At 37.9% G+C, this 72,089-nt stretch overlaps 2 protein-coding genes across 6 annotated transcripts in view; both read left to right on the top strand.

The window, feature by feature from the left end:
- The window catches only part of fermt2 (FERM domain containing kindlin 2), a 35,587-nt gene extending 14,105 nt beyond the window's left edge, over window positions 1-21,482 (top strand). Inside the window, exons 4-17 of one of the 4 annotated variants that reach the window (XM_060879441.1) lie at window positions 5,320-5,448; window positions 7,435-7,467; window positions 9,436-9,661; window positions 9,753-9,855; window positions 10,126-10,233; window positions 12,024-12,158; window positions 12,328-12,377; window positions 12,740-12,864; window positions 12,951-13,057; window positions 13,148-13,366; window positions 17,063-17,083; window positions 18,323-18,447; window positions 18,683-18,824; window positions 19,292-21,482. In XM_060879441.1, coding sequence (XP_060735424.1) covers window positions 5,320-5,448; window positions 7,435-7,467; window positions 9,436-9,661; window positions 9,753-9,855; window positions 10,126-10,233; window positions 12,024-12,158; window positions 12,328-12,377; window positions 12,740-12,864; window positions 12,951-13,057; window positions 13,148-13,366; window positions 17,063-17,083; window positions 18,323-18,447; window positions 18,683-18,824; window positions 19,292-19,465 — 1,697 coding nt within the window. In that variant the 3' untranslated portion in view covers window positions 19,466-21,482. The remainder of the gene's footprint in view (window positions 1-5,319; window positions 5,449-7,434; window positions 7,468-9,435; window positions 9,662-9,752; window positions 9,856-10,125; window positions 10,234-12,023; window positions 12,159-12,327; window positions 12,378-12,739; window positions 12,865-12,950; window positions 13,058-13,147; window positions 13,367-17,062; window positions 17,084-18,322; window positions 18,448-18,682; window positions 18,825-19,291) is intronic. The other 3 variants (XM_060879443.1, XM_060879442.1, XM_060879444.1) reach the window with 3 other exon arrangements.
- A 6,160-nt stretch (window positions 21,483-27,642) lies between these two features.
- On the top strand, window positions 27,643-71,368 carry stxbp6 (syntaxin binding protein 6 (amisyn)). Of its 2 annotated transcripts, XM_060879435.1 has the most exons (7): window positions 27,643-27,996; window positions 34,963-35,167; window positions 60,696-60,826; window positions 60,982-61,147; window positions 63,801-63,902; window positions 66,877-67,034; window positions 68,960-71,368. In XM_060879435.1, exons 2-7 carry the CDS (start codon window positions 35,014-35,016, stop codon window positions 68,981-68,983), a joined length of 735 nt encoding a protein of 244 aa, XP_060735418.1. In that variant the 5' UTR covers window positions 27,643-27,996; window positions 34,963-35,013; the 3' UTR covers window positions 68,984-71,368. The 2 variants fall into 2 exon arrangements, with proteins under 2 accessions (XP_060735418.1, XP_060735417.1); XM_060879434.1 differs by lacking the exon at window positions 63,801-63,902 and having other exon boundaries at window positions 27,662-27,996.
- The last annotated feature ends 721 nt before the right edge of the window (window positions 71,369-72,089 follow it).

Below are 72,089 nucleotides of genomic sequence, written 5' to 3'. Positions count from 1 at the left end.
CAGACTCCGCCCTCCATTCACAAACCGGCACTTGGCCACGCCCCTGTCGCAGCATTCATCTAATAACTAATTGAGCTCTGGTGTAAATATTCACTCAGTCCTACACCCACTTGTTTACTGCCAGTTACAGCTTTTTCCTGGCACTGGAATACATTGTTGATTGCAAACTGGTCCATCTCTGGTGTAAATATGAATGGTTGCCTCTGCTTAACAAGCGCAAGCATGTTATTTCAGACAAGGTGCTTTGTTATTTTGGAGTGAATTTGATTCCTTATTGATGTATTTCTTTATTTTATTGTTTTTTAAATTGTGTAATTGACTGTTACTTACGCTGTATCAATACTGGTTTGCTCATGTTGATTAATGCACTGAATAATAGTTAACGGGATGTTGCTCTAAAGCCTTGTTTGGTTATTTGGTTTGTTTGATCACAGTAGTGTTAGGATTTTAATTGTTTTATTCATACAGTTATCAATATAGCATGGAGATAATATTGGGTTATCTATGTACTTTTTCAAGATTGGCATGACTCTGCCATAACAAATCAAATTTTAGCCTCAGCCTATAGGGCAAATTGCTCATGGCAGACTTTACACATGACTGAGTGGCAGGTAACTTAGAAAGGCTAGTGAGGACATACATCTGTGCTCTTCAGATGTAATTGTTTGTACTTGCTTTGTGTTCAGAATCCTCTTCCTAATTCGCAGCAATTTCATCATTCTTACTCAGACTGAAAATTGTGCTCTTAAACTTTGTATTCCTAAAAGTGAGCCATTTACTTGGTTTTGACAGTTTCCTGTTCTTGTGCTTGCTGTGTTGCCCAGATTTACAAATGGGATGGGGACAGGAAGTTTACAGCCTCCAATTGGCTCAAGCTACAGATAGACGGACTGAGTGCTGGATTCTTCTTGCAGCTGTGCTTTTAGACAGTAACCATTTATCCTTGGGTTCTCATATGCTCCTCTGGGTCCCTGTCCCCCACACCAAGAGATGGATTTTCAAGAGAAATGTCTAGTTCTTTAATCAGTTGGTCATGCAGTAGCAGATTCCCAGAGTTCACTCCCGTGCTGGAATTATTTATTGGACCATTTGAGAATGAGCTTTGGAACATATCCAAACTCCATTTGTGATTGTATGTGTCACTAGTCTACCATGTCATCAGAACAGATGTTTTTAAATGTCAATTGAGCATCGTTCAGAGGCCTGGCACAGTTATTGTAACATGGGCTGATTTGGAGCATTTAATTTGAAGGTCTGCATTGATGTAAGTGTAACTAAAAATGTCTCATTACAAAATTGGTCACAGTTACAGCTGTCAGGAGTCCTCTCTTAGCATATTATCAGGCTTCCAAGTGGTGCAAGAATTTGCCCTGTTGCTGGGTCAATAGCTGAAATCTCTACGATGCCAGAGCAGTCAGGAGAGTGTAATTCGGTCTGCTTGCTGGGTGAGACGGACTACATACCTCTGGCTCTAGTATCAGGTGCACTAGAGTCTGTACAAAGCTAACAGAAAAATCCAATTTTATACGAAGGCCTTCACATTGTCCTCAGGACTCATTTTGGCGAGCGTGAGGTGCAGAGTGCTAACTGGCATCCCCTCACGCTGGAGCAACCCGTGGAACAGTTTCAGATCCTTTGCCTGCATCTGGAGTAATGTCTGGAAGCGCTGTTCTAGCTCCAGGGGGATATGGTATTACGTACGGTGGAGGCTGGCAAGAGATTTAACTATTTCTGCAAGTGGTGAGGACTCCATGACATTGTTGACTTCCTTCAATAGGGTGTAGCAGAGCACTTTTTTTTAAAATAAAAGCTTGGAGACACACACACACACACACACACACACCACACGACAGAGCAACACTTATTGTCCTGTTGCAAAGCTACATTAGCTGGCAGGATGTTTGTCCTTAATGTCTGTCATGCTGGTTCACTTAGTGGCTCCAGCAGGTCCTGCTGTCCAGGGCTATTACTGTACCTATTTATATCATCCAGTTTTCAAGAAAATCTTGTTTTAGCTGATCCAGCTGATCTCTGTTAGTTGTAACAATCAGATTCCTAGCTGTACATTCATGTGTAAACACACAAACCAAAATCTAATCTCATGTTTGGTTTATGTTTTCATGTGTACAGCATACAGTCAATCTCAATTGTGAGCTGCAGCTTAGGCCAGAGTTGTTTTTAAAAGTACTCTATGAACAAGCCTGGATCTGTAATATCCAAAACAGCTAATAGGTGTCAAGTAGCTATATGATACATTATCAACTTGTTGACTCTTGTGAAGCTTTTATAACGCTAGCTACTTAATAGTAGTAAGAGTTTTAATATATTAATATATATTGTAATATATTTATATTATATATTCAATATTTCAATATATTGAATTGAAATAAACCAATAAAGTATTGAGCAGCTTCCTAAATAATGATCATTAGGTAGATTGAAGAGAATTTGATTAGTGTTTTTGACTAGGATTTATTACGCCACTGTTATCCCAGCACAGTAATACAATGAGGTGGATGATACATGGTTCAATCCAAACTACTCTCCTACTCAGATGCTACATCTGTGGTTTAAAGATCAACTGGTATCACTTGTACTCTCAGCTGACAATGAGCTTCACAAAGCTCTTTACGTGTTCATGAATATGCACTCCTGTGCACCAATTTCCAACAGGAAAACAAATCAAATTCTGATGCTCATGACACTAAGCCTTTTGGAGTAAGAATGTTTTAGCATTACTGTTAGTGGTGAATAAATATGGCCAGACATTTACAACCTCAGTCAGACAGTTTCTTATAATAAAAGCAGGCGGTTCACAGCAACATATAGTAACAATGCACCGAACTAGAATCCTGTCTTGCGGAACGATATAAAAGCGGACATTGAATTAGCCATTGATTCGTCACAATGAGTCTCAGGTTAGAATAGATTGTCTAATTTCTATACTTTCTAATCCAGTGATTCTACCTGGCTTTGGAGCGCTTGTATACCCAAAGTCTGTTAGTTAACAGGTGCCCTGGGCTGTGCTTTTAGTCAGACTGTATTACACTCTGCATTCTTCTCATTACTGTTGTTCCCTTTTTCTCCCTTTCATGTGATACAAGAAAAGAATATCTTTGTCTGTGAATTATTTACCCCCCTCTTATGGCCTTCCTGAAATGTGTGGAGAAACTACTCCCATCAAACTGGCTGCTGCTCAAACAGGTGCTTTTGCTTTGTATGCAGCAGAGTAGCTAGTCGGGTTGTGTTTTGGTGCGGGAGTGTTTAGGTACAACAAACCTGTACAAAGTCACTGCCTTGCCTTTTTTTAAATATCAAAGCCACAGAATTTGAGAATAAACTCGTTGCTTTTGCATGTGATTTAATATCAAGATACCAACTTTAGCTATGACCAAGCCACTTGCTCCCTTCTTTAGTCAGTCAGCCTGCTTGTCACAGCCTTGCCTGCTCACATGGCTGTATAAGGCCAGAGTGAGTACAGCGTGAGAGAAAGAATACTACCATCTGGTAGTTCTTAAAACCTCTGGAATGCTTTTGCTTTAGTAACACAAACTAAACAAGCATTTCGCGCCAAGCCAAGAAGTCTCTCCTCCCCCTGACACATACTCGTTCCCCTCCCTGGATGTCTGGCTGTGGAAAAGTGAGGGGGAGATCAGGCTGCTGTGCAACAGTGCTTTAAATGCAAAATAATAAAGAACAGGAATTCTTAGAAGAGGACAGTGAGTACCAGTCAATAAAACTGTACTTGAAATACTGCAAATATTTTTAAATATCTTAGCTGGATTTGCAGATAAAAATATCTGTTCTGCGCAACTTGCAAAGCATTCTTGTATGTCAGAAAACACACCAATTTCTCAGCTCAGTCAGCAGGAGAGAAGATGATGATCAGATGTGTTGTAGCCATTACACAGCCTGAGGAATGTTCTTCTGTTTTGCCTCTCTGATCCTTTAGACAACTACAGAGCTGAAAGAGGACTTTGAAGAATCATACTTAGCAAAGTTTGACCAAGTACATTGTGTGCAACTGTGTTGTATGAGCCGAGATTTCTGATTTGTCTCTGTGGAGATGAATGTCTTGTAATCAGTATCAGAGCCAGACTATTGTAATAGGGTGGGTCATGCAGGCCCATCATTTTTATGTGGCCTAAATATGCAGATCTCTGATGAAATAGGAGAACAGATGGCTTATAGATTGCTTTCTTGTAGAAAGCGAATTAATAAGATCCAAAAATAAATAAATAAATAAATGTTGACTCATAAAGTCAAGCAATAGTTTTATGGGCTGTTCCTTTTGTACAGTATGTAGCCGATTTGCGAACAAAGATCATAGGATTAAAATCAAAGAAATTTACAATTTTTTGTCTTGATTAGTAACGTTTAGCACTGCCTCTTTAGATCCTGTTTTCCAGGACAGGAAATAAATTCATTAGCTACTCAACAGAGCATGTGAAAGAGGCTGGTGCTCCATCCTTTGTTTTTGTTCTCAACAAACGTATTGGAGTAGGCTACAATTTTTTTTTATTCATTCATTTTTCTGAAAAAATACTTCATCTATGATTAGAGTCCTACTAGTAAAAGTGGATGTGTTTAGTAGTGTGTGAATACAGAAAATGTATTGTGCATCATCACAAAGATGCATTGCACTTCTGCTTTCAGCTTTTTCTGTTCGGGGATGCAAGAGCGAATCATCAGTTTCCACCCAGCTCTATCCTCGGCATCCTCTACAGTCGCATCCATTAACTTCATGTCCTCTTTTAACACATCCATATATCACCTCTTTGGCCTTCCTCCTGAACCCTTACCTGGCTCCATCTCCAACATCCTTCTACCAATAACCTTTTTCTTTCTTTATCTTTTTTCCTTTATCCAGACTTGGGACCGGCACAGAAATCTCTGACTTGCAATCCCTGTGGCTAGATTACCTGTGCATAAAAGAAGTATTTACTAAGTAAATATACCACAGGAAACCTTACCAAGCTTCCTAAACTCACTTGTCTACTTAGTAATTATGAATACACAAAACATCCTCTGCTTGTTCCAGTTATCTAGGTTAGTGATTTTGCTGACTCCTGAGCAGAATTCTGAAAGTGCTAATATTCTTTTAAGCAGGATTTTTTTTATCTTTCAAATTTTGTACAAAAATGTCTTTTAGAATATTTTTCCCTCACAGTTTGCTAAGCTTTATTGTGATTTCTGCACTTAACCATCTCAGTGTGCCGCCGTTCTGCACAAATTCTCCACACCCACTGTATGTTTCGTAAAAATGGAAGTTTCAGTGTGATGTGGAGTGAGATTCTAATAATCCCTTTTGTTATGCAGATATCCGCCATCCCGAGGAGCTGTCCCTACTGCGCAAGCCCCGTGACCCCAAAAAGAAGAAGAAAAAGCTGGAGGAGTATGAAGAGGAGACTCTCGAGCTGGAAGGCCCTCTACTTACTCCGGGATCAGGTACATCTGCATGTGCTCCTTCTCCATTTCTCTCACTCTATTGCTAGTCATACGGTTACAGGTTTCCATACAGATTATTGCAGTTCAGCACATTATGGATGACTTGTGTGCTAATCCAAGAACATTAGCATACAACACTTCAGCCTGTCATTACACTCTGCTAGCCATAGTATGCTTTCAAATGGAAATTATGTAACCTTTTAGTTAAGTCTTTAACTTAATCGGTATAAAACATCTGTTCCCATGAGCATGTGTATGTCCCACTGTTGAAAATTACATGCGTGCAAGGAATCTTACAAACCTTTTTTTAACAGCCTCAAACACACCCATTACATTACATATTGAGCAGCTGTAACTCTGTCGCTGGAGAAAGTGGAATTAAATCTATTGTCATTTAGCTTGGGAATTTTTTTCCAACCAATTTTAAGCTTGATTATAAGAAATTCAACCCTGCTATGAATGTACTTTGCATGTTTTGGTATTTGAAGTATGGTAAAGTGTTTTAGATTTAGTCATAATCACTCATGGTCCTTCTTATTCTGAGAACATTTTTACTCCCAACTTTTAACTAAGAACCTTTTTTTTTCTCCTAAACAGACTTTGAGGATCCTATTGATGGTACTGTAATTCTCAGAAGCTTTATACATTCTGCCCAGGGTCAGCAGACTCTCAGGCTGCATTTATGGTCTGGCCAAACTAGATTTGTTTTGGCATAGTGGTATAATATATAATATATTACATATATAGCGAAAGATGTTTTCAGAGTGCGTGTGTGGTTAAACTGCAATAAAACAGATTATTTTCAGAGTGTACTGGAATAAGAGCATGTGGGTATGGAACAAGCATTTGATTTGCAATCATAATGCATGGTCTTTGGCTGTTGTGACCAAATGCTTTAGATTCCACACATACTTGGTCACACTGCCATTTTGAAACAGACTGGGCAGCCATCAAGCAACGCCCCACAGCGATGAAGTAAACCCACTTTAAGAGGCACCATGGCAAGCCACTATCTCTAGACAGAGTTGCTGCCAAGAATCTATGAATGGAGCTTATTGTCACATCCATGCTCCACCCAGGGCCCCAGAACAGCCATCGCCCACACAGATAGAGCCTGAAGGCCTAGGATGCAAAGCAGAGGGGTCGCAGAGGCCCAGTGTGCAAGGTTACTGTTTCTGAGCTCAGGCCTTCACTGTCAATTCTGCCCTTGTTCTTTCATTATTAGCATTTAACCCAGGGCTGACCCTTATTCGAATAGAGCAGGGGTCCTGCATGGTGTGTATAAGGGATCTACATGTTTTACTCTACAAAAGCTCTTTCTGAGAACTGAGTGCATGTAATTCCAGCTTTTCATGCACAAGCTGCTGAGGGTTAATGTTCCACAACAGGAAACGAGTTCACTACTGTTTACCACACAAGAAGCAGAGCTTGAGCAGATAAGAATAACTGCGATCCAATCAAGCTGGACTGTGCTCTCTTCACCTATCAGAAGGCAGATTTGCTTACACTCTTTTTCTAATACACTGAAGTCCTAGAGGTGTTGAGTTGTAGATTTTTGGGGGTTTCTTTTTGTGCTGAAAGTAAAGGATAAGGTCTGAAAATTAAAGGCAATGCTTGTAATTCTGCAGTGTTTACATAGCTTGACTAGACCGAGCAATCTGGGGGTGGAGCACTACCCCAATGCTGACTGTTGGTAAAAAATGACTAAGCTTTACCAAAGACATAGTCCTCCTCAAACTGAATCATTAACCATAGAAGATGACTAGCACTGGGTAAAATATATTCATACCATGTCCTCATCTTGTCTGGCAACCCATTTGGGGCCAAAATGAGTCACATTCTGACATATGAGACTGGCTTCCATCAGTGGGCTGTTCTTTCTTTATGTTCTTTAACTTTTTCCTTTCCTCCAGTCTGTTAATCTCTTTAATCTGTCCAATCTTTTTTATTTCCTTTCTTCTGCTTTTCCTCATCCCTCTTCTTTAGCCTCTGAGGTAATATACATCGGACCTGTGAAAGGTAAGACTGTTTGTCTCTGCCTCTCTGCATTGCTCCTTCCACGTCTCCTCTATCAAAGCACTGGATTTGCTTGGTTCTGTAGGATTTTATATAAGGGACAGATTTATAATGTCCATGAAAAAAAAAAAAATTTTCACCATGCTTTTTGTTCTGCTCCTCCCTTTCCACCCTAACCATGATAATATTCACAGAGAGTTCATTTCCCTAACTGACATGAACTGTGAGGTCAGGATAAGGAGTGAGAGTGAAGAAATTAGGTCCAGGATTAGCTGGCATCTTTTGTCATTTCATGAGTTGGGATTTAAAGTGGCTTTTTTATACTTCCAGGCCAGGACCATTAACACAGTATTTGCTAAGTTGAACATAAAAAGCTCTAAAAAAGTGCTGGTATGCAGAAGAGGGCCCCTACCTATTTATATCTATTCATTTCCAAGTCCCATCCTTTTCTCTGTCTGTGTGTGTGGTGAGGATTTAGGATGTAAACGTTCTTAGAGACAGGCAGTGTTGACTATCTTAAACTGGGTAAAATAAACATGCTGACCTGCCGCTCTCCCAAGCAGAGCTGCTGCCCTTATCAGCTTTCTCTGCAAGTTTAGCATTCCTTTAGGGAGCAGGGAACCCTTGTGTGACGACCTTCTGAGTTTATGAGAACCTCCACAAGCTTTCCCCAAAGACTTGTGGATGCACTACTCCATTGGATCTCCCTCTTTTCTCAGGACCTTTCCCCCTTCCACAATCCATTTCCTGTCTTGGTGGATTGCTGTGGCTTCACACTGCTATGCTGGCAGTTTGGCATGCTTGTCTATCAGTCAAGGGCTACAATGTGCCTGCTCCTTTAAGTAGTAAAAGAGTGTGTTTAGAGCTTTAAAGTGTTTGAAGTGGGCTACAAAATTTGTAGTTTCTAATGATATTCATAGCAAATGAAAGACTTCACATGGGAATGTAATGAGTGGCCCTGACCACATTTACATGCATGCCTTTTTTTTAGTAGATTGACTCATTTAGGTTATAGTCATATTCCAGGTATAGGTGATGTACCACATCAGGAATTAAATGATTGCCCCTCCCATTATTAAATGTTTTGTCTATCTGATCTGTCCCATTTTAAAAGAATAAGCCAACATTATTCAGCAATTAGTCTGATTTATTGAGCACCTTTTCATTCACCTGAACAGCCATGTTATGTATCATAATTAGAATTCAGTTGATTTTCCCTTCATTTCCTCTGCACAACTAATTAGAACCTAAAATACTTCCCAGGATAAAATATAAGCAGATTTCCAGTGCTGGTTCTCACAAAGAATGTAATATCTGTGTGTAAATGTGCTCATTTTGCAATTTTTAACACATGCTTATGGTTTTTGTATCCAGAAGGGGGAAGGTCATAAAACTGCAAATTGGGCATTCATTTTTTTTTTTTTTTCCATTTTGTAGTTTTCTTAACTCTCATTGATGTTGAGGAGAATTCTGACTGAAACCTCAGGATATTGAGAACATTTGTTGTAAAATTTTAATCGTATGCTAGAAGAGTCCAGTGTGTATAAGGTTTGGGATCATGCTTTTACAACTTCACAGCCCATTAGCACAATTGATTTTTAGCATTTTTAGCAATCTATCGTAAGCCATGGCCTTTCACAGCCTGAGCTCCAGAACCCCTCATGCTTTTGGTCTGCTGTTTGCTGTGTTTTGCACCCCATGATTTGAAGTGTGTATTAATGTGCATCAGCATGTATGCCTTATTGCTTAAGGTTGCCATGCATTTAATGTGGTCTATATAATTTTTTTATATAATTTTTTTTTTTGTTAATATGAGAAATATCATTTATGGAGTTTCTATATTGATAAACATCTTAGTCCTGGACTAAGCTTAAAGTGCATAATTATAAGGTATATTATATGGCATAGTCCAAGAGCCAAACAGACCCTTGAAATTATATGCAGAATGCTAAAGTGCATTCTTTATTTCAGGGAGTATCTATTCAAGTCCAGGCCTCTACAGCAAGACAATGACTCCCACCTATGACTCTCGAGATGGCAGTCCACTTTCCCCCACCTCAGCCTGGTTTGGAGACAGCCCATTGTCTGAGGGCAATCCCAGCATCCTCGCTGTGAGTCAGCCCATCTCCTCACCTGACATACTGGTTAAGCTCTACAAACCACCCTCCCTTCTTGATAAGGCCAAAATTAATCAAGGGTAAGTCCAGAAGCATGGTTCTAATGATTAGGGATTTTAATTTGTGATGGATTGGGTTGTAATTTAGCTTTCTTGTGTGCATCTCCTGCAGGTGGCTGGACTCCTCCAGGTCTCTAATGGAGCAGGATGTTAAAGAGAATGATGTTCTTCTTTTGCGGTTTAAATACCATAGCTTTTTTGATCTCAACCCCAAGGTCAGAGTCTGTTATTGTTCTACAGTATAGTTTAAGCCTGTTGCTGATTCATTCTTAAAGCACATTCTTGAATCTTTGAATTGTTGAGTGTATCCTGTTAATAAATAGTGTCTTGACACTTTGATGTTCTATAGTCCACTGTGCTGAATTCTTAGCACTCAGGTAGTTGTTGCAGCTGACACAGTGGGTGTGAGACGGAGGAAGTTGCTCTCACACATTCTGTTTGCTCAGCTGGAATGAACAAGCTGTCCTGTCTCTTGCACCCCACAGTATGATGCCATCCGGGTTAATCAGCTATACGAGCAGGCCAAATGGGCCATCCTGCTGGAGGAGATTGAGTGCACTGAGGAAGAGATGATGATGTTTGCAGCCCTCCAGGTAGATAAGAGTGAAAGCTTGTGTGAGTGTGCATGTGTATGTGAGCACGCATGTGTGTGTAAGGATTCCAAAGAGTGGGCAGTCCATCTCCAAGGCCATATTAGGCAGTGGGATTGCTTAGTAAGCCAGTGATGAGAGATTGTATACAGTGTTAATGTTGGGCTCCCTGCCCTCCTGTTAATGGATTGACTAGGCTTTGTGCCTGTAGTTGGCTAGGGTTAACTGCTGTCCATTGATGTGTGCTTCTAGGCTCTCTTTGCTGTTTTCACAATTTCATAGAGTTTATAGTTATAGAGTTGGTAGTCAGTAGTTAGAGTTTATATCCACTGTCTCACATGACGTTTGCTTGTCCAAGGTTAAGGACGGTGAACAGGTTTGACATGTTTTTATGTCTAGATGTAAATATATGATTTTCAGTTCAATTCAAGTTTATTTGTATAGTGCTTTTTACAATGGACATTGTCTCAAAGCAGCTTTACAGAACATAAACATAGAACAGAAGATAAACATAAGGAGTAATATAAAGAATTAATATAATAAAAATTCAAGATGTATGTAGTTCACAGTGTGTATGTATGTATGTATGTATGTATGTATGTATGTATATGTATTTATCCACAATGAGCAAGTCTGAGGTGACTCAGGCAGCAGTGGCAAGGAAAAACTCCCTTAGATTGGTAAAGGAAGAAACCTTCAGAGGAACCAGACTCAAAGGGGAACCCATCCTCATATGGGTGATGCTAGATGGTGTGAATACAAATATAGTCAGACAAGTGATGTATTGGTGTAGTTCTTCAGTTTGGTCTCTTCTCAAAGTGACGGTTTGTGTATTTGTTTCTGTCCGTATACATTTGCATATCAGTTGGTTAAAGCAGACAATATGTAGTAAAATACTCATTTAGCTTGCAAATGAGTGTGAAAGCTTGTTAGCTACAATAAGCTTGTACACAAGGCTCTGATCCTGGCCCCAGATCTAACAAGGAGCAATTTAATATTCTAGGTGTGATATGGCCCCAGTGCCCCCTTTGAAAGCCTCTTTGGCCTTTGGGGGGCACTGCTATTTCAGACCATCATTAAAGCTGGGTGACAAGACTTGAGGACGCCAAGCTGTCTTCACCCCATGTATATATATAGAGTGGGTGCCCAGTGAATGGGACGTAGGACCACCCAGCCTAACATACATCCATCTCCAGCAGTTGTGCTTAAGAGGTGTTAGTTTTTCAGCATGGAGTTTATTGAGTTGTTTCTGGGGTCTAGCATTTCCTGCCCCACAGATGCTGGCTGTGGCGAGTTTAAATTGGTCCAGACTGCCTCTGTCAGGACAGCATTTGGTTGGCTAGTTAAAGCTGAGATTGAGAAGATCTCTGAGTAGATTCAGTGTGAGATTCTAATTGCCTTTATCTTGAATTGCCACAGTGTCTGAGTTTAGTGGGATCTACTCATCCCAAGGTCATTAATTGATCAGAGCCTAGTTCGATCTAAAAATACATGTCCTCTCAGACCATCTGCTTATTTGCATGCAAGCGTGCGTGAGGGCAGCTGTTTGATTGTACAAATACCATTTGTCAGCAAGCTGTATTTAGGGATGAGTCTCCATTGTCATTTTCCACATAGCCTTATAGCTGATAAAAAAAAAAAAGAGTGCTTATGCACAATAATTAATAAACTGTGGCCAATGTGGAAAATGATAACTATGGAATATTGGATTATCAAGCCAGATACTATTTTTAAATAAGAAAATACTTATTTATCAGTACACTCTAATTTTGAATTCCTCATTTTGTTTTTAGTATCACATCAACAAGCTGTCCATCATGTCTTCAGACAATCACATGAACAATAGCGAGAAGGAGGTGGATGAAGTGGATGCTGCACTGTCAGACCTGGAGATCACCCTGGAGGGAGGAAAGACCTCGAACACACTGGTAATCTCTCTCTCTCTCTCTCTCTCGCTCTCTCTGTCTCTGTGTCGCTCTCGCTCTCTCTCTCTCTCTCTCTCTCTCTCTCTCTCTCTCTGTCACTGCATGTTTTTCTTTTATGACAAGCAAATAGAATGTAAACCTTAAATCCTCAGTGTTCCATCTTTATCCTTAGGGTGACATTACATCCATCCCTGAACTGGCTGATTATGTGAAAGTCTTTAAGTGAGTTAAACTCTGCACAGTGTCTCTGTGTTAACTACTGCATGTTTTTTTTTTTTGTTTTGATTTTCAAATATTGTATAAGCTTGAATATTGTATAGAAATATTATGTTTGACATTAAAGTCATTCAGATGCAGAGAGTTTGTTTAAAATAGGCTTTGGAACTGATGTTTGGCATAAATTCTGTCAAAATCATTTAGGCTCAAGGACAAAACCAGCAAATAGGAAATGTACTCAAACATTTTTGTTGTCTTTTTTTTTTTTTAAATAAAATCAGGTTTTTATATTTACATAAAAAATATACATGTATACTTGTAGAAATAATTCTAGATGCATTGTTTCTGATATTTGTGTCGCTTCTTAGGCCAAAGAAACTGACACTGAAAGGACCCAAGCAGTACTGGTGCACATTCAAGGACATCACAATTTCTTGCTACAAGAGCCGCGAGGAGGCCCATGGCATACCTGCTCTTCAAATGAACCTGAGAGGTGAGGACCACTTTGGGTTCAGTTTTCTAGAATTCATTATTGACACATTAGCAGCTGAGGTTGTGCACTTTTGTGCTTTTCTACAGGCTGTGAGGTTACACCAGATGTAAACATTTCTGGTCAGAAATTCAACATCAAGTTGTTAATCCCAGTAGCGGATGGCATGAATGAGATCTGGCTGCGATGCGACACTGTGAGCAGATAAGCACACATTGAATTAGCAAAATTAACGCCAAGTAACTCGCACTTTTGACTTTGACTTTTTTTTTTTTTGCTCGTTTAGGAGAAGCAGTATGCACAGTGGATGGCTGCCTGTCGTCTGGCCTCCAAAGGGAAGACAATGGCAGATAGCTCCTATAACCTGGAGGTCCAGAACATTTTGTCCTTCTTAAAGATGCAGCATATGAACCCAGATCCCCAGGTTATTGAATCAATCACCACAGATATCAACCCTGAGTGTCTTGTCTCACCACGATATCTGAAGAAATACAAGAACAAGCAGGTAACTGAAGACAAGTTAGACGATGAACCTGCCCTAAGAAACAATTAAAGAAATACACATTTGGTATCCAACTGAGCAAAAGGAGATTAGAGCTCAGGTCCAATTAATTAAGAATTATGATCTTTAGTTTGGATGGAACTAATGAAGATTACACACTTTAAAATCTGTTTTAGCATTTCATTGTATTCAAGCTTGTGTGTTGGGAAATGGAATAGAAAACTAAATGCAGGGTGAAATTGCCTGAAAAGAGTAGTTGTGGAGGAGGGTCCTGTAATGCTTAGCAGTCTACAGAGGAATGTATGAATCTACTCCACTTATCTACATCACACCTCTTTCCTCAGTGTCAACTGCAGTTCTACTGCACCCATGAAAACGAACAATTTCTTTTTCCGTTTGTTGTGCTGCTAAATCAGGACTAGGACATGCCTAATAAAATGATAGGAAGCGAGTCAACAATGACTTTGCATTGAAGTAATAAATGTGGTAGTTATGCTTCCTCTTCACTTGTTGCCTGGCAATATGGAACATTTGGAATGGTTGGGCATAGTCAGTACGTGTTTGTTCTTCTGTTCATTATGCTAACCTGTTGGTGAGATGCAATGACAACCTGATGTGATGTAGATTTGAAACCGTAGCCTAGTTCACCAATGAACAGACGTCATTCAGATTTGCTGCACTGCTTTAATGTGAAACCATGTTAAAGCTCCCTCCTCCAGGCAACATGAAAGAATATTATAGTTAATTTATAGGTTGTTGATTTTATGTATACGCTGTTGCTTGAAAGTTTGTGAACCCTTTAGAAATTTTTTAGATTACTGCATACATATTACCCAAAACATCAGATTTTTACAAAAAAAAAAAGCAGCCTAAAAGCAGACAATGTGAACCCAATCAAACAAGTCAGACAAATATATTTATCCCGGAAGATTTTGCAATATACATCTGTGAGTGGCAAAAGTATGGGATTAGTATTTCATTTAAAGGTCAAATTAGAATCTAACTGTTATCAATTAGTGGGATGACAATGAGGTGACAGTGAGTGCGCTGTTTGATTTAAAGAACAGAGATGTATCAAAGTCTGAGTCACAACATGTGCTTGTGAAATTGGATTATGGCATATTTCTAAGGACATCAGAAAAAGTTATTGTTGCTCATTGGGCAGGAAAATGTTACAAAACTACCTCTAGGAGTTTGGACTCCAAAAACCTATAGTCAACAATTTTTCTCCATTTGTAAAGAATCTGACCATTGCTACGCTCCCTAGAAGTGGTCAACCAACAAAGATCACTCCAAAAGCAAGACATGTAATAGTCTGTTGGGTCAGAAAGGAACCCAGGGTAATTTCTAAGCAACTAAAGGCCTTGCTCACTTTATTAGCTGATGGTAATGTTTGTGAGTCTGCCATCAGGTGAACACTGAAGGAGAAAGCTTCGAAGCCTTTAGGTTTGCTAAAGATTTGCAAAAGGTGTGGACAATCCAGAGGACTACTGGAAAAATAATTTTACAGCAAGACCAAAATAGAACTTTTTGATTTAAATGAGAGGTGTTATTTTTGGAGAAAGGAAGATTCCAGCATTATAACCTTATACCTCCTATGAAACATGGTGGTGGAAGTATGATTTGGGCCTGTATTGCTGCATCTGGGCTGGTCAGCTTGCCATCATTGATGGTACAATAAATTCAGAATTGTACTGGTGAATTCTAAAGGAAAACATCTGTCCATGAACTGAGTCTTGAACCGGAAACTTTACTTGAAGTTATTGCTGCACAAGGGGTCACAACAGACACTGGAGGTAAAGGTTCTCAAGAATTTGCCAGTATTAAATGAAGAGGTTTAATATTTGTTTTATTGGGTTCACTTCGTCCACTTTAAGCACTTCTGTGAAAATCTGATATTTTGGGTCATATTTTGCGGCAGTATTGCCATGTGTATATTCACTGTCCTTAGAACCATTTTACCCTACAGTGGATCTTAGGCATTTTGCCCATTTAAGCCTTAAATTTACAGTATGCAGCACATGACTGATCAGCATAAAGATGGTTATAATCGTGTAGAGATAAAGGGTTAAGGAAAACCTTATAGCACTCTACACCAATAAATGTAAAATGGGGAAAAAAAAATCAAGGGAATAAAAATTTAGAATCCCTTAAAACACTTTGCACATCATTGTATAGTGCAGAGGTGTGCATGGTACATGTGTAAGTGATTAAACTGTAGCATAGCACATGTTGGTATGTTTTGGCTGATACTATGGCACTGCTGGAATGTGATTGGGGGGGGGGGGGGGTTTGAATGAGGAGGTGTAGCTGCTTTAAATGAGTTAGTAGTGTGCAGGGTATGGGAGTAAGCCAGACACAGTTTGTTGTCTACTGTGAGTGGCCAGCTTCTCTGCAGCCTGCTGAGAAGACTGTAAATTACCAGCACAGGAAATGGCAGGAAATGCCTTATTAAAACGGAGGACGTTCATCGATGCCATTTGAAACTAGTGTAGAAATTACACAACCTAACCCAGTTTAGAACACACATTGAATGGAATATTTTATTGTTTAAAAAAAAATCTGCATTTTTCCTCTCCACTCAGAAACAGGAAGCTGGTTAGAGCATGTAAATGTGAGTAAGCAAGGCCACTAGGGCCTGCTGAGTGTGCAGAGTGTTCATGAGAGGCAGTGGTTCTGGCTAAAGTCCAGAGATTGCAATGTTTAGAGGGGTAGTGGCTTGTAATATGACCCACCCTCCCCAGCTGCTCTCCACCCTGTCGTCACTACATAAAAGCTCCAAGCCATCTGATCCCCTAAGTCTGTGTTTGGAATTGAAGGGGGTGGGGACGGACAAAACAGGCGGGAAAGCAGCAGGAAATGAGAGCTGCCTGTGAACGTTGCTTAGGACAAACGACCAGCGCTCTCAGCTGTGCAGAAGCTGCTGGAGTTTGTGGGGACTTTTTTTGTCTAAGCCAACATTTTCTTCACCAATAAGCCAGGCATTTCCTCACATTTAATTTGTTTTAATCAGTAGAACTTTATGGACTGTGATGACTTTTATCCATGTTGTGCATGACAGGTGTTCTCCAACAAAATACACATCAGTCAAATGCATAACAAAGGGAATTTTTGAGATGGTTTAGTTTTTGGAGGAGTAGCGCCCTCTTGTGGAAAATGTACAGTATATATTAATTTTAACCTGCCTTTGTCCTTTTAATAATTAGATGGGTCACATGCATATACATGGCAATGTATGTTTATTGCAGTATACATATATTGCAATGTTAGCTACTGTATTACATTTTGTCTGTAGGTATTTTATACCCTGTAAAGTGTTTGGTCTACTAAATACATCTGATAAATATTTATCAATTCATTTCTTCTACAGGGCAAAGCTGAAATTGTGCAGTGTTTTATGAAATGTCTTGTCATTCTTGTTGCTTCTCAATATGCTGTGCACTGCTTCTCTTGTTTCTCATGTATTCAGCTGGATACTGCTGCATGAGCTTCGCCTGCCATATGATAACCCTTTTCGTTTTGCATTCTTGACAAGATGATTCATAAAGGCTAATCTGTTTTGTTTTAAACTTGTCTGCTTGTTTTTGTCACTTTGTTGTCTGCTATTATTTTCACTTGCTTTATTTATTCACTTCTTTTTTTTACCTTTTTATCATTTTCCCCTTTCTTTTGCTCTTCCTCTGCCCCTGACCTTCTCAGCCAGGCTATATCAGAGACCTGGTAAGTCAGCTGCTTGCAGTGATGTCTTACGTAACTCTGTCCTTTTTGTTACATGCCTGTTTTCTTACTAACAGGGTTGTAAATTAGTGAGTGAACTTGTGTGGTTTAAAGTAGGGCCTGACTGACTGGAAAAAAACAAATTTGCAGTATAAATTATATATGAAATAAATGTTCCTTTTCATTATACTTGGTGTAGTACAATTTATATAGTGTGGTGTGTGTCGATGCACAGAACCTACTGAACAATAATGCTAGATGCTCAATTAAAACTTTGGCAAACATAGAAACCCAATAACTGATTAACACTGTAGGTAAAAGTAAGTCAGGGAAAATAGCATCTAGCATTAGATGTTGATCATTGATAATGGTTCAGGTTAAAATGAAGAAAAAGGTGTTGCATAATGTCACCATATCACATTCATAGGGTTTAAATATCTACTGCGCTATTATCTCTAAAGTACAGTAGAATTTTGCAATTTATGTATGCTGGTGCATAAACATTTAAAATGGCTTTTAAATGCACAAATGAAACTATTTATACACCTAAACTTGAGTTAGCTGTTGTTTTTTTGCTATCAGTGTGAGTGCAATATCATAATGCATTATTTGAAACCATCTACATGAATATCATGTACATATCTGTCTTAAGATGTAATTAATCTAACTACAGTGTAAACAGTATCCCTATGATGTTTAAGAATCTCATTACGTAAAGCTAGCAATTATCATCTTATGACGTGTTTATGGATGTTGTTTGAAAAATATTATCTGCCAATTTTATTGGTATATTTAATTCTTTATTTGGGCCCTAGTTTAAATCTGTCTGGTTGCTAGATTTGCTCTATCTTCTTCTTAAATTTATTTTCTTTTTCATACTAACCCATGTGTGATCATGTTTGGTGACTAAGTGGTGGTGGTGTCAGTTCTGTAAGGTGAATATCTGAACCAGTAGATCTGTTTCCCTGTAGTGACCACAGCCTGAAGCAGCACTTCAGTAGTGTTAGGAGTGACTGAACCCCACCACTGAGCTCACTCACTGTAGACCTGAGCCTCTGTAGTACTTCATCTCTCTCTCTCTCTCTCTCTCCACATACAGTACTTTGTGTTTGGAAACACTGTAGCATGAAGATTTGTGACATCATCTATTGCTCAGTATTAGACTGTATATAAGTATGCGTGTTTGCTGGGAGGGTGAGACAAGATGTCAGTGTTGAAAGTGTGTTATCCATTTGTTTTCAGATTTCTGCTCGTATCCTAGAGGCCCATCAGAATGTGGCCCAGATGAGTCTCATCGAGGCCAAGATGCGCTTCATCCAGGCGTGGCAGTCATTGCCAGAGTTTGGGATCACTCACTTCTTGGCCAAGTGAGTGTTGTGCATAGTCTTGTTAATAATCATTTTTAAAAGTCTCCGAACTCCCCGATTCCTGAAAATGTGTGTCAGGCTGAACGGGCACACCCAACAACTCATTATTTTCCATTCTATTAGAAATGTAGACAGTAAAAGGATTTAAAGAACACAAAATAAATTCATACAGTTGGCTCATATGTTGTGTGTTAAATTCTGTAACTGAGTCTTATTTATGTTTTGTCTTTCTAAGGTTCCAAGGCAGTAAGAGAGATGAGCTGATCGGTATCACCTACAACAGACTGATCCGCATAGACGCCGGGACCAGAGACGCCATTAAGACTTGGCGCTTTAGCAACATGAAACAATGGAACATCAACTGGGAGATCAAGATGGTAAGTTGTTTTTTTTTTCTCTTATAAATCATACATAATTAAGAGCAGTTGTGGTGTTAATCGGTGAAATATAAAATAAGATAAGAATTATAAGTAATAATAAGAATTAGACCTTAGGATGAGTTGAACATGAGTAGTGATGTATCAAAGCTGTTTTCTGGCAAAAATCTGTGTGTATGTGCAGCTGCCTAGGGAACCATTCATACGGCGGAGCTAATTTAAGTATTTTCTTTAGGTTAGACATGCAGCTGTGCACTTGCATCAAAATGTACTAGTGCTGCCCTCCTAAATGGCTTCCATAGAACTCACCATTGATGATGCTTTAACTTTTACAGATCTTTATTTATAAATACGTGTGACTGAACGAAAGCCATGTTATAAAAGCATTGTACAGCAATCTCAAATACAGTAAGATTATTGTTCCTTTATGTAGCTCATATTCTCAAAACAATTATTTTCTGTTCTAGGTTACTGTGGAGTTTGCCGATGAACCCAGTCTGTCATTCACCTGCACTGAGGTGGACTGTAAGGTGGTGCACGAGTTCATTGGTGGCTACATTTTCCTGTCCACCAGGGCCAAGGACCAGAATGAGTCTCTTGATGAGGAAATGTTCTACAAGCTTACAAGTGGCTGGGTTTGAGATGGAGATCCTCTGAGCCCAGCAAATCAGTGGGTGGGGTGGCATGGGCTGCCTTGGAGTTTTGTTCATTTACTCTCTTGTGTTTTTATTTTTTAACCATGCCACACGTCTGGCCACATTGATTGTTTAAAAGCTGCCATCTTGTTTTTTTTTTTTTTTATTTTGTTTTGTTTTGTTTTGTTTTATTCTGTTCCTGCCTTAATGCTTACAAACACCTCTGCTACACCAATGAGCTGACTTTGAGGAACGAGAAGAATGTTTTGTCTCCACCCTGGGGTTCACCTTCTGCTGAGAAATATTTGTTTCCTGCAGCACGCAGCTACTTTCACAGAGACGGCTGCTTCCTTTTCCTTTCCCAGAGTGCTTGGTGTGTGTAGTCACTGCAGTGTTAGATGGTTGTCTCCACCTCTGTGCACCAGAGGGGCAGGTGCAATCCATGACCTTTCACCTTGCATGCTAATACTCAAGCTTGTCTCAAATGTCACTGCTCATTTTACGATCCGATTGTTTTGAGATGTTGAGTTTTGTGATTGCCTTCCTGCCTTTATTCTAATCCAGTCCCTATGCTGCTTCACTTATTTTGAATGTCATCATTTCCATTTATATTCCATTCATTGTCACTATTTGTTAACACTACCTTTGGCAACGGCCGCCATTTTTATGAAGGAAAAACCCAGCACTCGAGGATTCTCTACATGAGTTAGGCGGAGCAGTGCTGACCCAAACACTCAACACTACAAGCAGATTTGCAGTGAAGAAGATGCTTTTGTTTTAGTGTGATCCCTTGACAAGATAGCAAGCTCTTCTACACTTAAGGAATAGTCCCCACATGTATAAGCTGTAGTTTACTTCTTTGTCTGGCGACCTGAGTCAGCAGAAGTTAATGTATCGATCTTCAGCACTATAAACATTAGTGGATGGCCTTTGGGGTTTTTTCCACTAAACACAGCGGTTTTCGGGTTTTACTCTCACAACGAGCAGTTTGCAATGCACGTAAAACAGAATGTCGAAGGCCACATGATGAAGGAATGATTCCAGGGATCAACCTGCTAGCTAAAGAGTCTCTAAAATAATTATGTGTCTTGTAGAAAATGGTAAGGAAAGCAGACCTGTTTGCAGTTTAGGGCCTGTGTGTCATGATTACAGTCTCTACCTTCTTATTCAGTGTGAAGTCAGTGAGGATGACCTCAGTTGTGCTCTGGAGCCTGCTGGCTCTTGGCTACAAGAAGCACCATGACGTGTTTGTTTCCTATTTTTCTGTACAGCCTTCTCCTGTGTCACTCACACCTTATCCTAAACCATATAGTATTATTCAAAGCTATTATATTGTTATGCACCAGCAAAGGGTCACTATGTTTTAAAGTCAGTACATGCAATGTTCATCTTTCTTTTTCATGAATATGAAGGAATGCTAAATGAAGTATTAGTTTTTGTAACTAATGTAAAAACAATTTTATAGAATTGTACAGGTATTGTTTTGTTTGCTTTTTTCCTGTCTTTTTTTTTTTTTTTTTTTGGAAATGCTTTTTTCCAGAAGAAAAGGAAAAAAGACATCTTTTGAGCATTGCTTGGTATGATGTGTACCTGCCTATGTTAAGGTCTTGTTGAGTTTTTAAGAGTAAGAAAATATATATAAGTATATATAATGTGATGAAGCATGTCTCAAGCTCCAGGTTTAGCTGCTGCACATTTCACCACACTCACATTGAAGGGCTTGTTTCATTTCCTGTTAATTTTATATGGCCTTAAATTAAACACAGTATGTAAATGTTTTCTGTTGCATTGGAGCTTGTGACTATCAAGTTTTGTTTAAGATTTTATTTAGCACACATGAATTATCTTTTAGCAGTGCATTTTTCTGTCAATTGTAGTATGCTAGTAAAATGTTAGAACATGTTTTTAATTTTTCTACACAAATGCTAATTTTAAGCTTTATTATGAAGGAGAACCATCGGCCCTTGGAGTTTGAGACAAATTATCATACAATGAAGTACAATAAAAGCTACTTTAGCATACATTTTTCCTTCGTTGTATTGTTTTTGTTTGTTTGCCCCAGATTCTGAAGAGCAGTGCATGGCCTGCTGGTTTGACTGTAAAAATGCATTTATTTTAAACATAATAAAAATTTCTATTTAAAGCCAATGAGAAGAAATTTACTGTTTATGATGAGGGTGCAATCACTTGCTTTCTCCAGCAGAGGTCGCTGTCTGTCTACTGCAACGTACTGCAAACTTTAATTGCTGTGTTCGTCCTAGGATTTAGGGTGCTTTCATCTCCAGAGAGTAGTTCATCTCTAACTCTGCAATGTGATCACTAGAAATGTACTCTTGTATCTGCCAGTCTCTCCTGCAGAGCAGAGGGGAACCATGCTGGATATAGAACATGTTCTTGGCCACCTGGCGCACACACACACGCACACACGTATCCCTTCTTCCCTCTTCAATTTAGTGCCATGATACCTGGTGAGTGTGTAAGGCTTGTGTGCCTCTCCTTTCTGACTGATATCTGTGTCCTTTGTTGATGTACAGACACACTGGTTTTCTATTATGCATTATAACAATGAATTACTTGCTAATACTTGTCTTAATCCCATAAACCCTCCAATTGTTTTTAATGTTGTTAGTAAAACATTGATTCCATGAACCCACACATGCTTGCAGCTCCAGTCTGCTGTGTAGGAGGGCTATTTGAATAATTGGTGGGAGGGATGTTCGTGGAAGTGTATTCACAATGTTTTTTTCCTTGAAGTCAATGCATATTCATGTACTTTGTAAATGGATAAGGGCTTATTGCAGAGTGGACCGTTCATCACCTACTTACTGATGGGCCAAAGATTGGAAAAGTCAGTCCAACATCTGTGTTGTCAATGATGTGAAAGAAAAATAAAAGGTCTGTAGAACCCAAGGCTCTGTAAAAGAGAGAGAGAAAAAGAGAGGACCACCAGAATTCAATCAATAAGGACAAAGAGGGGTCTCAGTCTGTCTATCATGTAGGCAGTCACAAAGAATTCTTGCACTAGAATTCATCTTTTGTTGCAAAGGCAGAGTGTATTCCTCGGGATCCTTGGGAACACTATAAAAATGTATACCTCAACTAGCCGTTAAATTATACTGTACTCAGTTATTTTCTGTGGATTTATGAAGCTGGTAACTTTAAAACCAAGAGGTGATGAACCCCAGGCCCAAAGCTTTACTGATGTCCCTGGTTTTCGAGGGAACAGTAAACGCTAAAATGAAATACAGTTCACTTCAGTTATACTCAGCCATATAACTGACACCACCGGAAGAAGTATCTGATGCTACATTGGGTCAGAGACACCTTAAAACTGCCTTGAACTGTTTAGCCTCAGATTCTTGTTCTTGGCAGGCAATTGTAGTTTTCTGCTGTTGTAGCTTACTTACCTAAGCATTTGCCATATTACATGTTCTGATATGCTTTTTGCTCACCATGGTTGTAAAGACTTTAGTTACCATAGCCTTCCTGTAAGCTTCGACCAGTTTAGCCATTGTCCTCTGACCTCTCATCAGCACCGCATTTTTTCCCCCTCCAGAACTGATTCCCTGGCTGCTTTTATTTATTTTTTGATATTTTACCAAGAAAATATGAAACCATTCTGATCTGTCCTTGTTGGGATGTTATATTCCTAATGTATAACTAAGCTTATTGAAATGAGCAATGAAAACGTGCTAACGACATGCTAACGACAGCTTGTTGTTATAAACAGTTGTGTGGTCTTTACTAAGAACTTGCAGTCCTCATTAGCACTGAACCTTTCACCACCTCATGGCTTTTGTGAGTCATTGAAAAGGTCTGAGGTTTCTTTCCAGTTCCTGCCTCTACAGTAATGACCTCTTGGGGATATTCATGCATTTGCTGTTGCAATCACCTCAAGACGAATTAGGATCTTTACAGCTCCCTTTGAGCTCTTGTTTGGAACCGGCTGCATATGATGTCTTTTCCATATGTGCAGCTAACATCTTTGGTCCAGCTGTTTTTTTTTTGACACAAATAATGGAGTGTACTGACTGTAAAATTTAAAAAATATATTCATCCATTTTTGGCCAAAGGCAATATTTCACTTTACTTCACTTAACTTATGCACTACATGCATGTGTTTTGTGCCTCAGTTTGGGTCTTGCTTGGCTGTTATCAACACTTTCATGAACTGGCATGAACGAGTCTCGTGCTCTTTGCTCTGTGTCTGATTGTTGCACCTCTGCTAACACTCTAGCCTCCACTGATGATAAAGTCTCTGTCTGCTGACCTTGAACTGTTCTCAGATAGTGAGTGTGTAATACAAATGGGAAGCAGGTGCTGTGCTGATAAGGTCATAGCATGTGGTTTAAAAAGATGGTCTGTTCCTCATTTATGAACCTTTTCTGTAAGAAACAAAACAGTAAATATGTGGTATGGCTGTCAAAAAAAAACTGTACAGGAAAAAAATAAATCTGCAATTCAGATGAGTTACTTCTGTATTCTTATTTCATTTCAACTTCATAGTTGTTAACCTTGATTTAATCCAACCATAATTATCTTTGCATTTGTATTCCAGCCCTATTTTCTCCTTCAAAGCTACAGAGAATAAAGTAGTACAAAACTGCACAGAGGTTAGAATTAGTAGCCTTGTTGATGTCAGGAGAGCTGGATCTGGATTTGCCAAAGGCTCTTATGAATAGAAAATTCAGAAATATTAGCACACACAATCCACTAGCAAGAACTCATAATGAGATGTGTGACGGTAATGACATTGCTATAAATTGAGGCATTTATAAGGATGTGACATATTCAACTGACATTTCAATTCCTCATTTAAGTCAAGTGAAGTTACTCGTGTCTCTCAGTGATACTCAGTTGTATGCATTAAAAGACACAAAGTCTGGCATTCAAAGACTTCCATTTTTTATATAGTTTAATTTGTGCATCATTTGCGCACCCATCTCTGCATTATTAACTTTGTCTGTGTATAAAAACTGCTGTGTCAGAGCATCCTATTCTATAACCTTTCAATCTAACTTCGGAAAACTGAATTGGTGCCTGTGCTCCTGCTAAAGACCACAGGCGACAGACCATTGATTGGATAAATTAGCAAGATTTGAAGGTTATCTGCCAGAAACACAATAAAGCAACGAGACTGAGAGGTTACTGCTCATAAGGGACACATGTATACATCTCTATAAAATGGAAGATCAGGACATTTTTAAGAAGTGACTTAAAATGTGGGTTACTTATTATTTTATTTTATAGTTGAGAGATCGAAGAAGCCTGAAAATTCTAGGGAATTAAAGTAATAAAGTTGATTTAGTTTTGTCAAAACTACCTTTTCATTATTTCAGTTTGAATGAGTAAAATTCTCTTATACAATCCTCATCTGACCATGATTCAGGAGAGAAGAGATCAAGGACTTATATGCTTCACCACTGTCCTTTTCTGCTCATAATTTAAATGAAATCTAAAAGAATGCTCCACAGATCTCTTACTGATGAATATCATGTTGGCTTTGAATCAATCTTACAGGATGGTGGTGCTAAAACAATTTCATTGGCACTGTCTTAATTTCTTCCAAGAAGAAAACTCATTGAATGAGCTGTAAAGATCGAATGCTGCCACTCTATTCCTTGATAAAACTTTCACTAATTTAAATTTGGGCGCCATTTCAGCATATAAAAGAGAAAGGTCTGGTCTGGCTTCCTTTGCAGATGGTTTCATTCTGGTTTAATACCAAACACTAAGCCAGGGTTTGTTTGCTCTTGTTGAACATGACCGGTGGGTGTGTGAGTTTAGCCACTGGGAAAAGAGGAGGAGTAAAGCTGTGTGTGTGGGTGTATAGACGGACACTGTTTACCTTGCTCTCCACACAGACTGGGGCTTGTTCCCCTGCTCTGTGCTGATGTCATGGACAGAGAGCAAATTTTTGTATATGCGCATATATTTATATTTCAACATTTCGATTTTATGTGTGGTGTTACAAAGCTCCAGCGTGCGGCAAGACACTCCATTTCAACCCAAGCCTAAATTTCTGTTCATTGAGCTATTGTTTTGTTCTTGCTTGACCTTTTCTGTAAAACATAGCTTTGTTTCTAAAAAGCTTTTAAACAAATTACCAGATGGATGGAGCATGTAATTACTCCCTCTCCTACAATCCAGCAATTTTCATACCATAGAACTTCCCACAATACTCACCTGCTCACTGACATTTGTGTTTAGGCTCCAGGTGGAACCTGTAACGCACAATAGTCTTCATTATCACACACACTCACAGTTATATGCGTTTTCCTAGTATGTGCTCAAATAACAAGCAGAACAAATGTTGTACGCATTCAGTCAGCAGTCTGCTAAAAAAGTATTCTAAAAAACTTTATACAAAAACTAAGAATACCGTACGAATCTGGTCCAAACTTAAAACACATTGGGTTAATTTCATATGCAAATACTTATATCAGAGATCCGCGAAAAGGTCTTAACAGTGCTCTTATAACAGACATGGTTAAACTCACATTTGGTAAAGTTTAAAAGCATTAGCAATACATGATATTCTCTCACTCACAGGGAGCCTGTGCCTATCTCAGGCGTCATCGGGCATCAAGGCAGGAGACACCCTGGACGGAGTGCCAACCCATCGCAGGACACACACACACACTCTCATTCACTCACACAATCACACACTATGGACAATTTTCCAGAGATGTCAATCAACCTACCATGCATGCCTTTGGACCGGGGGAGGAAGCCGGAGTACCCGGAGGAAACCCCCGAGGCACGGGGAGAACATGCAAACTCCACACATACAAGGCGTAGGCGGGAAACGAACCCCCAACCCTGGAGGTGTGAGGCGAACGTGCTAACCACTAAGCCACCGTGCCCCACCCTACATGATATTGTATTATAAAATTAATTTTTTGGGTTTGGAAAAGGATAAATTGACCGCTGACTTTCCAGGTTTTATTGTCCACTATGTGATTTCAACACACATACCTGACACCACTGCTAGGTGTTATTAGCTGTTTATGAAAAATTTTATAATAAGTACAGGAGCATTTAAAGCCATACAGTAAGCCACAAAGAAAGAAAAATGTTACCTGTACGGGGTGCAAGTCAATACGTTTTCTACCCTAAAAGCTTCCTCAGTTTGTTGCTTTTGAAAAAAGTCCCCTTCAAATTATTTGAGATCCATGAATCAATTCCTTATGTTGACATTTTCTTTTAAAACAAGGAGTCAGAGTGAAGGTACGTTGAAGTGCTTGACTAATTTAGGCAATAGTGTTCATGCCACCCTGCCAAATCTAAACCATTGTAACAGTAGCAAAAAAAGCAGCGAAAATTGTAAAAGCCAGATTCAGCTATGGAGGATTTCTCATCATTACCTTCCCCTGGTGACTTGAACAAGGACGATGTTCTCCATGACATGACACAATGAGCTTTTGTGGCTAATATTGTATGCGTTTGAGCCTGTTAGCAGAGCCACTGGGTCATCAGCATGAGGTATATCATTATTAATGATTCATTTTTAATATTAAGCTACTTTATACATTGATATTACTGATTACTTTTACTGCCGTAGAAGCCTCGATGGAGTATAAATGCAGATTTTTACTGGATCAGTTAGTGTTCGCAAGTGACATAGTGTCATAAAACACTCTGAAAAAGTGCTTGTCACAGAAACACAAACATTGCACACAAATTCCACCCTGTTTAAAAGAACTAAACATCAAGCAACACCAACCATGTTGGAAACTTGAATAGTTTGTAGGAAGATGAACTGACACCAGCTCACTGGCACCCTGAGTGTGCTGTTAATAAGCTGCTACTGTAGAGCAAGAGTCGCCCCTGGGGGGCGGGGCCTAAACATTCTAAGAAAGCAATTGGATGAACATAAGATGAGAAAGCAAAACAATTTATTGATTGTTTATTGATTTGTTTTTCTATTTAAATGCATTTTTAAGCCGGTTTCCCTAACAAACAGTGTTCCAATTAGTTAATCCATGGATTTTATCCTGGTTGATATTAAAAATGATAAAAGAAAGAAAGAAAATGAAAGAGTCAATATTTGCCCTGCTGAAATGTGAAACCTCGGTGTTCCTCTACATCCCCTGTCGTGTACAGTAGCTTTAATGGATGTTGGTGTAGTTTCTATAACATCACTGTACAAACTCTAACACGGTGGTCGCGAGCGTGTCACGTGACCACAGTTTCCAGCTTTTCTCCAGCGGGACGGTAGCAACGGCACACACACACACACACACACACACACACACACACACACACACACACACACACACACACACACACACACACACACACACACACACACACACACACACACACACACACACACACACACAGAGAGAGAGAGTCAGCGGGGAGCTCCGAGGCACACGAGCAGCGCGTCGGCGGCTGAAAAGTCACGTTAAAAGCCACCAGATCCGAAATGCGAGTCTCTAATTCGACGAGATAACAGCGTCCAGACTTTTGGAAGTCGTTGGACTTCGTCCTGAGCACAAACCTGTGAGAAAAGCCTGAAACTACACACTACGGTGAGTATACACACCTTATTATCCAACTCGTCGGACGTGTCCCAAACCTACAACACCGCACAGTGTGGCTACTTTTGTGTATTGAATATTAGACATATGCTAATTCTCATGGTTTAGGTTTGTACCGTAAGGTGTTGGTTCTCTCCTAAAGACTGCTGCTGTAATTAATTATGAGCTGGTTGAAGTTCTGCTTTTTGCTTTATTAATATAGCCTGAAGGATGTTTCCAGCACTGACGCACAAATGATGCAGACATGAGCCCTTTAATTCAGCTCCTCTCTTACCACAAACATCACTCACAACACTTTAGCCATTATTTTATTAAATAAAAACACATCTTTGTTTATTAAAGGTTTACACTTACAAACACTGATGTCTCTCAGATCTTTTTGTAGTCAGGGACAATTTAGCTGTAACAAAAAAACAAAAAAATTTGTATTCATTATTATTCTTTTGGAATGATTTTATTATTAGACACGTTGTTTCAATCCAAACAGCAAAATTCTGACTATTTATTTTATTATTCTTGATGTTTCTACTGACAGAACGTTCATGCTGATTTTATTTGTAGGCTACATTAAGCCTATAACTTCATTTCATTCAAGTTAACAGAATCCAAGAGACATATATATCATATGTGTCATTATCAGTGATAATGATGGGGTGGTGCGTTTCACTAATATAGCCATAAAATAAAAATAAATAAATAACAGACATGCTTTTGGGAACCTCGGCCATCAGACCACGGGGAACTGCAGGCTGTGGTCACGTTATGTTATCAGTAATATCTCATTCCAGAATATTCCCATTTCTCTCATTCCAGAAAACATTTAAGGGTTCATTCGAAATGCAAGTAGCTGAGACGTGGAAAATATTTCCTTCTAGTCTCACTAAGAGAGACATGCAGAGATGTGGGAAATGTTTCAATCTAATTTTAGCCACAATCCTGGAAACTAGTACCTTTTCTGTCAGCCTACACTTTTCACCAGTTCTGACTTTGCACAAATTTAATCCAGAAAGGTCTTTCATTATTAAGGACTCTATTTTGAATTTCCAGTTTCTGAAGCTCATAATTAAAATGGTACCTAACATCATAAATCATTACCCTGTATGAAAGCTGTTATTAATGGCGTTTTCATCTATTAGACTGAGGCCTGCACCTCAGCTTAAGCTCAAACTAAAAGTTCATTATTTGCTGGATTTATTGCCACAGTGTTGGGTATGTTTGCAGAAGGTGGACCACATGGATAACTGTGGGCACTTTTTTATAGTTTGGTTGAATTGTATGATCTGTTTGGAGACATCTTATTTACTACACACTAGTTTCATACAAGCTGAACATTTGTGCTCAGAAAATTATGCATTGTGAGGAGACAAACTACATTTTTGAACAGAAGTGAATTCAGACTGCATGTCTACGATGCTCATTTCATTCAGCGAATCGATGAACCATGTCTATTTCGTCTCAATATAACCTTTTAAAATCTTTTACTTTATCACTGATGCTTCGCATCACATTGAGACCTTTTAATAATGTGCTTAGTTTATTAAAATAAAAATATCAGGCATAATTATTAATCGGTCACGTAATTTGATGTAAAAACTGACATAATTTTGTTTAAATAAAAGTATGCCCTTGAACACATGGGGCATTTTATCTGGTGTGCTTTATCACATCTCACAGAATTTTTTTCCATTTGTAGAACTTTGTTCAATCTCTGAAGTTCTGAGCTGAATATTATGTATTATTATATTGAGTCAGACAACCATTTGTATTGTCGTCTGTAACACAATTTTCCAATTTGAGTCACAAAACACAAATGTTTTAATGTTGTGAGTTTTGGGTCATACAGTAGCCATGTTTAGAGCCAAACGGAAGACCAGTTTACTCTTGTGTATTTGTAATTGGAGTACCCTGTTTGTTTTACTGGCCTTTTATTGAATAAATGATATCTTTATTAGTGCATACCTATAAAAACAATACTTACACTCTATAAACAACACTGCAATTAAAGCCTGAAACTTTTCATCACAGCTCGTGCATACCTGCAGTGTTTCCTGTGGTTTCTCATTTAATGTCTATTTCAGACATTTTTTTCGAAGCTCAGCTCCAAAACAAAAAAAAACAAACAAAACAAAACTGATACTAGGAACAAGGTAAATTATTAACTGCTTTCATGTTAAGAAGAAGTCTACAAACATGAGCGAACAGATGCACATGATTGACTAGTGTCACTGTAATTGACAGTGGGGAGGATAGCTCCAATCCCTCCCACCCAGAGACTTGGCCAGTTACTTAAACATGGACGACTGTGGCTTCATTAGGATTCAAACGTATGATCTCCTGTCGAGAGGGCAAGTGAATTTTTATGAATTTCATTTTTTATACAGTGTCCCATCTGGGGAGAAACACAAATCTTGTGTTTTATGATATGCTCTTCATCCACAGCAACCATGTTCTGGATTAATCAGTTACTGAAAATAAATAAATGAATAGAGAATAACATGAAACTTTAACAGCTACACAATCTGCCTGATAAGCTAGCAAGGTAGATAACTTAGCTGGGGATACTGATGAGCGAAATTTAAATTGTTATATGCTCATATACAATTCTATAGACAGAGATACAGTTGCAAGAAAAAGTATGTGAACCCTTTGGAATAAACTGGTTTTCTGAAGTAATTTGGCATAAAATGTGAACCGATCCTCATCTTTTTCACAACAATAGACAAATAGACAAACACAACATGCTTAGGCCAATAACACACAAACAATTCTAATTTCTTGCGACTTTATTGAACACAACCATTAAACATTCACAGTGCTTTAGGAAGAAGTAAGTGAACCCTTCGAACCTCCTTTGGCAGCAAGGACTTCTAGCAAGTGCTTTTGGTAGCTCTCGATCAGCCCTGAATTCCTCTGTATAAAAACTGCTTTAGCTCAGACACACACGTCTGGTGTGAACTGCTCTCTTGAGGTCTCTATGGGGTCATGTTCTGGGCTCTGACTGGGCCACTCCAAAAGGCACATTTTGTTTTTCTGAAGCCAGTCTGTGGCTTTTTACTTCGATGCTTAGGGTCATTATCTTGCTGCATCACTCAGCTTCTACTAAGATTCCTACTGGTGGATGGCCACCCTGAGATTATCCTGTACATGAGGTAAAACAATTCAATCTCTGAAATGAATGATTGGCTACAATATTTGCACAGTATATTTTCATTCAAGTCAAGTCAATTCAAGAAGCTTTTATTGTTATTTCAACCATATATAGCTGTTGCAGTACACAGTGAAATGAGACAACGTTTCTCCAGGATCACGGTGCTACATAAAACAAAGACAGGGCTAGGACTTAGTAAGTAAGTCCTAGCCACATAAAGTGCAACTGTGCAACCTGGTGCAAACAGTGCAGGACAAGACAGTCAAGACAGTGCAGGACAATACAAACAAGACAGTGCAGGACAAGACATACGACTTCGAGTTAGGTTCATAAATAGAATTCTGTCTTTCCCCAGTATTATTTTTGCATTGTAACAGCCTAGACTGACATAGGCAATTGTCATATCATACAAGTACGTATTCACAGAAGCTTGATGGCACATTGGATTCTTTTATTAGTGTTAAGGTGTAGAGATGTTCTTAGTGGGTATTTAGGCATTAAAATATAATGCAATCTAATATTCTGTGGTGTTTTTAAATTGTGATGCTTTAAGATGAATTCAGAAATTGTTTGAGAGCTTTTGGAAAGAGTGATTAACTTCAACTATTCCTAATCATTTACAGTCAACTTGATGGAGCTGTTCATACTGTTGCCTGGTAAGCGGGTTCATCAGCAACACAACGATTTGGGTGCGTGTAACCACAGACTGTTCTCTAGAGTTCCACAGTAATAATGATTCATCAATTGCCATTGACAGCAGGCTGCTAGAAGGATGGACAGGGTGCTTCATTTATCATTTATAAGGGACAACAAAACCATCTGTGCTGGTGTATGTTCAGTATTCATCAGTGCAACCATGTTTTTTTAATGTAGCCTGTATTCTGTCATCACTAAACAGTGCCAAATGTTCTTTGTAATTGAGTACATATTGAGTACATTTGACACTTCAATGAGAGAAATGAACCAAAGAAGAAAACAACTCAGAAGCTTGTATTAGAGTCAGACAGGAAGGAAGGGTTCAGAAGACGAATAGAAAAGAGGATTAAATGGAGTCCCAAGTGAGCAGAAAAGACACAGCTTTGGCAGCAAAAGCATCTGGCTGGGGTAAAAGCTCCAGAAGCCTGTTCAGTGTTGTCTTTTGCTTTCTTGACTTTGTCCATTTTGCTGTCCAAGTCTGTGAGTCATTATAAGTGTCTATTCAGGTATCAGAGGTGCCATATTTAGAAAGTTTTGATTGGGTTTTATTAGATGTTTGAGAGAAAGGTAAACCTCAGTGCCTTCACCTGTTCAATGGGCACATATGTAATATTATGTAGAGACTTTGTTTAGCAATGTTGTAAATCTAAACATCCAGTTTCTTATGTACTGGATATTGTGGATGCTTTTGTGTCTTGCAACCGTTTCCTCCCTTTGCTTTCAGAAGTGACTCACCTGCTCTGCATTTGAAGAGTGTTCATATGGGAAAAGGAGTGGCAGGTGACCTTCAGGAAAGTGAGATTTGGGCTTTTGCTCATTTTCTAGCCTTTCATTTTCTAGCCTGCTCATTGATCTGCTACACATCACAAGAGTTCTCTACTTCTGTTCTGTTAAAGCTGCACAAAATGATATGACTTAAAGATACAGTTTTTGGAATTCTGCAACAGACTTTGATACGTTCTTTGTTTGTAAGGTGGAAACATGCATTCAGCACCACTGAAGCACTTGATTCAGTTGCCAAGTGATCTTTTGTCTTTGGCTCTAAAAGCCTGAAATTATTCCTGACTTTAAAAGCATGAGCTGTAGAGCAAAGTGGCAAGGGGCTGTTGGGTGAGCATAAAGAGCCGGCTCTACTTCTGACGCAGCCTTTTCTCTTTCTTGTTTTCTAGCTGTAGTTTTTCCATGTGCCTGCTGCCTCCCAGAAGAGTTTGCAGGCTGAAACCATTTCATATTAACATAGTGGGCTGTGGGAGCCACTGTTCCCCCACTCTCTCCTTCCCTCTCTGCTTACATTACATATCAGTGCACAATGCCTGTGCTGTCTCTAAGCCTCTATGTAGAGTAATACTCATAACGTCCTCAGAGAAGAGGGGTCATGTTCAGTCCTACACCTAAGGAGGCTCAGCTCCCTGAAGTCTGCTAACAGCTTGGAGAAAGACAGGGGATCTTCCATCACAGCCAGAGAGGAGGGAAGAGTCCAGCTTAGCACAGTCTGAGCATAGCACTGCTGGGGAAACCCTGATGTTCAGCTCTATATTTTGGCAAGCTCCCGAAGAGTCCACCCTCTGTGTGACCTTTCATGGCATTAGAAAATTTCCTCTTGCAGTGTGTTGCTGCAGCTTGGAGTTCAGTCTTTTTTTGCAGTGGGAATTTTTCCTGCCCATAATTGAGCAGATGCCAGTGTAGCAGGCAACAGCTTGCTTGTGACTGTGTGGAGCTAATCAGGATGTCAGTGATTTTGACATTCCTTCAGTATTACAGGCAAGCATTACAGCCTGATTTTAAAGCAAGAGTAAACAGTAAGGAAGAAGTTAATTTCATTGGCGTTTATTTTAATGAGTGTTGTCACAAGGTACAGTGTAAATTTTAAGCCTTATCTCCCTTATCATCTTGAATTTGCATGTTAATTGGAGATGTACTGTACAGTCTGCTATATATATATATATATATCTATTTATATATATAATTTGAGGAGTAATATTTTAGTTATTCTGATAATTGAAATCTGTTTGCACAACTTAGATGTAGAATTGTGTTGCATTGTTCTGCAAGGCAACTTTAATTTATTTTGGACTATCTACATGATGTGACTCTTTGATGATTATCTAATGATGTTGATTTTTTTTTTTAACTAATTAATACTAATTACATACATATATCAGATTATGGGCTGTTTGTGTGTGTCTAAGATCAACTATGTTTTTGTTGTTGTAAGGATATATAATTAAGATTAATCGACCAGTATCTGCTCCCATTACTGAGCAATGAGCGCATAACCAGTGAAGTTATTCTGGGTTGACCAGCTACACATTAGAAGGTGGGATCTGGTTCACACTAGTCTTTATTCCAGCATCTGTCATAGCGATTGCTATTGTTGGAGCCAATTAGTAATAGGACATCAAGAAGTTAAGAAGAGCAATAAAGCATGAGTCACAGCAATGCACCTTCATGTCGTCTTTCTCAGCTTGCCAGGTAGAAGAGAATTTCTTCTATCTCTGTGTGATGGATCACTGCATGACATTCAGAAAGGCTCACTCCCTCCTGATGCCAGGAATGCCTGCTGTGTGGAGGAACATCATGTGAGCCAAACCTAGTCACTGTTTAAGTTACCGGTTGATAAAAAGCTTTGCCTTGGTGAATGCTTAACTCGTGTGTCTTGATCACACAAATATGCTGGGCCTCCTTTAGTCAAACATGGTGTTGTTTTTTTTTTTTTTTACGAATATCATGCAACTCATAATTTCAAGGAATATAAGGTTTGATTGTTCAGTTCCATCATATAAATCTAAAAACTGTAATGTTGATTTGTGCTAATTTGTTTAGTTGAGGAATATTCTCTAAAATATTGTCCTCGACTTTTAGGAATGTGCTTAACTGGAGAATCGGTGAATGAGGATACTGTTCTCAGGATTTATTTTCTATTATTTGAATATGTGATCTCCACTTAGTAAAAACCTGTCATGTGGATTCATAAAACAGCGACACCTATAATCTCTTTATCATGAGCCCTTAGCTTATTGGTATTATAGGCAGAGTGACAATTTGTACACTTCCCTTTGTTCTTAACAAAGGCCTCATAGCAGTTATTGAGTCTGTCTTATATTTCTTTGCAGGGTGAAGAGATCGAAACCATTTTTCTCAGTTTGTAACTTATTTTGACAACAATGAGTGCCCGAGCAGCCATCAACAAAGAGATCTTTATCCCACACAATGAGAGGATGTTGGCAGCCGTGCAGGTGAAAAGGAGGACTAAGAAGAAGATTCCCTTCCTGGCTACAGGAGGCCAGGGCGACTACATGACTTTCATCTGCCTATCAGGTAAATCATTTCAGTGCTGCTCACATTTTTTCAATTGGCAAGCAACTGTGTGCCACCAAAACCATGTAGAATGTTGCAAAAACACATGCTGTAGTTTGAGAGGAGATGTTTGTAAAGAACAATTTCTGTCTGAAAGTTGCAAATTGTTACATCATTCTTAATGTGGCTCAGTAGTTTTCATCTATAAATAATCATACAGAAGGAGCTCATGCTTTTGCTTGAGTTCACTATTCTGTTCTGCATTAGTTTGTGTTTTTTGGTATGTTTCATGTATTCTGACAGTTCCTTGTAAACTAACCCAGCCACTCCTACTCCTAGTCCTACTCTCACTCCCTACCAAAGCCTGAACATTATCAGTGCTACTCTTTCTCTAGGGAGTGTGTATATATTGAGCTCACTGTTGATACAATTCAACCACTCATTCTGTCTTTTTAGGCTGCCATTGAATTATGGCTGGAGGTCTGCTCACTTTTTATTGTCATCTTCAGTTGTTCAGATAATTCTGTGCCTGATTAGTGTGTTTCATTGCCAGTGATGCTTTAAATAGATTAACATTACTTGGGATTAGTGTTTCTATAAAGCTGTCTAGTTTTGGACACCAAATCCAACCCTAATCTTAAATTAAATTAATAAGTGCCTACACTTGAGATGTTCTTTTGACCATTTCATTATCCACCTCTATGTAAAGAGTTTTTATGTCAAGTTTAAAAGTTTCAACTGACTTTTGTGGACTGATTGCCTGCCTACAAATATAGTGTGGATGACTCAGTTGTGTATCTTTAGAACACACAGATAAAAAGACGATAGCCTTGGATAGAAGAAGCATTCTCAGAATTGCGTCCTCACAATTGTTTATTTAGTGGGGTGAGGTTTTAAAAAGCATATGTTTTCTTTTGCTCATGAAAGGATACATATAATTGATCACGGAGCCCATCTGTTCATTCACAGCTTCCATGGAAGGGCTGTAACCAGCGTGCAATTGTGTTCATTGTATTTATTTATTTCAGTATGAGTCTTATAACTTCAAATGACCAAAGAAAGAAGTTACAACTCTTCTAAATGAATGGTTTGCTATATTCCTGTCAATGCCTGCATTTATGAGGTGTTATGGTACTTTGCTATGTTCATGGAATTACTATAAGAGCAAACAATCTATATTTGATGTTTAACCGATGATCTGAGACATGCAAACTATCAGATTTGTCATGTGGAAAGCCATGTAGGAGCTCTGTCCCACACTTGGAACAGCTTGTTGAGGGGGATAGCACCCAAGGAGGATGTCTGGGTTCAATCATCCTGTTTAAGCCAACAGTGAGAGCCCCGAGCATATTGGCAGTCTTTGCAACAACTCAAGCGAGCAGCAGCTTGGGTGCAACATTTGTACCCTAGTTTGCCCTGCTGTGCCTTCTAGCCTGAGTTGATTGGCTTGGCCATGACCACTGTAGGATTGCCAATGGAAGATGTATACTTTACTACACATCTTTAAAGCACCAGCACTCTCTGCACGAGGAACAGTTCTGCTTTATGAGCACAGCACTGTACATAGCAATGCTTGACTGTTCCCATCTGGTCTAAAATTTTTGAATTTTTCCATCTCCTGTTCCAGTACATCTGTGGTAAACTTAGAAACTAGGGTAATGTAGGGTCAGTTGTAACACTGTCAACAGCTACAGTCCTATGGTTTCATTTGATATCCTACATTAAATTTATTTTTGTATGTGACTGTATAATATGAATAGTTTTCATACAAATGTACCAGTCATGTCAGTATCTGGATCTTTGGAATGTTCTACTCAACCACTCATATTATGTCTTTTCATTTTGATATTTTTGTACTTGTACTTTGTATGCTCAGTGGCCAAGTCAATACTAATCAAATCTAAGATGTACTGCATGTCAGAATTTGATTTTAGTGTAGTGTCTGGCTGCACTTATTTATGGCATTATCATGAAAATATATAGAGCTGGACTGGTGTAGGTTGGTGTGTTTTGCTTTGTGTGTCAACTGGGATCCAGTACTGGGTCTCATCAAATACTTTTTGTCTTAAAATCATACAGTGTGAGGCCTTAAAGGGAAAGTCATCTTGCTGCAGCAGATGAAGGCATAATTGACGTGGTAATGACTGTACTCTAAAGAGTCACCCAGCTTCCTGATCTTCAGGTTCACTTCCTGACATTTACTGTCTAGTCTGTCAATCATCTGCCATCTGTCAATCAAACATAATTTTTGAGAAACCTCTGAGTTCCTTAGGAAGTAACAGACACAATTAATGTTATTAAATTGCCCTGAAATGGAACAAGCTATTTTGTACACTTGTAAAAAAAAAAAAAGTAGTTGTATTGCACATGTTAGTTTTAATTTAGAATGTAAAACATGTGTTCTTTAGAAATTGCAATGCAATCACTTGCCTAGAATTGGTTGAATAGCTCAGTCTGCTTTCCTTTCCTGAGCAGTGCAGATTATTTGCTTTACTCTTGACATACACTGAAGCAGGTCAGCCTTCCTGAATAACAGGGTGTGTTGGACCATTTCCAGTATCTTCAACATCAAAGGTCCACGTGTACTTTCACTTTGATCATAGTGTTAACACAGTGACCGAGGGCTCAGAGCGAGTTGCTATACTGTTGAAGGAGCTCATACTGAGGTGGGTGGAAAAAAATCAGCTCAGTCTGAACAGCTACAAGCTGCCAAAAACACAAGCTGAGCTTGTCAAGCTGGTAGACAGGCTGGCAAAGATACTACAACATGGGCGCACATGAATTTTTTTTTTATTTGTAAAGAAAATAACACAACAGCAAAGTAATTATAAAATCTTAAACGTTTACTGATCAGTTTGGTAAAGTAATAAAGAAGGTGGAAAATAAAAAAGACGTTCCACCAGTTTGAGCAGCTTGCAGTTTGAGCAGCTAGCTGTTCAGGCTGCGATGGATTTTTCTCCCAACACAGTATGAGCTCCTACACAGTTCAGTAACACACTTCTGATCACTGTGTTAACACTATGATAAAAGTGAAAGTACACTGTGAATGTCTGATGGTGAAGATTTTGAAAATGACCTGCACACATTAGTAGCAGGTCAGCCTGGATGTTTCAGCCAGATAGAGATCTCTACTCTGTAACTATAAATAAATGATCACAGGATTTTTTTTTACATTTTTATAGACTAACATTTGATTTATTTCAAACATTCTACAAATACATTATTTTCTTGTGTATTTAATAGTAACATGCTATTTCTTGCAGTAAAGAAAGCTCATTTTTATTTCCAGTCTTCAAAACACAGGCTGGTTCCAGAGTAGCCTGGCTTAGGTGAGATAACCCAGAGGAAATTAGGAGCAGATTGCCTGGCAGTTCTCGGCACTCTCCTGTTTGCTAGCAGCCTGAAGTGCAGCCAAATCAATGAGGAGCAGTCCTGTCTCTAAGTGCACCTTCAACCCCTCTGTCTTTCTACAGCAGTACCTCCAGTCTTATCAGGAGGCTGCAATAATGTACTCCGAGACATTGACTGAGACTCTATGGCTCATGGCAGCCGTGGGTCATGCATGTGCATTGATGTTGCTACTTTTAATAAATGTGAAATGAAAATTTAGAACCCACCTATCCCTAAACTCTTGACTAATTAACAGTCTTGATAGATTTGGACCGACTATTTTGTAAGCACATATTTAACTTGCATGAAATAGTAATATAATCTGCTGTAACTGTGAATACTGACCTGTTTAAAATATTGATGTCTGACATCACAAAGCTTCAGCTGTACATGATAACGTATATGAACAACTATGCCCTGCAAGTGGTTACACACTAATGAGTAATGTGGTAGCTCTGAGATGGACTGCCCTGCGATGTCAAGTGTGCTGTTGAATTAATCTTCTTAGCATTACCGAAAGTGAGAGGAGTGATGACCTTGAGGGTCTGTGCTGATAAATGCTTTTTATTATTCACATTTTCACATTCAAAAGTCGCTGCTGGCCCACCCACTACAGATGGATGGCAATACATGGATATTTATGGAGATTATAATCTGCTCACTGGGGAAGCCAGATCACATAAATAAAGCACTGTACAGTCAAGCTGAAGGGTCTGTGACCCTGTTCAGTCTGTGTATTAGCATCCCTCTGGTTGAGCCAATCAGAAGTGGACAGCTGAGCCCAGTCTCACACCTGGTATTGTAATGTGTCTTAAATGGATTTGTATTGTGATTCAGTTTTGTAAGTAGCAGAGTTTTCAGATAGACAAAGCAACCACTTCAATAACATGACCCCAACACCACAAAAAAACCTACATATTAAGAAAAGAAAACTCAAATTCAGATTCAAATTATCCAGACGTAACAGTTTATAGGAAGTGTGATTGTCTGATTTTAATAGATTTCTTCAGTAGCTGTATGTGAGGGAACAAAAGATGCATACAAAAGATGAGATGAAATTTAAAACCTTTAAAACCACAATGCACAGAATGTACATGCACAATGGATGAGAATTTGCCATCTGTTATTAAGAATAGATTTTTTATTTTGTTGATTCTGTTTTAAGAAGAAAGACCTTGTCTTCAAGTCCTTTTATGATGCATATGGCAGATAATTCTGCTTCAAAGCAGGTACCAAATGCTAATTTTCCATACTCTTTAGTGGTGGTCTGGGAAGGTTTTTACTACACTGGTGGATAGAGAGGGATTTGAATGCATCAGACAGTCTGCCTCAGTCTGATCCACCTAGATGTGCTCATTCTGTTCCTCTGAGGCCTTTCAGTGACGTCTGTGCTATCTGCAGTCACAATCTCCCCCTCAAACCCGCTTGCAGCCAAAAAAAAAAACTTAAACTGATATGAAGCAAAGGGCAGACTGGCCTGAAAATAAGCTGACTGAGACTCTGAGAAGAATTTTGTTTTTGACACAATGATAATCTCCCCAACTATAAGAAACAAGTGTGATCCCACTAGTGTCACTTGTAATTTAAACCAGCACACATTTCTTTTTCTCGCATCAGGCAGGTTGAGCTAATATTACAGGTGGAGAACTGTGGTGGATCTTTTGGCTGGGTACCATTTTACTGATTCCTTAGGGAGGGTGTGTTTGTGTACAGCTCATATACAACAGACATATCTGATGAGGGATCCTCCTGGGTTTTATGCAGACACGTTTTGACTCTTACTGTCTGAAAACCTTTGTGTAATGTAAAATGTAAGGGTGAAGAAATGACGGAAAGATGCTTTGTAAAGGATTTCAACAAAAGCTCCATTATTCATGGACCTCTGCAGACTAAATGTCACACTGATAAAGCTTTATTATCTCTTTAAAAAGTTTGCCTGTCTGTCTGTCTGCCTATCTATGCATTATCTTTTAAGTTTTGGCTTATACTTCACTAGTGCTGAAAGTGAACTTGCCTATATGAAAGACAGAAGTTAATTGTGACCCATATTTACTCTGCATGTTTTAATTTCTTGTGTATTTTCAGATCTGCCAAACATTTAGGGATTTTGCCCCAGAGTATGCTGCTACGAAACAGCCAGCCATATGGAATGGTAATACACAATGGCTGTGTTTTAAATGTTTTGATATTAACAGACACCCCAAACAAGCCCTGTACTCTTCCCCATATCACACTGGTTATCTTGTGCTGGAAAGATGTGCTGTTGTGGTGTACTAGCTTTCTGTCCAGGTAAAAAGAGAATGTATATAAGTGAGTGTATATGTGAAATGAAACCCATCATAATATGTTTGACTTAACTAATGTTATACAACTTCAGTCTAGATAGATTAAAAACAAATAATATATTTATTGACAAATAAAAAAAGAGTAGGTGTTTTAAATGTAACGCTTTACAAATAATTTAATCATATAATGAAATTATTTGTAACACTTTACAAATAATTTAATTATATGATTATTAGAAGGTGTTAATAATGCTGCTTGTGCACCTGAATCGTTCAGAATGTACACAGACTGTGTGGTTGAATCTGGAGTGTGTGCATATAAAGGGTTTACATTTACATCATTTAGCCGACGCCTTTATCCATAGTGACTTACATTTTATCCCATTTTTATACAACTGAGCAATTAAGGGTTAAGGGTCTTGCTCAGGGGCACAGCAGCTTGGTGGACATAGGCATCTAACTCACAACCTTCCGATTGGTAGCCCAAGACCTTAAACCACTAGGCTACCACATCAGCATCCAGTACCACTAACAGCATCCAGGTTTTATGTTAAGAATAGCAGGTTTGGCTGGTCTTCATCAGTGTCCTTCGGTATACCCTCATGCTCAAATCATTTTCACTCCCTGCTGCTCAGTTTCTCTTCTGTGTCTGTGTGTCTGAACATAGCTCATTTGTCTGTTACCCCTCAATGAGCTGCATGGAGAGTTTGATATGCTGAGAGCTGTACATTCTGTTATTTCCGGGAACTGACATTCACTTAGAAGATTAATGATATAAATGGTGGTAGGTGCAAGGATAATTAAAGTGCCTTTCCTGGCTTAAAATTTGTCATAATAACTTGCTAGTTGCGAGTTACTCCGTGGTAAATTTTATTTTCGTGTTTAGTCTTCTCCTTGAATGCCTCTAATGACATAAAGAAGAAACAACAATACTTGGTGCAAGAGCATGTCTAGAGCCTATATATTCATATTATCCTTATTTTCCAGTATCAATATGCTAAGTGTTATGCACAGTGAACACAGTGAATCTAGACCATAAGGTGCTTGTTGTTATACAAGCATGTCTCCAGCCACTACATAGATTTGTATTAAATCCAGGTCTTGGTTACCGGAGTAGTGATAATACATCTGCTCTTTATGATGTCTGATTAAGTGTACTTTCTAGCCTGCTTCTTGAATGAACAGAAAATGAAAAATGAAAAAAAAAAAAGGTTTGCTTTGATTTGAGCAGCCCATAATAACACTTCCTTATGTGGTAGAAAAAAGGAAAAGTGCCGATGAAATCGAGCCAACAATGTAGTGTGAGAAGGTGAGTAGTACTGCTATGAATTAGTCACACTTGCTAGTCTTTTCCATTCCATTTTCCACCTTTTCTTTCCTTTCCGGTTCCCCCTTTCTGCCTCACTGACACTAAGCCCTCAGAAAGCTGCTGAGACATTAGTCTGTCACAAACTGGCACTTCACATGAATGTATAAGGATTTGGATCTGATTAAATTTTGTGTGGTGTAGTTTCATTGCCTCACAACACCAGGGTCATGGGTTTGAGCCTGTGTTTGGAAAAGAGTGCAGTGATTTTATTCCTGGAAAATAGATTATCAAATGAAGTCGCTGTGTGAAAAACAAATTGCGTTATTGCAACCCTGTTCATTTACTTGGAACTGATGTATGGAATTAAATTAAGTAAAACCATTTTACTTTTTTTCCCTGTGTACTAATTTGGAATGTGATGTAGAACTGCAGTCTGATGCAGAACTGCATGCACACACAGCCCACTATATCATTTTAAACATAGGAATGGATATGACATGATGTTTTGTTGCACACTTCACCATAGTGTGTCCATTGAATTTTAACTTTTGATTAACTGAGTGTGCACTTCAGGCATACGTAATTATCAGAAGCCCTCAAAGATGGGATGTATTTTCCAGCAATTCAGTTCCCTTGCACACATCTACATTCATTCATTGTTCTCAAGTATATACTTTCCAGATACACACTCCCACATCTGCACTGTTGTGAATGTGCTTTTTGAAAGCTCTTCTTAGCATATTCATTGGGGATTATTTTTTTCTATATAGAGTTCTCCGACTTCATTCTGGATGATTATTGCATTTATTTCGAAGTGGGTTTCTGTTCAACAGACGAACACGGATATTTTTTGCATTTAGAAGGCTTAATGCATTTTTTTTTTTTTTTAGAAAATCTGGAATAAATGTTGTTGAGGTCATTGCAAAATGGAGGAATAAAGCTTTATGATTAGTTAAGGTGCTGTGTTAAGGGGAAAATTTACACCGAATTAAAATACACTTTTTAAAAGCACATTCAGCTATAAATTCATACTCTGTTACAGCTATACCTAAACAAGCTCTGTGTTTCTTGACTATTGATTTAAAAAAACAACAACTGTATTTCAGCATCACATACAAATTCCCTTCTTCCACATGCACAAACATCAAATTGAGTAGGTTGTGCAGAGGGAAAGGACTATAGCAAGGCTTCTTCTTACATGGACCCGTAGATAGATATGCTGAGCTGTGTAATTAATTCTAACGCTGCCTGATTTCAGAGAGAAGTCCACCCAGCCTTGGTGCTTTATTGATTTAGCAGTGCAGAGCAAGTCCAGAATGGCAATTGAAATTTCTTTACACTTGATTCCATTATACTGAATAAGCACCTGATTTGATCATGCTTTTTGGCACCATACCTGGTCTGTTTATTAGTATAACTTCAGTCTGGATTGTCTTTGCATCATTGTTTCTTGTCTGGATGTTTGTACCTGCAGTTGGTGTTGGTGCCAATAATGTGCCTTTTTGCCTAATGTTATTATTCTGATATTTGTAAAAGTTCACGAGTAGATATTCAGTTAACTGCTGGGAGAAATGTGGAATGTATTTAATATAGCATAATCAAATATCATTTCTCACTGCAATTAAACATTCCTCCTGTCCTGTCAAAAGCTTTACTGATATCAGCCCAACAGTAACAGCTCGGGCTCTTCCGCTGTTTAAAACTGAAACTTCATCAAACTGTTGTAAAGATTAAAAGGCTCCAACAGCTTTGATATTTATGGACAGGATGTTTGAAAATTAAAAAGCATCATCAGGGTTAGCTCTAGTGTAAACTGGCCTTAATCTGCAAACCCTTGGTGCAGGAATTGTGTCTGTTGTCCATTTCAGACCTTCAATGGAGCTGTACAGGATGTTATTGGGTGTTATTGGACACTTATGAGAGACTTTCAGCTTAATTAACCTGTGCAGCATGAATTGGTACAATACTCTGCGTTTTATGTGGGCATGTGGTAGCCTAGTGTTTAAGGTGTTGGGCTATCAATCAGAAGGTTGTGAGTTCAATCCCAGGTCCACCATGCTGCCACTGTTGGGTGCCTGAGCAAGGCCCCTAACCTTTAATTGCTCAGCTGTATAAAAATGAGATAATGTAACTCACTCTGGATAAGGGCATCTGCCAAATGCTGGAAATGTAGTTAGGATTGTTTACAAATTAATCTCCGATAATCCCCTTAATCTGATACTGACTGCAAAATGTACAAGACACAAGATTCTGTAGTCCTGGATTAAGCAGCAAACTCTTTGGCTATTTGCACTTCTGTGAATGTAGTTTCTGATGTGAAAGCAAACCTTTAAACACTGAAACAAAATGAGCTTTTTATAGCAAGAGAGCCTCTGGATTAAAAAGGTTCACAGCATCTGGTTGTTGAATTATTTCAGACCTTTGAGAGAAATGGTGGGGAGTTAATGTGATACTTTTGCATGTTTGGCAACATGCTTCAGGAAAGATATGTGGTTAGTCATCTGCAAAAGACTTATTCCTGTGAAAGCTGATTCTGTGCCACATTTACTGACTAAATGTAACAGACTCCGGAGAGATAGATAGACTTTCAAGACCGGTTATAAATGTTTGAGGTTTTTTTGACATTTTTGACTTAAAAGATCCATTTTGAAAAATGTATTCAACGGTAAGCAAGAAAAGTTTCCTCTAAGTGTTTTCACAATCCAGACCATGGCTAAGACTTTCACCCGCGAGTTCACCCTCATCTTGCATTTTCTTTTTTTTTTGGTTGGAGGACTGTAGCAATCCTTGGATCTGTCCTACCTAATGCTTTCTGTACAGCGCTGGATCTTTCTTTCAAGTTTTTATTTGGCCAGAATATCAGACAGATTACACCCAAGACATTTGGCACGTGTAAGCATTTTCACAAAAACAATTCTAGGAAGAATCAGTACGAAGAGTATTTGTGTCCATCTTGCTACCCTCCAACCCTGTACAGCCCCCACCCCTATTGTTTTTCCTCTCATTTTTTTTCTTCTTTTAAAAGAAGTTGTGTTTTTACCTGATCACAGCTGGGCTTATTCATTTCAACTGTGAACAAAGAGAGCAATACATAATTCATTACATAATCTTTTCGTTACATGGCATTAATATTGCATTAGTAACTGGTGTGAACAGCACAAGTCTGTCAGCAGCAGGGATGTGTGAGTCGATGTCGCTTTCACTAATTGATGTCTTTGTTTGACGGTCCATTGATGCATTGTCCAGTACTTACCTGAATTCTAACAATATCCCTTACCTTTAGAGGAAAGTGCTTTGTTAATCGTAGATGTGACGTGAGAGGAATTCAAGACTTTATGGGAGTTTGTGAAATTCGTAATTCAATATAAAGAGAATATCAGGGTTACTGTAAGCCAGATGTAATTATTAATACACTTTGGTGTCATACACAAATTTTAAGTTTTGCACTGTACTGTAATGTAAATGTACATTTAATACAGACATATCCGTTTTCCAAACTATGTAGTGCAGTGTTCCTATAACATGACCTCAGTTTAATTCACTCGCTATTAATCGTAAACACAGTCTGTATTTTGTGGTGTGTTATATAGCAAAAAGGTCATTTCATAATTCTCAGGCATTTCTATGATAAACTATATATCACGATTAACACAATTAAGTGCTGAATTAAATATGTTACAAATAATGATTTTTTATTATTGCTAAACCAATATATAATAAAACTTATATGAATTATTAAACCAATTTATAAAAAAATTTAATTAATTATTAAAAACAAAGGGTTTATCACTAAAATGATGATAATTTGACATTTTCATTAATTTTCTAAATATATGTTAGTGTATATAGTAATTTCAAACAATATTTATAAGTAGATATCACAATAACCATGATATCGATATTATCGTCAAATCATCCTGCATTAGATCGATTTGTCTGTCTGTCTGTCTGTCTGTCTGTCAGTTTATCTAACCTCTGTTTTAACTTTGCCTTTTACAGAAAATGAAAGCATTGCTAGGCCACTAGGGAATTGGATAAAACTGGATATTCTGCTACAAACTGTCTATCTGTATTTGCAATGGAAATGCGATAATTTACATTTTACTTGTACTTTAAACAGGCTTCATCAAAAGCAATAAAAACATTTAAATCAGGGTAATTAGATAAAACATCAGTTTTTGCTTATTTGTTACAACTGGAGCACATTTCTATCATTTATGTATAGAAATTGGGGATGATTGCGTTTGAATTGTTAGGAACACCAGCTTCTTGTTGGTAAAGAGCTTAAGTCAGATATGTAACTGAATTTGGTGAAGTGGGAGTGCATGCAGACTTGTGGTCTTTTAGCACTTTACATAAAGAACACAACATTATGCAAATCCCCAATGAGTCCCTTTGATCCACTACAGTATGAGTCTCGAGGGCAATCCAAGGTTGAACACATTCTCAGTGGTTTAAGCACCAATAGACACGTTACAGATCGATTACAGTTACAACTGATATGTAACAAGCTAAGAAGACATTTTCATGTGAAATGCAATAGTTTGGTATTAATTCCTTATTTATTCTTATTTATTCTGAATTTGTACTGTTTATACATATTGTAGCTACTTCTCTCTTCCTGATTTATTTTACATATGTAGAAGCTTTAGTGCAGGCTGTACAGATTGTACAGACCCAAAAAAATCCTACATTTCTTCTCTTTTTTCTCATATTATTGAACTACAGTATACAGTATTACAAAATAAAATTTTGATTTCAGCAGCAGCACATGTTAGCAAATGATCATGATATGACGCAATGTAGATGAACTTTATGTATTTTAGGATTACGATATTTATTACTATATTATTCATAACTGTTAGCATCTCATATTTAAATAACATTGCTTGCTGTCCAGCCTGTGGACCGTACTACATTTTCGCAGTTGTGGTGTATTAACGTGTTGGACTCCCTTCTGATTTCTGTCTTTGTCACCCTGCTGAATGAGAAGGTGAGAAGTGCTTCTTTTCACACTGTGCCTGAATGATAAATTGCCAGTGCAGGAAGAGATGAAGACTAAGCGAGATGAATGCTATCTCCATTAGAGCAGGCGTCCATGAATGAAACACACAATTTTTGTTTTGTGAAAAATTTTCTCTGAGCTGAATTACCTTATCATATTGTAACATGAAGCTCTTGTAAATGTGAGCTGGGTATCACATTTAAACGTGTTATTTATTTATGTGTTTGTTTGTTTGTTTGTTTTTAATAAATGTGGTAATTTTTTCTTCTTTTTTTAAATTAATATGTGCTTAGACTATGCATGAACTATAGAGAATGAAATCTCAAATGTGCTATAGTGTTTTTGAATGAAATGTCTGTTTTTATTGAGATTTAAAGTATGCTTTCTTTGAGAAGCAGAAGAGTTTTGTTTTAACCAGATTTATCACTGTTTTGTTGGAGAATTTCATCAGCGTCTTTTATTTATAAAAAAGAATATATAACATCCAGTTTATACTTGAAGAATTGAAGAATAAAACTGAAGAATAAAAGAATATTCCCTAATAACCCCTAATGTGTTTGCGCATTAATGATTTTCCCCTGAACTTCATTTTGTTGACTGTTATTTAACATACACAAGACTGTCATAGGATTTTATTTTCAGGCTAAACATTCTGCCTAGTGCCTCCCTCTGGATAATAAATTTAATTAGACTTGTATTGGTGTATCTGTTTTTGTGTATGTCTCCAATGCCCAGGCTAATCATTTTTCCCTTTTATTCCCTGTTGTTATTTCTTCAATTCATTGTCAAATATTAATGACAGTTTGTTCTCAAATCAAACCGCTTCTTATTTGAGGCGTTGGAATAATTTATATATGAAGAAAACAATACATTTATTTTGAGAAATAGGCTTTTGCCAGTCTCAGAATTTTCTGGATGGACCATTGAGCAAATGACAGGTTAATACATTTCAGGTATCTTTGTAAAACCAATAATTGCTTTTTTTACACCTTTATTACCATCTAATACAATCACTGCATGGTCATTGATTTGAAAAGGACTGAATAAATTCAACAGTAACAACAAGCTATTAGATGCATTGATCTGTCAGGGGCCGTTTGAACGGCTCAGCTGGCAGTGCTGGAGCTTTGGTAGAGATTGCACAGTGTCTGGCTGTGACTGGTACCAGTGTTTATTGTGTTAATGAAGGTCACTCAGAGCAACAGCTGGACTTATTCATACTGTTCCCATACAAACCCAGCAGGAAGGCAGGGACTCAGGCTGCTGCCCACCAGGGCCCTGCAAATGCCATATGCTCCCACCCAACCCCGAAATGCCTTGCTTCTAGCCCAGTTATGAATGACTTCTCTGTTCAGGTGCTTGTATTGTTGGCTCCAAACTCCACCCCCTTTTTTCCTGGGATGATTTGAGATAAACAGAACTAAAGATAGACATTACACACGGTTGGAACTCTCAATAAAATGCTATCTGTTACAAAAGATTTACATTTCTACCAAATGCAATGGCAGTTTATTTATCTTTACAGTGTGATGTGTAAAATGGCTGTTGTAGAGCATAAATTATCTATGCATTGATAAGAGAATATTTAAGATTAGCGCTTATTTTGTTTATATATACACCTTGCAATACTTAGTATTTGTATTGATGAAAACTGTGGTAGTTCATTGTAAGAACAATAATGGATTGTGGAGGTGTGGTCTCTGGAACAATGACATGTGAATGTCATGCATGTTTCTGCCCACATGTTCATGATGTGGTGCAAACCAGCTGTTTAAAATGAAGCCCTGTGTCTCCTCAGCATCTATGCTATTGCCAGCAGGACTCTTTTTGCTTTTGACAGGCTGTAGTTGGGTGAGGACACTCTTAAAGGTTAGGCAATGTTATAACGGGCATGTCTCTCTGTGAGCGGCTTGCATTGAGTTGAAGCTGCAGACAAGGCACTGCATGGCGCTGACAGCCTCCTCCTCCACTGGTCTACTTGGTGCCCCGACATTTATGGCTTTGGTATTTCTGTTGAAGGGCAGTGATAGGACCCTTTTAGACCTTCCCGGATAGCACAGACATCGATGCATAGTATGTAAAGTACATATTTTGATTGGACACTGGCCTAAGATTGAAGGGTTCATTATGATGGTGACCTTTTAAAATGTGCCACACTTTGTTTTATATTTGTGGTTAAGCAATAACATGCCACAAATTTGGATATAAGATGTTCGAAATCTACCTCGTCCAGCTCCTTCAGTAATATTTTCCAGGGAAGGAAATATTACCCAAGCACAATCTTTACTTCCTTTTTAATTTAATGACTTTGCTCATTGTTGTTACACAGAGGAAAATGCTATTGCAAAGGCCAGCTGGGGAAAAATATCACTTTTCCCTTCTTCATATTATGGTGGTCCTGTGACCCCACTCAAGGGCGCTGGCTGTTCTGTGAATGTGTTAGCTCATCTTACGTTCTGTTTCAGCCATGCTGCAAAACATTCCAATCATCAAGCTGAAAATCCATCTCACGTGCAGTGTCTTAGTGAATGTCTTGGGAAGAATTCAGAAAGGTGCATGAAAATGATTTCTGTCTGGCTTTGGCAGTAATGTGAAGTTCCTGGAAATGAAAAGGCATCACTCACATGCTGATATTCAGGATCTAGAGGAGTATGAAAAAGATGTATGCTAATTGCAGACTTAAACAAAGACTATTGATTTGGTTTGGAGGCTTGTGCAGTGTTTTTCAGTAAGCTTTCTTAATGTTCACTGCTTTTTGGTTTGTTTCACAGTTTCTGTTCCACAGTTTTTGTTCCACAGTATCTGTTCCCACAGTCTTTTGTTCCTCAATCTTTTGTTCCACGGTATCTTTCTCCCAAAGCCACATACCTTCAGTAAGTAATTCTAGTACTTAATTTACAAGCAACTTAGAAAAGTGCTCATGAATAAACAAAGTGCAGAGGGTTGATGATGTTTCCTTTATCAGTCGAAGCAAATCCTTAGAAGTTAGAGCTTGTCATTGCTGATATGTGGTTTGGCTTAAAAAGAAACCATCCACAAAATCTCCTTCTCACACTTAATGGGGCACTGACTAGATATGGTGTTCAGGAATCTGCCCAGCCTTATCTCGTGTCCATTTTGTTAATGCCAGTTAATTATTTATTAAGAAGATAACAGAAGATACATAACCACACCAGGCGTCTGTCTTTCTGTTGTAGATATGAAATCTGGTTCCTATCCTAACTATTGTTTAAAAAAAATGGTGGAGGTTAAGTTATGTGATGTTTTTTCCATTCCATGAGGAGAGGGATATGTTTATGTACATTATACTGAAGAAGTGCAGATCATGAGGATTGATCAAGAAGTGCATGTGTTTATCTGTTGTAGGAAATTATCTTTTTTTTTTTCTGCTGAGTCTGCAATTACTTTCTCTTATATGCACACACATTCATCCCTACATCTATTTACAGTTTTATTCAGATGGTCTTGCCTTAGAAAATAATAATGTGTAGACCAAAAAGAAAAACTGTTTAATGTAAAACGGCTGAAAACTTTTCTGTCATTCTTGGACGTACATAGATGTTAACGTATTTGATATTTTTCCAAGCACATCTGGACCTGTATGCTGAAACGGGTACAGACAGATGTGGAGAGTTGGAGTTCAGGAAGGTCACACCACATTATCCAGGTTTTCTTGTTTATAAAAATGCTTAAAGTATGTCACTAATATTACAATTGTGTAGTCATGTTTGCTATAATTTGTTTAGATGTCCTATATGACAGACATTTTCAGATTATAAAGAAATCAACATCAGGAGGTTGTAAGACGTGGACTGCATACATTAGATGAGCTAGAGATGGGGATAATAGTCACTGCTAGTGCTGTGTGCAGGGGTTTTGATGTTGATGCCTGGAGTGGAAGAAGAATGCTCTAAATACAGGCAGGAATAGGGTGCAGTAAATATAGCAGGTGCAGATGTTTGAGCTTTATTTTATGAACAGCTCTCATGCAGAGTTATGAAAGTAGCTTTAGGTCCAGAAAAAAAAATCTTTAAATAGGGTACACATTTGCATCTGCAAATAGTGACACTAGTTTGGGTTGCCGGGAAGTCAGAATTCCCACTTGGATACCTTAAATCATTGCTTACATTTCAGGACCATGCATTCAGCATCGCTCACCCTTCCCCTAACTATAATATGTATCCTTGTGGTGAAAGTGAACAATTCGGATGACCTGCTTGATAGTGATCCAGGTTTAACACGCATAACATCTATAGTTTTGCTTGTCTGTATTTTCCTACGTTTATGTCCTGCATGAGACAGTACCCAGAGGGCATGTTGGCTTCAGTTTGTGCTGTTTGACATGTTGTAATGCAATAGGGGAGAATGCTGATCAGCATTTAATCAAAGTGTTAAAACAACTTTGTCCTTTTCCATTAAACCCAAAGCTCTGTGGGTAGCTCATAATTCCTAATTCCCCAAGTCCATCTAGAAGATTTCGCCTTTTCATTTGAAACACTGTCTCCGCCACAGTGAATGATTCTCTCTCCAGCACTCTGGCTTCTTTAATGTCCTGCCAATGGATAGAGCTTTTAATTAGCTTCTTCAGCAAGACCGCAAGAGTGTTTTTATAAGTCAGTTCAGCAGTACCTCAGTAAAACATTTGTGGGGAAACACTGACCTTGAGTAATGTCACTGTGGATAAAAAGACTAGATCATTTTTTAAGGGTGAAATTCTCAACTCTCTAATCTGTTTTCCATAAACTTCTGTATTTAATAGCTTTGCTACCTAATTTTTAACTGTAAATGTATACAGTCATGCACAATTTAACCGATTTTGACATTAAGCAATATTTGTAATTTGCCATTTGTGTGTAATTTCTGCTTTCATCTTTAATGCATCTTCAAGCCATTAAGTTCTTTTGGTTAACAGTGTTTTGTAAGAGTTAATGAGGCAGAAAGCCTTTAGTGCAGCACAGTAGGATGGGTGATGGGGCGGGCACCTGTGCATTAGCTAAGGCACAGAGGAGGCCATTATTCTTCTGCTCTGACAACAAAGTTGACGAACTGTCACTGAACTTTGTTGTTAAAGTTTCAACAAATAATAGCTATGATTCAGACTCTTGAGTTTAATGTCATACAGAATAACCATCTCTTCGAGATAAACATGTGTTCTTTATTTGAATAATAAATGTGATGTTGATGTTTTATTAAGCCATATGTGCAGAGATCTTTTTAACGTTACTTGCGTATGTAATTGTGTCTCTCTGAAGCTGAACACACGCCAAGAGCTTCCATTAAAGTAGCAAAGTGATGTATGAGGCAGCATTTGTAATAAATACCACTGTCATTCAGCCATACACCTTTCTTTTATAAGCTTCTCATCAAGCTGTCCCTGGGTTGGCGTTTGTTCCAAATGACAAGGCTCCCTGGCAGTTATCCAGGGTTCATTGAACCAAGCATGATTGGAGTGCTCAGTTCATCCCTTCTAACCAGGAGGTTTGGTAGAGAATCAGCCAGGTAATGTGTAGAACAAAGTCATGTCATGAAATGTCCATTTCTCACTGGAAAGGTTTCATATTTGCAGCCCTAGTAGGGGTATATTCAATCCTGAAGAACTTTAAACTTCTGGTTGTTTCCCAGGCAGCAAGCTTGCTTCTTGTGGAGTGGCATCTCATATGCGAGCCCTGGCAACCAGCCTTCTTCTAGCCCATGGCTATGATGTCCACCACCCAGTGCCCACTCTCTGGTTGGTATAAATGTAGATCATGCACTGTGCATAACAGTGAAGACTGAAGTCTTTATGACCGATTCTTTGGTAAAGTTACTGGCTTATAGAATTTGGAAATATGATCTTGAAAAGTGTTTTTTGTTTAAACACAAATCATCTTGCCACCAAGAGTTGCAAAGCAAGCTTATCACCAAAGCATGCACATTTCCCACTCTTGCCAAAGTTATCGCTAGCAGAACGGCAGTTTAGAGAAACTACATCTTAATTAGGATCATCAAGTTGTGGCCTTAAGGGACTCCAGCACAGGGCAGAGAGCTCATTCTGAACTCTTTGGGAACCAAGTTGGAGCTAACAGTGATGTTCCATATGTGTCACACCACATGCCCCAGCACGTACACGTTTATTGTAGACTTGCTACCTTCTGTTTTATCATTTGGAAACTGGTTATGAACTACAATGATCTATCACAAATCCTATTATCATATGTCACCTCATGAAGCTGTCTGCATATGTGTGCACATGTAACAGTAGGTACTGCCCCTGGTGGTTAGAAGAGGTGCAATATAGCATTTTTGCATGAGAAATAACAATGCAAAATAAATTTGTGTAACTAAAATGAAACAAATTATTAATTATTCTCTTGTGTTGTAATTATTTATCATTCTGTAAGGCAGAGGAAATAGTATGTTACTGATCTAATTGAGCTGCTATTCATTCAGTTGTTTTCTTTTTCCTTTTCTTATTTCTTCCTGCTGTCTTTTAGTAGTAGTCAGGCTCTTAACATATACTTGAAAATAAAGCAGAAAGTGATGCAGCCAAGGTCATGCTTGTCGAGTGGTGGCACTTTCATGGTGCAGTGTCACAAACCATTCCGTGGAAGAGACAGGGCCTGCAATTAAAGGTCTATTTTAAATAACTCTTTGAATGGCTTGTTCTTTGAGGAAGCCTTTGCAACTAATAGCAGCTTAGTAGGCACCCAGGTCCTTTTGCTCTGTGGTGGAATTACAGGGACGAGGGTTGAAAGATTTGTATGTGAAATAATAGTGTTACTTTCTGCCTATTTATTTGTATGTTGTATGTAAACTCTTCACACTGACTTCACATCTTCTATATGTAGTTCTGAAAAGACATTTAAAGTGATGAATGACATGGAAATTACTAAATTAGGCCTCGTTCTAAGAATGCCCTGTCTATATATCTACTTATCTGGACAGTACAATGAGAAATGAGTTATTACTTTGATTTAGCAGCCACATCAGTCTCCATCTCCAGTCTCCATCATTTCTGTCTGATGCAACTGCAATCTTCATCATGGGGCTTCTTTATGCTGCCATTAAGTAACAGGTTTTCCTTAGTGAAAATACTTGCACTCTAATGCTGTTTTAGAAGAGCAGATTGTTGCAGGCATGTTGTTGTGTCTGTAAATACAGTCTCTCTGGTATTCTGGATTACAGAGTCAGCTTTCACGGCTATGCTGACAATACATAATTGCACTGTGTATGTATCTATTGCAGCAGATTATGCGGATGCTCTGAACTCATTTAATGTTTGTGTTGACAGCAAAACGGATGCATGGTTGTTTCCTTTAAATTATTCAAATTTAACACAAAGGTTTATGTTCATGGGTCCAGGAAGAGCAGGAGTTATGTTCTGCATCAAATCTACACACTTTATGACCACCTTGACACTAAATGACATTTTCCCTGTATCAGTGCAGATCAATAGATGAGTAACCATATACAAATTATTACAAATATTGTTGCACAAACATCTAACAAATTATGTCTGTCTGTAGAAGTATCTGAAAATGATACACACTTTTCTATTTACTGATGTTACAAAGGTAGTGTTTTATTTTGACTAAATGTTCATAGAGCTCCAGCATCACATTTATTAAATTTAATAATATTATGAGAAAAGTGTGAAAATTAAGAAACAATAGTCAACAATTAAAATAACAATTAAAAACCAGTGGCATTTATGTAGAAATTCATTTTAAACACTTTGCACCTCAAAGCAAATGTATTTTTGAGTCCTTTTTAATCTTACTTGAGGAAATATATACAATAGCTTAATAGCTTTCACCGCATGTTGTGTACTCCATTTTGATATCCTAGGGAAAGCAGTTAAGTAGTCAGTGAGACGTCAACACGTGTATATACGAAATATGACTTAAAAACAATCAAATTATATTATAGTACACCTTAAAAACTCAGTATTTACTCAGTATGAATATATGCATGTAACAGGTATTTAGTTGTGTCTGACTAAACTGGGGTACAACATTTTCTCATAAACTGACTCTCAAAGTCAAGTCTCTCACCTTAATCCATCCATATAAGACACCTAAAATGAAATGAACGGATTATTTGCTTCCTTGTGTATTCCAGGAGTCCACATTGACAGTTTACGTTTGATCCTAGCATGTCCATTGTCATTTTTGTGTGGAAATTGATTTAAATTATAGGCTTCTTTTGTGCTGTGTTTCTGTTCACTGGTCTGAAATGCTGGCTGCATCATCATAATCATACACGTTTTTCCTCTGTCTTTTTTTTCTGGGAATTGATGAACAACAGATTATTTCTCTTGTGTTCACCAGTCTGCATATGTTGCGCTCCACTAGCAATTTTTCTATTTAATTGTTATCTTTTCCAAGGGCAAATATGTGTGATATGCTTTATCACATATGTGTGATATGCTTCTGATATGCTTTACTTTTCCTCCACATACAGTCTTGCAAGTCCTAACTGGCTGCACATGGCTTCTTACAGTGAGGGGTTCCAATGATTATACAGTGGGTTTGTGTAATGCATGAGATTTTAGAGACAGGATGTCTTTGTACTCTTACATTTGTTTAAATATTGACCATCTGTCTCATCTTGAGCAGTGGATTTGAACTTGTAACTTCTCCATTATGTTAAAGCTGAGCCAATCATTGATATAAAAATCTTTTTTAAAAATGAATTTTGGAGTGGAGTCATGTTAGTTGCCAGCTTAGTTTGTTTTTCTCCATTTCTTTTTTTTTTTTATCTTTTAACTTTCTTGTTTTCATTTGGATTAAAAAAATCACTTACTGTAAATTACACCGCCTCAGTAGCATCGAAACATGTCTGAGACCAAATATACGTGGGATTTTTCACGTATATTTCATTGTCTTCCCAGCCATCCAGAAATGTAAAGAAGCAGACTGAAACAATGGAGGCCCCATCAGCTCAGTCAGATCAGGTCGGCCCTGTGTTCTCTGAAATCCCTTTACTAAGTACTAGTCTGGGTAGCATTGGTGGCCATCTAGGCACAATTGACAGACAACATTTCTGCCTCACTTCAGTACAGGACTCTCTTTCTAACTTATCGGGCAGAGCAATCTTCTTCCACTGAAGACAGCATGCTAGTAAAAGAGGACGACATAAAAACCTGCCTTCAATTAGGATCTTAACCTGCCTTTTGTTCTGTAAAGGATATGAAGAAAGTTTGGAAATTCGATGACGTGAGGAAGTTTCTGTCCACCTGCAACATGTTCAGAGACTTGGCTTATCCTGTCAAGTTTTGCTGCCTCCATGGAACTGAGATGCATGTCTTTTCCACTTCAGCAGCTGTTAGAGTTTCTAAATAATTTGGAGGATAACGCTAGGAAAAATGTGATTTTTTTCCAAAGCACTGCAGCTGAAATGCAATATGTCACTATGGTATAATATTGCATCTTTCTCTTCAGACATTTTGATGCCCTGCTGATGGCATTTCTGTGTTCATTCCTGACCTGTTTCCATCTGAAGATTATGCACTCACAGAAGATCTAACATTTCAATCGCTTCATTTGTATGATCCATGTTTTGAAATTCATTTCTCTGTGCACCATGCACCGCTCAAATCAAACTGCTTTCATCTGGCTCACCAGGAAAACAGACCCTCCCTATGAATGACAAACAGCAGAGCACATTTGGAATCAAAAGCAGAAGTTAAGCAATGCTCTCTAGCTTGAATGGCCTGAGACTGAGGTCCTCATCAGCAAGTTGTTCACTTGCTGTTGAACAAGTAGTTTTAGGTTGACTTGTTTGTCTTTTGTGGGCTCTGTGGATTTCTGTTTGCTTGAGAATGAGAAGGTTAAGTGTGAGTTGTAATTTCTGACTTTGCATCATTTTTACCTTATTCTCAAAAGTGCACTTTAAGGCCAGGTGAGTGTATTAATTTTGCTTGCGTTATGAATAGGATTCAGTGTACACAAAGGTGATGGCAGATTTTAAGATTCTCTTTCACACTGATGAATGTTAGATCCACTCCAGTGTTGAAACAGACTGAAGACCTACCTGTCCAATTAGTCTCCTAGAGCACAGAAGTAGTAGTATGAGGCATTTTGGTGAAATAACTGGTATGTTCCACCTCCTGTCTATCCACAGGTGTTCAACTGAGACTAACCCTTAATACCCTGCTGGTGTCTGTTCGTCCCCCTCTGAGGTGCAAAAACGTTTGCACCATTAAGCTTTACTGCCTATCATAAACATCCTGTCTTCTTTATGTATGGCAGAATAATTCAAGAGTACATTGCTATCATTATGCAAAATCAGAATCTCAATAAATGATAATAAACCATGAATAGATGTTATATACTGATCAGTAAATGAAATTTTTAGAATGCAAATTACTATGCAAATGCAATCATTTTCAATTATATATAGAGTGTAAATTATACCGTGTTTTTTAATAATAGGTTTTTCAGTAAAATAAGTAGAATGCATTTATTGTTGTTGTTGATTTACATTGCTCCAATTACATTAACTTTTTAATAACGTGGTAAAGCCTTGCTTTTGACATAAATAATTTCTAATTCTGGAACCGTGTGCAAGTTCTCAGTAATTTTAGGAGAAGTTTTGTCGTGTTTCCTGAATGTGCATTGCATTGTGCCAGAGTGAGAGCAGCTGGAGAAGCTCAGAGCTTTACTGGATTTTAGGGTTTTAGTTGGGTATTGTAATGAAGTTATTCTTCTGTCAGTCAGAACTGCTGGCCCACATTCACATGGAAGCCCCAGCAAATTAAACCAGCTCTATCACCAGTAGCTCTCATTTTAGATTTTGGGATGTCTTAAGAACTTATAGAGAGAGTTTTGCCACCCATCAGTGGTGTTATTCATACTGGAGCCTCATTAACTGTGACTATGCAAAAATGTATTGCTTCTAAGGTACTGTCTTTTGGAGACAGTGTAATGACTACTGAAAGGGAAACGAAGATGTGTGGTTTAAAGCCCTGTAAGAGGAAACAGCTGTATGGCTGATCTGCTGTAGTGTTTGTGAGAGATGTTAATCTAAACTCATATGTGCTTCACTGATCTGTTGAGTGTTATATAGTGAAGGACCTTGATTGAGTATTCAATCAAATATTCTTCCAAATGAATTCACAAGTGTCATATCTCACATGGATATTAAAAGATGTTTTGAATCATACCTCCCATGTTATTTGGCCGTTATATAACTGTCTTTTGGATATTGGCAGCAGATCATATTGAAACTGAGCTGGCCACAAAATTGTGATTAACAGCAAATCTGTGAAATATGGCAACGACACATTTGTCAGTCAAAGCTGTTGAAGCTTTCAAAAGGAGAAAACAAAACGCCTGTACTTCTTCAGTGATGCACAACATATTCAATGTTCTTCAAATGCTGTTTCTTTGGTTTTGGATTTGATCCAAAGGAGTTTTTGCGAAGAAATTTATTTGCTGTCCTTTAGATGGACTTGCAGCTGTTCTAGAAAACAGCTCACACACCAAGCTTTGTTTTGTTACGTCCAAAAGAGGTGTCAAGTTGTATTGTTTCAGTGTTCACAAGGAATGATGTCTTCAATTTGTCTGTTCACAGTGTGGGAAATGTAATGGTACCATAGTATGGGAACAAATATTCTTTTCTCCTCTTTGAAACACTCACTGTAGCTGTGTTTAAAATTCAGTAGAATTGTAAGCCTCATACTTACTTCTTGTTCATTGCTTTCTTGATTATTGAATGTGATTATAAAAGATCAAGCACTTTAATGGGATGTGGTAGCTCATTGGCTATGGTGTTGGACTGATGATTGGAAGGTCAGGGGTTCAAATCCCAGGTCTACCAATTGCTCAGTTGTATAAATTGAAATAAAAAAAAATATGTAAGTCAGTCTGGATAAAGATGTCTGCTAAATGTTGTAAATGTAATGTGAACTTAAAATGCTTAGGCTAATTTGGATTCATCGCATAGTAGCTTTAAGTAAACGTATTGCCGAAAGAACTGTTAAAACATCCCAGAGAAAAAATCCACAAAGTTTTTTTTTTTGGTTAAAAAAATGAGCATGTCAGCATGTGCAGGTGTTGTGGGAATGCGCAAGTAACATTGTCATCCTTATTGTTATATTTCAGGACAGCACCTTATTACCACCCATTCGCATCATCTCCTGTCTTTGTAAAGACAAGTCTACTGTGCCACTGCTTCTTCAGTTTAATGAAGACTGTGTAGAATTTTAAAAAAATCTTTTTTTTAATTAGCCTAATAGAAACAGATGTTATTTTATAATGTAACTGAATAAATTCTTTGTGAAAATTAATCAGCCTTAATCTAATGAATAATCATTAACAACCCTAAGTGACCCTTGGTGAGTCTCTTGGTACTACTCATCAGCTGTTCTCACAAATGCAGCACTTTACTGAGTTGGCTGTTGTGTGCTGTTCTAAGCTGTATGTTCCTGATTGATGATCCTCGCTGCTTCTTACACGCTTCCAGTTTTGTTGGAAATTTCATGTGTCTTCATTAGCTACACTGGCACTTTTATTAGATGAGCAAATTGATATTCGTCAAGTCTGTGAGTCTCAAGTACGGTTTGTTGTTGTATAAAAATAATTTAGGTTAAATTACAGATCCCATATTTTAAAATATAATATATTATGCAGATGCAGTGTTTTAAATTTAAATATACTTCTTTTATTATCTTCATTTATAAAGCTGCATTTACAAGGTCCAACGTTTAATGTGAGACCTCTGAAACTGATACTCTTCCTCTTTCAGTATGGTGGCTAAGGTTGGGTTTGTCTATGTAGATGCCATCAATTCCTTGAAATCCCAGTAACTGTAAAGAAAAACATTCTTCCACATGGTAGTTTTGAAGGTGAAAAAATGTGTCAAGGATGGAAGATGACCTGAATGGAAGGTTGGGAGATAGAAATGGAAAAAGTGGATCAGAAAAGATATTATAAAGAAAAGAAGTAGTCACGGACATGGATGTTTCTACAAACAGTACAGAAGCAGAACCTCCTGTGAAAAACCTGTTGTGTGCTGGATCATAACAAGAAAATGTATTTGCTGATATCTTATTTTAGTCATATATTTTAGTTCCAAAAATCTTTATTAATGCTGTATAATAATTAATTTGTTAATCATCATCTTAGCAAAACACTATGATGTCTCATGTGACGTACACTTGTCACTAGAGGTGAAGTATATACCATCCCTCCTGTAGGATGCCAGCCAAAATTCATCAGGCATATGGTCAATAATTAATATGATTGGATCTTTTTATACAGTATATGTAGTCCAACTACTCAGTGAATTCTTTCATTATTTAATGGAAATAATTGATTTCCACTTATTCCATTAAGTCTGTGGGTGGATCAGTGCAGTACTTTAAGAAATACAGTTATTAAGCAGGTAGACAGAAAACACAACAATGATCATGTGGACATTAATAATAATTAGAAGTTGTTTTCCTTTGTTATTAGTCTTCGTGTGAGTCTCCATTGAGAGCAGTGTATGTATTCTAGCCCTGTAACATCAGTTTCCACCATCATGTTCACCCATACACGGACTTGGTAATATGCATTTCTTTACCTCTCTTTTCAGTGACTAACAAGAAGCCAACTGAGATCTCTATCACAAAAGTAAAGCAGTTTGAGGGCTCTTCTTCTTTTGTCAAAAGATCCCAGTGGAGTCTCGACCAGTTGCGGCAGGTGAACGGCATTGACCCTAACAGGGTGAGTCACATGGCGTTGGCCTGCTTGTCCATTCTTGTGCTCAGGATTCCCTCTGGATTCACAAAGTGTCATTATTGTTTACTTCCTATGTATCTTCCTGTTCTTTTCACATGTTTTATATGCCATTCTCTTGCTTAATCCCTGTCATGTCACAGGATTGTCCAGAGTTTGACCTGACATTTGAGAACGCTTTTGACCAGTGGGTGGCCGGCTCAGCTGGTGACAAGTGCATATTTGTGCAGGTCCTACACAACACATGCCAGCGCTACAGTGCAGAAAGAAAACCAGAGTTTGTCAACTGTCAATCCAAACTGCTGGGAGGTGAGCTAGTGTAACATAGCATACATTCATCACCATACATTCCTACAGATCTGTTGCTCATAGAATATTGTTACAGATCTGCTGCATGCCATTTTCTTTCAATCTACCAGAGTGCTTCTTCTGATGTTTTTTTCTTTTTTCTTTTTGTAAGCATCCTGTGCTAGGAACAAAATATTTCTAAATTGCTAAAAGATTTGAATTCCTTTTTCGTTACACCTCACATTTTTGGTGATTGAAGAAATTGCGCCCTTTAGAGTTATATTCTCCTCAATATTCCATCCAGTTGCTTAAAAAGAGAAATAACTCTAAAGTTATATGTTGTCATTTGTTCTGTCAGAAAAAGCAGTCTGAATGAAATTAACCCAAATAATACACTGATAAAAATGTTAATACAAAGATCTTGTTTGAAATTCATTGTGTGTTGTTGCAAAACTGATGGTAGATGGTTATTCCCCTGAGAGTCACACTGAAGTAAATTGTTGATTAGTTATCTTTTAATATCAATGTTCAGTTTGACAGTGTATAGATGTATATGTAGTTTGAGGGGTTAACATAAACTGGTGTTCTCTGGAGTCCTCATCCCATTCCCAATGGTAATGGCTTAAGTTCCCTTTTACTTCTTAAAGCACAGCTGGAAATGTAGCTACCCCAGAAGCTCTGGTGTACTGAGGGGATAGGATTAATGTGGATAGCAGTATAAGGCAGGCCACTGGAGAGCAAGGACTCACAGCTGGACCAGACACACGCCTGCTGCTACATCAGTACTGAGGAGACTTAAGAAAATCTGGACATTTATAATTCTTTTTGATAGCTTACATAATGCTTTGGAGTTTCAGTGCATCAGTCTACTGCATTAAAAAGACCGTAGACACCGTTACATCATAAGAAAACAAAAGTTTGGCTTTAACTCAGTAATAAAGAAATAATCATTCTGTCCCTTACAGTCTAAGTCTCACACCAGTGCAAAACAAATATCATGAAGCTGCTCAGGTGTGGGACAAAAACTGTGGGGGACACATCATCTGAGGCTGAGAATATTGAGCCTAATATGCCTGAAGTATTTAAATAGATATTACACCTTGGATGTGTTGGGATATGCTACGTTTGAACATAATTGCTTTTCAAGGATGCTGACGTGAGTTATTAATACCCAGTATGAACATGGACCGTTTTCATTCTTGGCTGATATGCAGAACTCTGCCTCAGAGCTGTATGACTTTATTATCAAGTAAAGGTAAACATTTAAATGATCCACCAAGATGTCATTTTTATTCTGATGTTATTTCATCATTAAAGCCTGAAGAAAGATTTCTGGAACAATCTTAGAATTTATAAATGGTTCTGCTGAATACGGGGCACATTTTTTAAATTTTTTTTTTTTGTCTGCAAAGCTTTGATTTCTAAACTCCTGTTAGGCTTCACAAAAATCTCAGAATGTCTAGATATCATATCTAGGGAACGTTAAGGTGGAAAGAATATAGTAAATTACTATATTCTCTAGAATAATGTTATAGGGCTGACCTTTTGCACTTGCTTTTAACATTTTTAGATAACTCAGTTATGTTATAACTGAAGCCATCTGAATAATCCTTCTGCCTTGTGGATGAGATAACTGGTCAGTGGTCTGCCTTTTCTTGTAAAAGTCTAGTATTTTACTGTAGTATTTAGTATTTCATAATAATGTACAAGATTATACATTTACACATCACATGTTTCAACCTTTCAAGTGTTTTAAGCTTCATCTTCATACTTTCATACTTATGACTTTACTTTGCTTTCTGTTGGTCAGACATCTTTAGCATCCTTTGATTTTATATTAGAGGAATGGTAGAAAATGATGAGATGATTACATAATTGTCATTTGGAACCTTGGCTGGTTGTGAACAGGCATCTCTGCTAGAAGTGAGCTATAGATCTTAGTTTATTGTTGTTAGCCATTTTGTTTTGCTGACTGTACTCTGAATAATCAAGATACAAATGACTCATAGAAATGATCTATTTTGGACTCTATCCATTTGGACTATTGTGGAAATGCTTATATTGTAGCTGAAAACATAGGGGTGCAAAGTACCTACTTTTATGAAATTTGCTGTTTATTCCTGTATGTAAAGCTAAGCCACAGAAAATAGATTAATTAAAAAGAATATTAAATAGAATTCTGCCAATAATCTCTATAATAAATTAATATGGATTCGAATTTTTTTTTTATTTTAATGTTGATATTTTTAATATCATTTATTTAGGATTATTTTGAGAGGCTGTATTTTTTGGACTGCCAATGCTTTTTTTTAACATAATACATTGGGCCAAATTTCCCAAGTGAACTATTTATTGATTTAAAATAAAGGAAGCGGTTTCACATTCACATGATAAGTGCTTCCATGTGTTTTATACAGTATATACAATGGATGTAACTGTTGAAAAGATTTTGTCAAGTGGCTTATCACTCCAATCTCTCAATCGGTCATTAAATTGGAAGAGAACGCATAAAAACAGAAGGGAAAATCTGGTAAATATGGCCCAAATTAGACTAACTGGATTGAAACTCTAAGAGAATTCACAAAGCTAACACAAACAAATGAATTAACATAAAAATATTAAAATAAATAACCAAATCATTTTCAATCAAAATTTTCTTTGTTGTTTTCTGTAGCAGAAGATCAATCAGTAAATACAGTCATTTTCCGTTGCAAGATCTTTTTGAACAGAATGAGGAAGACAGTTATGTCAGATCCAGGTGTTCTACTTCAAGCAGGTAAGCAGACAGAAAGACTCTGAGATTTGCCTTTGAATTGCAGTTCAAGTTCAGGACATTAGACGGATGTTAGATGGTTAGAATTTCATAGTTCTGAAAGAATTTATCATTTAAACGCTTTTGCTTTTCCCTGTTCCAGCAATCTGAGTACTGTAGTCAGACAGTCAAACAAAGCTGTTGTCATTGTTGGTCTTGTATGAGTTATGACCTTGAATTAGTACAGCATGAAACTTTTCCAGAGACAAAACTTAAAAGCCAAGACCCATAGTAGATATAATTAAACAGCAGCCTTATGGGGTCAGGTTATTATGTGGAATTACACTTAGACTTAATTTAAAAAGTAATCTGCACAGGCTGGTTCCTGTTTAGGAGGCTGGAGTCTGATGCTAGTGCTGAGCTGTAGTCATATCTCCTGCTACCTGCTTCCCAGCGTGCTTCAGTTTTCTGAGCATTCACCATGTCAATATCTCTGAAACTCACTGTTTCAAGAGCTGTTCCCAGGTTAATGTGCAAATCAGTCGTTATACACCTGCTCGAAAATCCTTTTAGTGCGAGCAATAGATCTACTCATGAATGGCTGTCAGGAAACCTTGACTGTTAGAGTTTGTTAAAGTAAGAAAGTTCATGTGTGATGTGTGTTACGCCCACGTTACACGGACATCAAAGATGTAAGAACAAATTTCTCTTCAAGTTTCCACCCACAGCAAAATCTTATCTGTGGGATGCCTAGCAAAAAGGTCAGATTATTCAGCTGGAGCAATCATAAGAAACATATTTGTGGGCGTGCACAATATCAGTATTAGCTCAGAAAATGTCAAATAAATCTCCTATTTTAAACACACAGTGTTCAATTAGAATAGATACATATCAAATGAATACATACAAGATTTTTTTAGTCAAGTGCACCAACACTATATGCTACTGAATCACTAAATATTTTGTTTTTGTCGTCACTTTGACCACACAAATGTTATTTGTGATGAACCTGATGAATGAAAACATAATTAAAGGAAAATGTACGTTTTTTTTCCCATGACTATACAGTAGCTTTTGTTGAGCGGATTACTGCGTGAACTATGTAAAAAAAAAAAAAAGTACATGGTTCACCCAGTCTGACCACAAGTCAGTACAGAAGACTGTGCTGAGAAGGTTAACATATTATTGTGTTAGATAGACCAACCTTTGCTAAGATAGGCCAGACTAGGCTATGTTATATCTATATGAAAAATACCTGCAGGTTTAGGCTTTCTGATGAAAAATCTTCTCTCATCCACCACAGCTGTTTTATGGCCTTCCATACCTTATTCTGTTCCTAAACTCACCAGTGTGTTCTTTTCATTTTACCACACTTTTGATTTTATTTATATTTTTTAGCTTAATGAAAGCTTACTTCACTGGCAGTGACACCACTCTGTAGCCAACTAAACTGTAGCATCTAAATATCTCTGGACCTGACTATATAATTGTGTCTGATCTGCTTTTGGCCGTGGTTCTATACAAAGATATTAAGCCATTTTAAATAGGAAAAGTAATGAAACTCTAAGCAGCTGCCACAGTCAAAAAGTTGTGCTTTTAATGCATATTGTATGAATACAATTATTGACTATATTCAGTTAGTTTCACTGTGTTAGATCTCTCAATCCAGGTAAGTGGTCGAGAGGAACTTTCATTTGAACACAGAATAAAGGGATAGGCTTTTCACGTTTCTGAAAGATATTCTATAACCTAAAGGCGTACCTTTTTCCCGTAGGTGTGTGTGTTTAAATATACATTGAAGTTAACTTTGATTGAAGGCGATGCTAAAGCTTCCCACTGTGTTACATTGTTGTGAAGATGGCTCTGTTTCTCTACCTGTCACCTTCTCCATTATGTTGTAGATCAGGGTCTACATCAAAGTTTTTGTAAATGATTAATTTATATGCAAAATGTCTTTATGCAGAGCAACCTGTCTGTGCATTTGATTTAAATGTCAGAGCACACGTGCATTTAGAAAATGTTGAATCGATGAATAGAGGTTTTTGTGTTGAAACACCACCTCACATATCGGGTTAAATGAAATCTTTGTGTTTTCAGCTCTCTGATCGTCCCATCTGCTGCCATCCAACACTCACATTGTTCTCTGAACTGATCTGAAGCTGCTTTTTTTCAGTATTCTCGATTGTTCTCACAGATCATTTCACTGTGTGTGTTCTGTGAGTTTTATTTGTTTTGTTTTTTTTTTAAACAGGGGAGTGCACCAGTGTCCAGTGTCTCTACAAAACAGCGCTCGTATGCCTATAAGGCACAGGATATCTGGTTCTGAAGTGAATGCATGTGGAGAACCGTCTCTTCCACTTTGTTAGTATAACAGCAGTAGCAGCCTGGAAGCAGACCAAATTATATAGCTTGTCAGTTGGAACATCTGCAGGGTTGGGCTTGTCAGAGGAAAAATGCAGTCTCCCCTGAACATTACAGCTATGTTGATATGGTGCAGACACCTCCTTTGGTTTCCATTATCAGCTCATTCTCTGAAAGGAGAGGAAGTAAGGAAACGGCCAAGAACTAAACACCATCTTATGTGGCACAGTGCCAAATTGTACATTGTTACTGAGTTTTTACATACTTACATACTTTATACTTCTTTGTGCAGTTTTTAAAGCTCAGAGATGTTGTTTGCAATGAAGCCTTGGTGAAGTATTTTACAGTTTGACCTTGGTCGTGAGGCAGCCTTCAGCACAGTATGTTTGAAACATTTATATGTAAAATATATCAACACATATCTTTTACTTGTACCTACAGGTTTATTAGGGCTGAGGTTTTCATCCTGGTGCTGCTAAATGATCTCACTTTCTGTTCCTCAATTTATCCTACCGCTTTGTGTTTTTGTGTGCGTGTGTGTGTGCATGTGTGTGTGTGTGTGTGTGTGTGTGTGTGTGTGTGTGTGTGTGTGTGTGTGTGTGTGTGTGTGTGTGTGTGTGTGTGTGTGCGCGCACAGGTAACAGCATCCTGCATACTGCAGCTGACAGCGTGACTAGTGCAGTGCAGAAGGCCAGTCAGGCACTGAACGAGCGTGGAGAGAGACTGGGTCGTGTGGAGGAGAAAACTGGAGACATGATGAACAGTGCTCACCAATTCGCTGATACTGCACATAAGGTATAACACACTGGCTTTCACTAACTTAAAATGAGATCTTACCATTATCTGGCATCCTCATAAAACTCAGGTCATGGCTAAACTCCAACTGCTACACTTTTAATGAGTACATGGTCATACAGAAGATATAAATATTCCCCATTCACTCTGCTAAATAAAGATCCTATTTTCAACTTTTGAACTTTAAGCACTTGTATTACAAGATATTTTTAATGAGTGTGAGGAATAAGTGCATAGGAGGTTGAAAACTCACAGGAAGCGCTAAAAATATTATTTTTTCAGTTATTATTTTCTTATTCCACATCCTCCCACCATTGGTTTGTTTGTTTAAATGCCCTCCCATGTCACACTTCTTTCTCACACAACACAAGTGTACCCATCCATACTAATTACATACCAGCAAAAGCACATTAGCCTAATTTGGTTTTGCATTTCTATCGGGATTAAACACCGTCGATGCATGTTTGGTCTGTTTTAACAAATAACAAATGTTACTCCCTTGGGCCACTTTTAGAAATAATCAGTCTCTACCTGTTCTTTTGTATTGAAAGACCTGCTTGTGGAACTAGTGCTTCTGACATCATAGTAGCCTAAGTAACTTTTTTTTAAAGTATCTGTTCATGTCCAGGTTTTATAACAAAAGAGCACATAAATGAAAAGGATGTCAGTGTAATAGTGGTGTAAATGAATAGTGTACGTTTTAGTGTACTTAATGTTCCCCCATATGAATCCTGTCGAGTGAAACTGAAGGGCAGGTCCTGAGGGAGATTGCTTTCTGCCATAAAATAAAAAGACTCATAAAACCCTTCTATAGCCACGATCAATTTTCTTGTGTATGTCCATACACTGGGTACCCTCTTTTTTCCTGCAAATATTTTAACCAATTTAGTTACAATATCTTTCCATGAAAGAAGGGCACAAGCCAAACATTATGGGCTTGATGTATCCTGACTGTGAAAAGTGAATTAATTTAGTGTGAGGAGGTTTGGGAGAATCTTTTTTTTTTGTTTTGTTATTGTAATTCAAGAAACTGATCACACAAAATCTTAAGAAGTCATTAGTCCAGGGAAGGTTTTCTTTAATAATGAGACTGTGCCTTTTAGTTATAAATTATTTCCCCATATAGCTTGCCCTCTAAGATTCGGTTTTGGTGGATGCAGTTATTGATTGTGTGTGTGTGTGTGTGTGTGTGTGTGAGAGAGTGTGGGTGTTTGGTTCTGCTGCCCCCAATTGTTCATTGTGTGTATGGCAGCTCATCCAGCTCATTGCAAGTACAGTCCATCCAGCTGCGTATGAGATTGGTGCTTGTGCCCTTTCTATAATGAGCTTCCCACTGAGCCTGTTAGAGCTCTCATTAATGAGATTAATGAACTCATAGATGAATGAGACACAGTGGAAAAAAGGTCTCTAGAGCTATTGATAGTTCTATATGTAGAAAATTACAGACCTCCAGAACACTGAAAGACTGAAATTAGTGTTATTGCCTATGTTTTCTTTTGGAGAGACCTGCCCTGTTCTGACGGACAGTCTGTGATTACTTGGCAATTAAAAGTAATTCAGTTTGAGTTTGTGTGGGTTGGGATTTCTCTGCTCCATCTTCATCACTCACAGATATCTGCTGCAGCTTGATTTTCTGAGTGACGTATATATTTTTTCTCTCCCTCTCTCTCTCTCTCTCTCTCTCTCTCTCTCTCTCCCTCTCCCTCCCTCCCTCCCCCTCTCTCCCCTTCCACCACGTCTTCCCCTCTTTCATCTCCTTTTCCCCTCTTTTCTTTTTTCTCTTTCTCACCTCACTATTGTGCTCTGTGTATTTTTTTTGTCTCACTTTCTGTCTGTTTATTTCTGTGTCCGTTTATCTTTGTGCCTGTCCTCCGATCCCCCCACCCCCCATTCCCCATCTGTACCTCTCTATGTCTTTATTACAGCTGGCCATGAAGCACAAATGTTAAACAGCACCAAAACAGTTCTGCCAAAGGGTTCTGCCAGCAACACTCAGACATACCTAGAGTGGATGGATTTTAGAATTTTAACACTAGTATTATGCTGTTCTACCCCCCCCCCCCCCCTTTTTTTTTTTTAAAATAAAAAACAACATCTTCCTGGTGTTTCCAGAAAAGTAGCTGGTGGTTAAAGATGCCTTCCCCAATGATTTGATGAAAAAGCAGATAGGGCCTTTAATGTTTTCAGAATCATCTCTTCTGGATTCTTTCTCAGAGGGAAGAGGTGCAGAGATTCCTGGAATCAGGGTTTGTTTACTAAAGGAAACGGGCTTCTGTGTTACATTTAGGGCCAGTTTAACTGAATGTACAGAAGACCACTTTTAGCCATTGCCTAAGTGTCATACCACTTATGAATCTATTATCCCACAATACATTTCATACCATCAGTGAGCTCTAGTCCATAAGTGGAGAGGACTGAATGTTGCTTAGGCATAATATAACCATTTTTAAAAATATACTATGAAAATGCACATATTTTTGGTCAGAGATTTCATACATTCCAATCATGAAATTAAAAAACAGACTCATAAAATTTGAAGCTGAAATAAATGCTTAACAATGTATGTAGTTGTATATCTAACCTTTAACTTTTAAATCAAAATTATCAAATGCATTGTGCACTGTTGTTTTGTTTTTGATCATGTTCTTCAGATATCAGTAGATTGCATTTAAATAAAGACTGAATTGATCACTATGTCAAAAGTGCATATGTTCCAGTTTTAGCTTTGGGAATTCATTATCAAATAAAAATATTAGGTAAGAAGAGTTCACAGCGGGCCTTTTGAGATCACTTGCTTGTGCAAAACTTGTGAGAAATATTTATTGACCCTTAAAACTTTACACCACAGTTGCCATTGATTTTATTGTTTTTTTTTACAACAGTTGTTTGGTATTAAGTGGAAACTATACAAGTTTAGCTTAGTTCAACTGTACTCTGTGTTACATCCTAATCACAGTGCACTGCCACTACCAATGAGCTATTAACAGTGTAAGTGACTTTCTTTGCTCTGTAACCGTATGTGATCATGTTACATGATTGATTTGCTTGTATGGGTGAATTGAGATAACCTTTGATTAATTCATGCTCAAACTATATAATTACAAGTTGGTCCTCATGTAAAATAAATTAGATTAGATATTTTTAAGAATTTGTATAACATGTTTGTGAACCCCAGAGCACCTCAGTTTTATTGGTAGCAATATATCGTGGCTTTCAAGTAGTACTTAGTAACTGTAGCTGTTTACATAATAGCAGAATTCATTACAGACAGCAGCTTACTGAGTCTGAAGTGCTCGTTTAACTCATATGGGGTTTTTTCAGTTTAGCATGCAGTTATGAAGCACTGAAATCTTTATCATTACCCTTTAGCAGAAAATTCTAAATACCACACTGGTCATTATTTTAATAAAAATGTGAACATGCTGACTGCATATGTAATATCAGCTGGTCATCAATTCCAACTGCACGATTGTTCATGTTTTTCTTACATTTTTTTTAGTGTTTTTACACAATTCATTTCCAGACAAACAAATTTACAGATTTGTCCTGAAAACGTCATTTTAATTGACCATGCTAGCAGTAGTTAGTTTTTAAACTCTGTGAATGTACAGTTTATTGTTTGGGTTTGTATTCTTCTTCTTCTTCTTCTTATTATTATTATTATTAAAAAATTTAATGGCTAGTTGATTTGAGATTAATATTAGATGTTGAGATTAATGGTAACATACAGCAGTTCTCCAGTTCTCCAGGTCCAGTGCTGGAGGATGAAAATTGAAAAGATTCTCAGCCTTAGGTTCAGTTTTTAAATGTGGATAAATGTTTAAAACTGAAGTCAAATTTTGAATGTGAAACACCTTTATAGGTGAAATAAAGAAAGACATTGTATTAAATTGTATGCTCTACATTCCGTAAGTGCTGTCGGTAAAGAAGGTGAAAAGTTCAAACGTTAGATTAGAGATCCAGCACAACATGTTGATTTATTCCCAATAGTTAGTGCCTTTGTCAAATATATTTTTAAAATTTGTTTAATAGTTGTTTTCTGTAGCGTATGCTTTATTTATAAAGTTTTGTTTGGATTGTGTATTCTGTTATCCATTCCAAAATAATCTCCTCATTAATCCCAGTTAAAATATCATAGTATTGTTTTTATATGAAGTTTAACATCTAAATCATTTTACTAGTAAATGTTATACAGTGTATATGTTCACATGGTATGTCATAACTGTAAGGAATGTGGTTTCCCATTTATTTTTCAAAAGCTCCTTCAAGTATCTCTCCAAATCCAGGCATGACTGATGCACCTGTAGTGTGTAAATAAAAAATACTTGACATTCGTGGCTTGTCATTTCTCCCACAAAATTTCATTTCCATTTCCCTCCATGCATTTTGCTTTATATAACAGAAATAGTGAACATGTGGAGCAATCAGGGATTCATGCATTTTTGTTTTTCTTTCTGATTATATTCTTTTTATTTATTTAAAATGTATTAGTGTTTGCCAAATGTCTGTATGTCTGAACGTCCTGCTATGTTACAATGTTTGTTTTGTGGTGTTTCAGTGTTAATGGCATGTTAATATACAAGTCTTTATGTTCTTGTTAAGGGCTTTAATTCTATCATTTTTCATATTTTATTTTTACATATTGAAGAAAAGTTGCTTCATGTAAGTAACCCAGAAGCCATTTTTACCAATGTTACCACTTTCAGATAGGTACTTAGTTGCAGCCTTAATACGTCTGTTTTACTATGATTCTAGCAGAACTGCACAAACTGTCTAAAACTTTGTGAATGACTTTCACCTGCACTGATCAGCCATAACATTAAAACCACTGACAGGAAACCATTAACATTGATTAGCATTACAATGCAATGCAGTTACAATGCAAACTGACAATGGGTGGGATATATTAAGCAGAAGGAGACCAGATAGTTCTCAAAGTTGATGTGTTGGAAGCAGGAACAATGGACAAGTGTAAGAATCTGAGTGACTTTAGCAAGGGTGATGGCTAGATGACTGGGTAAAAGAATCTCCAAAACTCCAAAAGTCTTGTGTGAC

Source organism: Tachysurus vachellii, chromosome 10 (genome assembly GCF_030014155.1).
Source record: "Tachysurus vachellii isolate PV-2020 chromosome 10, HZAU_Pvac_v1, whole genome shotgun sequence".
Classification (NCBI taxonomy): Eukaryota; Metazoa; Chordata; class Actinopteri; order Siluriformes; family Bagridae; genus Tachysurus; species Tachysurus vachellii.
The sequence above is the reverse complement of the archived record's forward strand: the minus strand, read 5'-3'. Positions and strand labels throughout refer to the sequence as shown.

Bases quoted from the DNA above. Each gene is read 5' to 3' on its own strand.
- stxbp6 (XM_060879435.1), top strand. From the start codon at position 35,014: ATGAGTGCCCGAGCAGCCATCAACAAAGAGATCTTTATCCCACACAAT. The intron at 35,168-60,695 runs GTAAATCATTTC...CTCTCTTTTCAG, and splicing joins GACTTTCATCTGCCTATCAG to TGACTAACAAGAAGCCAACT. The intron at 63,903-66,876 runs GTAAGCAGACAG...GTGCGCGCACAG, and splicing joins AGGTGTTCTACTTCAAGCAG to GTAACAGCATCCTGCATACT.